Source organism: Tachypleus tridentatus, chromosome 12 (assembly GCF_004210375.1).
Source record: "Tachypleus tridentatus isolate NWPU-2018 chromosome 12, ASM421037v1, whole genome shotgun sequence".
In the NCBI taxonomy this organism is placed as follows: Eukaryota; Metazoa; Arthropoda; class Merostomata; order Xiphosura; family Limulidae; genus Tachypleus; species Tachypleus tridentatus.
Genome location: NC_134836.1, coordinates 90,290,132 through 90,344,390, shown reverse-complemented (window position 1 = coordinate 90,344,390; position 54,259 = coordinate 90,290,132). Strand labels below are relative to the sequence as shown.

The 54,259-nt window shown below is 30.8% G+C and overlaps 2 protein-coding genes across 10 annotated transcripts; one reads left to right on the top strand and one right to left on the bottom strand.

Annotated features, from left to right (window-relative positions):
• The first annotated feature begins 572 nt into the window (after positions 1-572).
• LOC143233963 (uncharacterized) lies at positions 573-35,309 on the top strand. Of its 6 annotated transcripts, XR_013018450.1 has the most exons (7): positions 1,267-1,608; positions 19,913-19,968; positions 21,052-21,129; positions 25,805-25,968; positions 26,372-26,473; positions 28,786-28,884; positions 29,020-35,309. XR_013018450.1 is itself a non-coding variant. In XM_076470900.1 (5 exons), exons 2-5 carry the CDS (start codon positions 9,422-9,424, stop codon positions 25,529-25,531), a joined length of 312 nt encoding a protein of 103 aa, XP_076327015.1. In that variant the 5' UTR covers positions 1,267-1,608; positions 9,406-9,421; the 3' UTR covers positions 25,532-25,682. The 6 variants fall into 6 exon arrangements, 1 of the variants encoding a protein (XP_076327015.1); XR_013018446.1 differs by lacking the exon at positions 1,267-1,608 and adding an exon at positions 573-878 and having other exon boundaries at positions 28,786-35,309; XR_013018447.1 differs by lacking the exons at positions 1,267-1,608; positions 28,786-28,884; positions 29,020-35,309 and adding exons at positions 573-878; positions 27,188-27,510.
• A 1,742-nt stretch (positions 35,310-37,051) lies between these two features.
• LOC143233961 (ras-related protein Rab-18-like) lies at positions 37,052-52,228 on the bottom strand. Of its 4 annotated transcripts, none has more exons than XM_076470899.1 (7): positions 51,993-52,228; positions 48,507-48,562; positions 46,021-46,082; positions 42,756-42,828; positions 42,372-42,490; positions 40,867-40,992; positions 37,052-37,492 (listed from the first exon to the last, which is right to left on the bottom strand). In XM_076470899.1, exons 2-7 carry the CDS (start codon positions 48,556-48,558, stop codon positions 37,382-37,384), a joined length of 543 nt encoding a protein of 180 aa, XP_076327014.1. In that variant the 5' UTR covers positions 48,559-48,562; positions 51,993-52,228; the 3' UTR covers positions 37,052-37,381. The 4 variants fall into 4 exon arrangements, with proteins under 4 accessions (XP_076327014.1, XP_076327012.1, XP_076327011.1 ...); XM_076470897.1 differs by having other exon boundaries at positions 52,072-52,227; XM_076470896.1 differs by lacking the exon at positions 51,993-52,228 and adding an exon at positions 51,659-51,892.
• Positions 52,229-54,259: the final 2,031 nt, after the last annotated feature.

The following is a 54,259-nucleotide window of genomic DNA, read 5'->3' as shown; positions in this document are numbered from 1 at the left end:
AGAACAAAGCCACACAATGAGCTAACAGTATTCTGCCCAACGCAGGTATTGAAATCCGATTTTTGGCGTTATGTTGAATCACTGTGAGAAATTGTCCCCCGCTGGTACATCGGCAAGTTTACGGATTTACAACGCTAAAATCAGGGATTCTATTCCCTTCGGTGGACTCATCAGATAGCCCGGTGTGGCTTTGCTATGAGAAAACGCACACACATTGTGAGAAATTAAGTGAGAGAGAAAAACATTGTCTCATGCGCGCGAGGTCTGAAAAATAACATGAGAAGCCTATTGGATGAATATTATATACGTCATTTCTGCGCTTGCGCATTCTTACAAATTTGCGAAAATATTAAAAATAAACATATAAATATGTAATGCTGTGATGATAATAAAACTAACAAGTATTAAAACCAAAAGATGTCTTACTTGAAACAGGTATAGTTTAAGCGTTATGCTTTATTCATAGTTTTTTGTTGTTGTTTTCCATAAATTATAACTTATAAATGACTTATGATAAAGTTGTATCAATTGCGATATATTGCAATTTTGTTTTTATCGTTTCAGTTTGTTTTTTTTGCTACACTTTAGTAAATCTGACTGTTAAACTAAATTTTAGTAATGAAAGGCACTGACGTTCGTAAAGGATTTAAATTTGCCTGCGTTTTTGTGAACCCAAGACTGGATTGACTATGGAGAATTTGGAAAGTTCCCTACTGCATAAGGAATCAAGCACTTCACCTCGCATTGTTTTAACATCAGACCACCATGGCATATTGTTACGTTCCACAACCTATTGTCCAGCCCTTCAACCTATAGAAAATTTTAAGATGCCAATGCCAGATAGAAATGAATTGGAAAAGAGGTTTACAAAAGTTTTGGTAAGTGAATACAAACGTCCCGTAAAACTTTATAAATTAATGTTTTTTGTTAGTTAAGTGTATATATAAAGGTATATAATTGCAATTAAACCAGATCGTACAATGTCTTGAAAACTGTCTAAAGAAGGAATAGTTTGAAATTACTATTCATAGGTCGTGCTGTATCTGCCATACTGTTAATTTTAATAACTTTCACATACCTACAATTTGTGTTTGTGATATATACATGTCATATAAATTAAAACGTATTGTAAACTGAAGAATTATTAATAGGGTAAAAATCTTCGTTTAGTGACTCTGTTTTAACTAATTTTTTTTGGTATTATATTTCATTAAATTATTTTTCAGATCTTCTATTTTTAAACTCTAGAATTTTCGCACTACAAAAGTAAGGCTAACAATTAGCTAGCCTGTAACACCTAAATCAACTAGTATCACTTCTAGGCTTTAGGAATAAAAGTAATATTTGAAAATTTCCAATTCTCAGGCCCCTGCCTACTGTCTGTTTACCTACCACAAGTGAGAGAGAGAGGCAGATGTTTTTTTTTTATCTTTGACCTACTTTAAATTCCCGGGGAAAGCCGTATTTAGACCTAGTGCGTTATCTGTTTTTAATTTATCTGTCTATATATTTATCAAATTACCATGAAGTTTTTAATAACTGCGTGATTTAGGTCAATATTAATCTTCTGACTTGCTGGATAGGAAAACCTGGCATTTAGAGTAAAAGGTATAGAGTATAGACCTACTTTCTGACGTATCAAAACAATAAAAAAAAAAACAATGGAAGTATTGTTGTTTCAACTGCATGTGAAAAATTTTGTTTCAAAGATGCTATTTGTAAATCTTGTTTTTAATCTTATTACTGAGGATAATTTGTTTAAAAATGTGTAAATACATATTTCCATGTATTACTGTGGGTGCTTTTGAGTTTAGAGAAATTGTTTGAGTCAGTTTTCCTTGCATGAGTTTGTGTTCAACTGTTTACATTACTTAACATATGAAAAATTTTATCATATAAGATGCTGTTTGTAGACCATGCATGTTCTTGTTACATGGCTACTAGTAATCACGACATTACTTGCACACCTTTGGTGTTTTTTTAAACAGTTATGAAATTTAAGAACTATTTTATCACACATATTTTTAATTTTTCCAGCTTTTAGTCATATAAAGTTTCTAAGTTGAAACTAATCCTTCCATCTGTATATAATTGTGGGTTTTATAAGTCTTCATTTATAAGATAACATAGAGAAACTGTATGATGAGTTGTGAGAAACATTTGGTGACTAATCTAAATGGGAGAAAAGTCTTGATGAAGTGTTTTTGTTTGTTTTACTTCAGTTAAGCTCTGTGTAAATAAATGAAGTCATATGCAAATCGTGCATCCCGACCAGGTGCCTAATCCTAAATAGGAAAATAAGAAAATTAAAATAAAACTTATAATAACTTAAAATCTCTAGCTTACAATATTATGAAATTTGCTACATAGAGTAAAACATAAGATGTTCAAATAACAAAATGTAATAAAGTCAATATACCTGTTGTAAAGAATTATGAAATTATTGTAGCTTGAATGTCACATTTGAACTGAAGTTTTGTACATGTACAGTAATTATGGAGAAAAACAGAATAGCATACAATATGATATAATAAGACTTGAAAGTGAACCTTATCAAGTAGAAACGAAATACAATTGTTTAACTAACAACAGAATGCCTAAAATTTTCATTAATGAAATCAAATTTCTTAGCCATTCAGTTTTTGAATTAATTGGATAAAGAATTTCTAAGAAATTATATTTTTATTGAGGAAAAATAATTTTAAAAAAGCTTTAGAAGCATCTTAAAAATAATGTTTACAGCTCTGAAGTTTACAAATAAGTAATAGGTATTTTAATAATTATTTTCAAAAGAGTCTTGACACTGGGAAATACTGATCTTTGAAGGATGAGGTTTGATTTCTGTAAATGTTAGTAAGTTGTTGGAACTTACTTCCCAAAATTATACAGAAAACTAACTGGGAAGTTGGCATTAATAGTTCCTAATATGTTTTTTTTTCTTGTCATACCAAAGCTGTTTAATTTTCTAATAATACATGATTTTTGTAGAACAGTTACTCATTTGATGTTGTATATCTTGGCTTCTAGCAAACATTTGACTTATTAAAGGAACAACTTTTAAGTGGAATAGTTATGAATTTGAAAAATTTAAGAAATAGGAAGGATATTTGCTCACATTAAAAGGTAACAAGGAGAATGATTATGAAGTGGTGTCTGTCAACATTCTGCTATTTCTATGTAGTTCATTATTTGTGTCATTAATTTCAATAGTCTTGGACAGTGAAATTTCCAAATGCAATAGCTATAGAAAACTAAGTTTTGCAAGAAAAATGAAATGGTTGTGTAGTTGATTTGTTAATTCTTATGAGACAATCACTATGGGTACCAATTTACGACAGCTTTTCTGAGAACAAACTTCACAGTAGGAATATATACATAAACTGTATCAAATATCAAAAGGTTGTTGGAGTGGTCTATGCTACAGTAATCTGTGATTTAAAAACGTCTAAATTGCATGTGAAAATCAATTAATGTGCTCAGTGATTAACGAATTATCTAACTGCACTAATTACCTAGCTTTAGATTTAAGTATGATAATTAAGTAAACCCTGAAGCATCCAGCCAAGTTTTAATTGCTATCTTATGAGAATAACTGATTAGCTGAAAGTAATTGCATAATTATTCTAACAATTAATTAATTAACAAATTCCTCCAACACCCCAGCTCCACACAGAAGAGTTCAAAAGAATAATGTTACAGTGTACTGTTTTTGGAATTTGGTCTTTTGTCCTCATGACATACATATTTGCTTACATTGGTGATAATATGTTGTCACTGATGTTTTAAAGTACAGATATAAGGTCTTTGTTTGTACCTGAAAAAATAATTGGGGGCTTACTATGTTTTATATATATTTTAAAGTAGATTGTAATTTATGTGATGAGAGTTGTGATTTTTTTTGTATATGCCTTTACAGTATATACTTGTAATAAATTTGTTTTCCATGAGAAAAAATAACAGCTACATTGTATATTTAAACCAAACTTTTGTTTAACTTATTTCTAAATGAAGATTCCAAAAAACGAGTGCACATGTACAATATAATAGAAACATGTAAATGTATTCATTTAATAAAAAAAATAGAAGATAAACCTTTGTAAGTTGATTTTTATTCCATTTATATTAGTAAATTTGTGTAGTTATTAAAATGTACATGTTTCAAAATTATAAATTATTTACACCAAATTTCAAAATTATTAAAGTAATATTTATTTATTTCAGTTTGATTCACTTAAAATATGGTCACACATTATATTGTAAAAACTTATGAAATATATTTTCCACCATCTGTTACAAATAACTTTTATAGGAAAGGAAAAAGTGCTTAACTCCCATCAATTTATATAAGAATTTTTCTGTTCCAGTAGACATCGATGTATGTTTGATAGATGAAAACATATGGTGTAGCTATGGGCTCACCACTTGCTCCCACACTAGCTAATTTGTTTTTATCTCATCAAGCAATCAACTGGTTCCAGTTATGGGTCCATCCCATTTTAAACCTTTGCTTTATGAGAGATACCAATGACACTTTTATTGTCTTCAGACATTGAAACCATGTCAAAAGGTTTCAAGATTACATAAATTCAAAGCATGGGAATATTGAATTCATGGTTGAAGAGCAAAAAGCATCTAGGCTGATTTTTTTAGATCTTGAGATCATCAACCAGAACAACAGGCTTGAATTAAAGTACTACCACACTAACATTTTCTGACCTCTACTGTTATTTCAGCACACTCATACCTGACTGCAACAAAACTAATTTTAATAAGTATTTTAGTTCATGGAGCTTATAAACTTATCAGATCTTGTAGGTATTTTTATGATCAGCTTATCAATATTAAAAAAAATATTTGATTAAAAGTGTCCTCCCTCTAGCACTCATCAACAAAAGTATTTTTGAATATGTCAGTAAGGTTTGGAACACTCCATAATTCCTGACCTCAATATTCCTAAATGTCCTATCATCTTGGTGTTACCTCTCATTGGTTCTCATGGCATCAGACTAAAAATCAAAAGCATTTTGCAGTCATCCCCAAGTCAACCTAAGAGTAGTTTTCAAACCAAACAAACAGATACATAATGCTTTTTCCTGTTTAAAGACAAACTACTCCTTCAAACAAATTGCTGGTAGTATACAAATATTTGTGTTATTACTGCAAGCAAGTTTATACTGGGTCAACAACTGAACCTTAACTACCAGAACTAAGGAACATGTGCATAATATCCCTTTCAATAACTCTGGAATTACAACTACATAAGCAAAGACTGAAATGAAAAAAACAAATAGTAAACACTTCAGAACAATAAAATCAGCAAAAGAAGAATTGATGGTAAGAAAAAAGAACCTACAATCTAAGCTGAACTATCAACACTGCATATCAAACTATGACCAACTTGAGATGGGCGAAATGTGAAAACTTCATCCAACAAATAAATATCAATATCTCTTACACACACATGCACGGGTGCTCAATTAATAAATCCAGTTTGGTTGTTGTTTGTAAACAATTTAAATCCAAAGTTTAAGAACTGATAAAAATTTAACCATGTTTTTCTGTCACAAATAAATGCAAAAAAACGTATTTCTTCTGTCATTTAACAAAATTTTATATGGTAAGATAACTACCAAATAATAAGCAAAGAAATTTCAAACTAGCTCCAAAAAGAGAATAGTTAGTTTTTGTTGAATACTTTTGACTAATAGTTTCATAACTCCTTGTTCATGGAAAGCTGTGATAGGTTACATATTTGTAGATTTTGGGCTTATAATTTAAGTTTAATGTACATGTATGTGTGTGTGTAACTATATATTTATTTATTTATACATTTATGTATGCACAAAATATACCTCAGGTTGCTGTGCCTAAAAACAGACACAAACTGTTACCTCTTTTAAAGTTGTAAAAAAAATTTTATAGCTATAAAATTCAGTAAGTTTATTTAATCTTTTAAGTCTTGTAGCAAGTTGTTATATCACTAGCTGGGAAATCTGCTTATATGTTTTTCAGCTATAAATGAATCATTATTTTAAGTTTTTATATGAATTAGGAGAGTGTAACTTATTTTATTGACTTGTAACTTTTATCTTCATCTTGTAATATACAGGGTGTTTGGAAAGTCACTGTGCAGTTTTGTAATCATATTTTATTCAGTCTATTTCAAGCCAGCAACTGATAGCGGTGTTTAGAAACAAAATAAGAAGGATCCAGGCCTGTATTGATGCCAGTGGAGGCAACTTTCAACATTGTTTATAATTGTCATTCATATTTACCTCCTGTATTCTATATTGAAACATGTCTGTTTATAAATATATTAGTGCACAGTGACTTTCTGAACACCCTGTATTTTTTTAACTTTAGATTTCTTTCATGTTACTTTGCAGACCATAATAAGAACAGCTGATTTATCATAATTTAGTTTGGTTAAAGTGATGCACGAAATAGATCTTACACTATATTTATTTTCCTTTTACTGCAAGCATCCGTGGATCTACCACCTGACAAAGCTAAAGACTTGAAACAATATGATAATAATAAGAAATGGGTCATGATGTGTGACCAAGTGACTTTTAGTATTTTCTTGTATTATTTTTTACAAGTATTTTGTTGTTGTATTTTAAAAACAACATAATATTGTAACAATAATTTTTGCTCCTTAAGTATTTTTAGTTTTTATGGTTTATTTGCTACTTAATTTGGTAAAGTGCTTTTGTAAAGTTTATAATATTACATTTTTATGCATTCTTTCTTTCAGGGTAAACTTTGTAATGCTTTTAGATTTGTTTTAAAAAGCTTTTCAAAATGTTATTTATAAAAACACCTATATTAGGTAAGGTATGAAGAAGAAGGTTAATATGAATTATGTTTTAAGTGTTAAATATATCTCAAAATAGCTTTTTTTGTGTTATACATGCACATTTTGATACACAGCCTGAATAAACATTTTTGCAAGAAAAAGTTACCCCTAAAGAACCTCCAGCTTATTATCTACAAAAGTTGAAAACATATCTTGATCCTAAAGCATCAAAATGTTCATAAGTAAGATATAAGTGTACATATTGATGTATATTTATGGTAATGTTTTATCTCATAACCGATATTGCCCACTTGTGTATAGTCGGTGAAGTATGCAAAATATCATTATGTTGTATTAAAAGGCTATGTCATAAGGTTTGTGTCAAAAGCATGCTACTCTTCTCTGCGTCCAATCTATAACCCAGCTGGTATATGAGGATGATGGTTTCTCAGTTTGTTTTAACAGTTCGATTGCACAAACATCTGTGGGAGATGCATTTATAGACTTAACCAGTATATCCTTGTATATAATAGCATGAATACCCAATTTATTCTCTAGCTGCCATTTGAACAGATGTGTTGTATAAGTAGTTTGTATACATGTGATTTATGCTACTCTTCCAGATGGAGATATTTTTTATTATGTTCAACACTACTTGCACAATTCCAAGACAAAACTATGCACTTACCCCTTGCATAACTTAAAGTTGTATTTTTTGTATGTATAAAAATCATCCATTACTGTATGCTAATAAATGAATTAAACAATTTTTTTTAATTCTATTGGTCAGTATGAAATGAATTTCTTAAAGTATCCATATTCTAATATGTAAACAGTTCCTATAAATTTGTTAAAATATCCATATTCTAATACGTAAACAGTTCCTATAGATTTGTTAAAGTATCCATATCCTAATACGTAAACATTTTCTTTTAGTCCTGTACTTTCAGACAAACTGTTTCCTCCTAACCACCTCCTTAGTCAAGAAAAAGAAAGCATCTAGTATGTAATATACCATTTTGAAGGTATGTTAGCCATGTCACATCTCAAATGAAACTGTTCTGTGAAGAGTAGGTTGTATGAGAAGGCTGCAGATTTATATCAGAAAGAGACAGTTGAAGTTTTTCAAACACTTTGTCAGTAAAGCTGAAATTGAAAATCTGTTTTCAACTGGAAAGACTGAAGAAAGGTAAATGTATCTCAGAATGGTTGGTATGAGTATTAACACTTTTACTATCAAAGCAGAGAACAAAGTTTTGACCTTCAGAGTAAAGCTGACTTAGGAAGGTTGAAACATTGTTTGCTGCTATAATAGTAAAAGTGTTCATGCCAATACCAGCCATTCTGAGATACATTTTTATTTCAAGTGGGTTTCTAGTCACAAAGGAAGGAAAGACCAAAGAACACAGCAGTTGGCTTATGCCAAGAGTCCATCTAAATCGATGAATGTATCAACACCAGAAATTTGTGTCTCAAGAAGAAGAAATCTGTGGGAAGCCATGTTACCAGTATTTTGTTTGGATATGGTACAAAGAGAGAGATGTAATATGCATAAAGCATCCTACATATGTATCTTATTATAATGAAGTTTGAGATGTATACATCCAAAACTTGAATCTCAGAAACTAGCACATCAATCATTAGCAGTCATAACTGGATAATAATTATATAACTAAGCAGTAAGTTTTTAGCAAATTTCCACAAAAATGTTTCAGGTTTAACTAATAAAAGTTACAAAAAGTAACAAAATTTGAAATACAGAACAATTAAAAAACAAACTTAAAAAAAATTGTTTTTATTCAATGAAATTCTTGTGCATGTTGCAACAGAAAAGTAAGGTATCTTCATTGATAACTGTGTCTACAAAGGAATACTTCAATCAAATTTATTCTGTGATGTAGTGCTGTGACAATAGTTCATTTTTAAATTAAAATTTAAATAAAATCCTTTTTCTTGTGGATGGGAACTTTATTGAAAGTCAAATACGAGTAACTTGTTGGAGAACTTGGACAGTTTCAGAAATGGCTGCAAGAACTAGCAGCTACACCTGACCAGAAGGCAGATATTTCTGCTAGTTCAAGCAATAAAATATACAGGAGTTGTAGTTTCATATATGTGTATTGTCTTATATTTTAAGTAGCATTTGTATTCAAATATAAATACATTTCTTATATATACCACATACATGTTTACTCCTTTTGGGAAATAGAATGACAAATGTATTGGCTAAGATAAATACAAAACTTAATAAGTGAATTATTTTCATTGTTGGAAAATATTATTACACAAACTGGACTTTGGTTATCAGATATATTTTACATTAAATTACTTTTATAAATACTTTATCATTAATAATTCCTTTAGAATGACTTTATTACTTTCCTGTAAGTATATAATTCTAGTATTTACTTCTCATCCAAGAATCTCGATAATGTAGTATAAATATAAAAATAACTTACTGTATTTTAAAGATTCTTTTTTATATAACCTTTGAAATGTATCCTAAAACAATGATCTTCATTAATATTTAACTGTATCTCTTTGTTAAGTAAATATAAGTATAGAGTTTAGAATAATATTCAAACTAATAATTATTTTTACTACAGAGAAGATTTGTAGGAGATGCAAAATCAACTCAAAATCTCTGTGACTTGGAGATCTCTGTACGAACCAACAATACTGAGTAGGTGTATTTAAACCAACAACAATTTCCAAAATTTGCAGCGTATATGCTTGTTTTTTCTACTGCTTAAATAAAAAAAAACTATTGTGATCATAATATTTGTAAGTTACTCTGTATCCATATACAGTATCTCAGCTCTGTTTATGGTTGATATGATTTAGTTAAACCATTAGGGCTAATCATATGATATCTCATTTTTTTCATTTGTAACTTTTCTTTTTTTAACTACTGCCATAAACATCAACATTTTTGTAAAATGTATCAAAATTGCAAAAGTTGATTCATAAGACATTATTGCTGTAATTTCTAATGAAAGTTCTTTGAAAAGTATTTAGATAAAATATGTAATGATGATAATATTGATGTTATTGGATAAAAGAATATAATCATGTTTGACTAACCCTAATCAAGTAAATTTTAAGAAAGTAAACAGAGATGCACATGTAACCCTCTAAAGGGTTTTTTTTCACTTTAATAAGTGTATATGAGTATAAAAACACCTTGTTATAAGCATACATTTCATCTTCAGTCAACACCTTATCATTATTTATTTGCTAGCTGAAAATATTACTGAATTATATTATAAATAGTAATATTGTTTCTTATATATTATCAGAACTATTAGTTATATCAATTTATGTAATTAAAAGAGTTACATGCACATGGGGGAAGCTTTTTAAATTTCAGTAAGCTGTGCATAAACAAAATTAGGAATAGGAAAGTATAAATAATGTTACCATCTCTGTATGGAAAGCTTCTTTAAAATGTGCAAAAGTGAAATTATGAGTAGGAAGGTATGAATGATGTTATCATATATTTAAGAAAGAGTTGGTGCAGATGGTAGGGAAAGGTATTTGAGTGAAAGATCTGTCAGCACTCAGAGCTTCATGTAAGGAAGGAACATTTATTTGTTAAGGTTCTGTTTGCAAATTTCTTCATTTTTTTATATACATTTAGAGTACCAGTATTGTCACCCTGTTGATTGTTGGTACTTGCCCTCAATACCCAGGATACAAGCATCACTAGGTCAGGTTGACTCACCAGATAAGTCAATCAGTTTGTCATTTTTATCACATTGTTCATCTCAAAGTGTCTTTATGTACTAGAGGTGTTTGGTGAGCATCGTATGTTATGGAATAGGTTTAATCTCACTGAGATGTCCCACACAGCCAACAGATTCACTAAGAACTCTACATGAGTAGTGTAAGCAGGTCAGTTAATGGTTTTAATTACTTTAAATACACAGCACTTTATAAGTTTTGTGCATTCAAGTACAACATATCACAAACAAAATATGTTTTGTATATGAAATAGAAGTTTTCTCCCTAATTTATTATAATCAATAAGTTAATTATTATACTGTATAATTCTTTACACTTGAAGAGATGAAGCACTTCCATTTATCATTAGTTTTTGTGATATCACATCACAATAATGATTTTTTACTAATTCTGCCCTAATGGTGACCCCAGTAACACAGCAATAAGTCTGAGGACATCTAACACTGAAAACCATGTTTCATTACTTGTGGGTATAGTGGTAAGTCTACAGTTTACAACACTAAAATCAGGGGTTCGATTCCCCTCAGTGGATTCAACAGATTGTCCAATGTGGCTTTGTTATAAGAGAAACACACATACATTAACTGCAGCTAAACACTTTTCTAATTGTGTATTACTTCATTTGATAAATAACTAGCATATGGTAGATGTGTGGAGTATATTTTAAATTGCTGATATCAGAGTTAATTCACTGATTCTTTTAGGAAAACGTAAACAAGCAGTTGCATAAATAAAATACAAAGAAAAAGAAAGCACTTGCAATGCAGATAAGTTAATGGTGGCAGTTAAAAAAATACTTGTATTAAAATAACTTTGAAGTTTTTACAAATGGTTATCTAGTCCTGTTGCTCATTAACAGACTTTAACCCTGATAAAGTTTGTTTTATAGAAAGAAGAAAATTCTGTTATTTATATTCATCATAGAAGTTGCAAAAATGTATAAAAGTAAATATGCTTTTAGCTGAAATACTGTTTAGATATATTTGGTCTCATAATTAAAAATTGTGAAAATAATGAAAATTCTAATATTTCCACATGGTTTTGAGAGCTCATGTTTTTCTTTATACACACACACACACACTTTTATAGAAATATATAAAATATATATTGTAATATGCTGTAAGAATATCTGTATAAAAGCTAAAACAAAACTTAAGACTATCAAAGGGGGAAAATCAAAATTAGATTGTTTCACTGTTGATAAGAAAGAATATAACAGAAGATTTGTTTTACTCTTCAAATATACAGTGTCATAATGCAGTGATTTAATGACTTTATTGAGTTACTTAAACCTGACTAACTGAAAACTTTAGATTTGATAATGAAGTATTGTTTTAATGTGAATGTATGTTTATTTTTGTTTGTTGTAACAGTGGGTAATTTAGTAAATTTGATTGAAAGTTCAGTAATTGATTTTTGTTTTAGCTTTCAAGCCTTTGAGATCTCCATGTAGTTTAATATGCAACATCTGAAATTGTAATTGCATATATGCACAAGTGCAGTTGAGTGTTGTTTATCAAATTGTTAAAAAAATCTTTCATAGGAAGTATTGATGGGTTAACCTTATAGATCAGTTGATTAAGCAGTTGTCTGGCATTGGAGAGTTTTTGAGTTTAACTCTGGCCTGTTTTACTCCTTTTTCTGTTAACTTTATGATATACATAGTTTACACATAGCTATTATACAGTGAAAGATATTTTTTGCTTATTACAAATAATAAATGTAAATAAATGAAATGCCACTATAATATTCTTTTCCCTGTAAGGACCTGGTTTTGCAGTACAGTATCTCCCTCAACTCCCAAGATTAACCTTTTTTGTTTTGTGCTGCCCTCTATATGCAAACTTTTTATAAAGCATGCCACAAGCCTTCTGTAACCCCATATTGGAACCTTTGATTCCATTATGTTTCTTGTGCAAATTAATGTGCATCATCTTTCCACCATTTGGAGAGCACCACCATCATGTGATGCATGTTTCTCCCTCTATGCACTACAACTGAACCTACACTTCTCATTTCACAGTGCTAGACTTCAGATATCTTTCTTTTGTTCCAGTTCTACTAGAGAGTGGTTTACCTCACTTTAACTTTCATTAATTTCTAAGAAATTTTCACTTTCATTTTGAAAGCATTTATTTATTTGTGTTTTCTGTCAGATATTTTGTTTGTTTGTCTGGTGTCAAGCATGAATTCCAAAGTTAACATTACCACTTCAGGTCCATCTCATTCGTCTGATACTATACTTCAGGTCGCAGTTGTAGGCAACATGTTGGGGGATTTATCAGCATTTATTTACAGGGAGATTGAGCATTACGTGAGACAACTTTGTCTCCTTCCATTGCCCCTATTTGTCCTGAACCTTTAGGTTCTGACCACACTGGTGAGAATTTCGATCATTTGTCCTCGTCAACACCACACCTCCCTGAGGATTGTGTTTTGCTTTTATGGCCTTTTTAAGATTTTATTGCTTCAATATGTGATGTTTTGTCTCTTGCTTCTACTTTTTATGATCCAAGTTCTTCCCTTTTACATGATTTTGCATCCCAACCTCATTGAGTTTTTTTCCCCCTGTTCCATGATGTTTGGCTTCCCTCCCAATGGGATGATGGTATTAGTATGCCTCATCCCCATGGGCTTTAGATTAGTCACTCCCTTTTATCACAGGGCAGACTGTCCTTATCTGGACCAATAATTATTGGGTTCTGCCTGAATCTCCTGTTCATCTAATTGGTGCCTAGTATTCCCTTCTTTGTATTACCTTGTTGTGGTACCTTTCCTTGATCCTTCTCCTGTCTGAAGCTTTTTACAGGAACTCTGAGGGGTTTTCTGGGGATGCTCTTTCCGTCCTTACCTACCACATTGACTGGCCTGTTATCCTTGATCTGGCCCTGCAAGCATAGTTTCTTTGTTGTTGGGACCTTTTGGGTCTGATGCCATACTGTTATAAATCCATCTACAAGCTTATCTACAGAACCTTCAGGTGGCCCCATTTTTGAAATGTAACATGATTAACACAATTCTGGAGTCTTTGGAGTTGAGAGTTGCTTCAGTTCAACAAATCCAACTCACCCTTTCTCATCTGGTGGCCCAGAACTGAGCTTGGCACCAGTTCCTCTCTCGTGACCCTCTTTCCAGCCCTTGCCCACTCCTTTTTCCTGAAATGTCACTGTTCAGTATTTTTCCACGCTGATACACGGTATATGAACAATGGTCTATTTATCTGATTGGAATCACTTTCTTCACTTATCTTCTCTCCTTGAGATGTGCTTTTCCTTCATATTTTTTCATAAGTGCTCATGGTGAGAAAATATCTGGTTCAGAAGTGGTGTGGTAGTCCTTCTCAGATTATGTTATTTGTTTTTTTCATACACAGAGGTATTCTTTGAATGCTTTTGAGGACTTATCTCTGTTCTTCCCTCACACCAGTCAATGTGGGATTCTAGCTAATCTTCTGAGAGGAGGGAAGTACCATATCAAAAGTTATACTTTTTCTAAACTGAAAATATATTTCCGATAGGTACCTCCCTCTTTTCACACTTCCCACTCTCATCCTTGCAATCTTAATGATGGTTTGGTAATAGCACTTAGGAGCAGTCACATTTGTGATAGTAGTGCTCTCTTATTGGTAGAGAGATGACACATGTTGATTTGCATGAAAGACATGTTTGAATCTTTGATTCCAGTAGGAAGGTGCGTTATATAAAAAAGTTTGCATAAAGAGAGCAGCACAAAATGGTAAAAGTTAATCTTGTGAGGAGATAGAAGTACCTATTGGAAATACATTTTCAGTTAAAAAAATTATAACTTTTTTAAGGGGCCTAATCTGTTTCATTGCATATAATTAAATATACTGTAATTAATCTTACAGTTTCATTTCATTTAAATATTTTTATTACTCTCATTATTTGTATATATGCACATGAATACTGTATCTAGACATGAGCATTTAGTCCAAGAGTCATGTAGCCAAGAGAATGGATCTGTTTCAAATGGATACACTTCTTCCACCACACACCGTCCTGCACTACAGTTAGACACATAAAATAATGAGAAGAACATCCAAACATATTTCAAGGCTGAACATGGGGGAGGCCACAGATGACATCTATATTTGTGTGATGTGTCTGAGGGCTATCATGAATAATAAGGTTTGTTTACTGGTGTTATAGTGACTTTGTGTTTTTTAGTTATATCAAAATATTACACATTTGTCAAAACACATTATTCTGCTAAACTCATTTGTTGCTCATCCTTGTTACTGTAGTTTTGAAACAGTCCTTTCTCAGCATAATTATAATAATAAAAAATACCTAAAACCTATAAATATCTTTTTGCTCATTCATATACTACCTAAATCAGTTGTTAATAGTTTTCTGAAGAACTAAGATTTACATGTTACATGTTGTTATTTCTCAGGTAGCTTCTAAAATTTCATTGGAGATTGATTCATGGAAGTTTTTATGATTGAGATAAACCACACATTATGTAATAATCATATTATACATAGACAGTTTGTTCAAAGACAGAAGTATATTATAAACTGTTCTTGAGACTAGTTTTATGTAAATTCAGTAAGATGACCTTACATGCATTTGAATATCTTGGATAATCTTATATGAACACATCAGTAAGTAGGTAAACACACACAAGAAAACAAATCAATGGTTCTCTGACATCATATGCAAATAACTACAGGTATAGCTTGGTAAAAACCACAAAATACAAAATAGCCCAGAAATTAACTGTATTTGAACAAAGCTGCACAACTGAATGTTGAAAGGGCATTTGAATTCAGTACAAAATTGGCAAGCCACTTACATTACCATAATTTAGAGTGAATAGGTTAACAATACAGTTCCAGTCTCATCAGAAAACAATAGTTTCTGGATGGCTTGGGTACCAAAGCCAACAGAATGGGCTCTCTGTTGTGTGAGGATAAGTGAAAAGAATGACTCATCTCAAACAACTACCACTGATACACTACAGTTGCAGGTGTGCTCTAAATCTACCTGAAGTTATGTTCATTGGCTGGACTACAATGACAGCATAGTTGGATAGAAGCTACCCCCTCACTTCAGATAATATCACATGTTGACAGCAGTGGGCATCACAAATGACATCACTCCCTTCTGCATTTTGAAACACTAATTTTTTTCATTAAGTCCAAATCTGCATAGTTCTAAGGTACTAGATGCATTCGTGTTTGAAGACAATTTTCCCAAGACCTTTCATTAAATTGTCTGCAACTCTTTACAAAATATGATGATATTTCTGTTTCTCATTTTAGCAATTGATGATCAGAATGTAAAGGGACACTCACTGATTCTAATTACATCGTCAGTCTCAACCAAGTCTTTCTTCCTCTCTATACCATGAAATACTCATACCAGCTTTCCTGAGACACATTTTTACTTCAAGTGGGTTTCTTTTCATCATGAAGAGCAGTGTTTTTTGTATTAGATGAGCTTTGTATTGACTTGGATTAAATCAGAAAATGATGGCTTGAAGGTTAGGCCGTTACTACTTCCCAGTGGCCAGGGTAAATGCCAGATTTGAACCCTATCAAGCATATTTAGAATATTTTTAGCTTCATTGTTCTCTGTAAAAATCTCTTAAGTAACCAACTTTTTTAGCACATTCCCTTATAGGTTCTTCCCTGGGAGTGGGACAGAATCTCATAAGTCCAGATTTTAGATTTTCTGAGAGCGAGGTGTAACCATATTTCTGTCTTAAATATTAATGTAAGCAGATCCACTAAACATCAACAGCAATCTTGCGTTCTTGTTTCATGTTTGTTTATTTAATAAAGTAACATTCTTTTTCATATGAGCAGGTATTAATTTATTAAAAGGTGATGTACATCCTTACTTTGGTGTTTTAGAATCGAATTATATGATTTGGACTCATTATCTTTAAATGAACTTTAAGGAGTAAAATATCACAAAAGCAAATAATTGTTTTTTCGTTTGTAACCATAGTAATTTTATGTTGAAAAACAAAGAAAGATTATTTGTATATAATGGGTAAAATATTTGTAGTTATTATAGAAAAGATCTCAATTTGACACATTTATTTTCTAAGAGTAAGAAAGTTATTTGGTTTTCAATAAATTTGTAAGTTTTATGTGTACAATGAAATCTGTTCTGTTTTGTGTGATCTTGAAATTGTTTTCAAAATTTTATTTTGCAACTAACAAGTATTTTCAATAAAATAATAAATTGTTCTTTGCGGTTATAATTATTATAACACTGAAGAAATAATGCATCCAGAAAAAGCAGAGTAAAAAAAAACCAGTACTCTTATTTTTCAGAATGGGTTCAACATGATTTTTGAACACCCTGAAGCCATTAGTTGTATTACCTTAAGTCTCACACATAAAAACTAAGGTGAAATTCTTTCATTAACAAGTAAACTTGACCATTAATAAATTAATCATTAGTATGTGACTGTACAGTGATTAGTACAGTTAAACTTGTTAATATCAAAGTAAGTTAACTCTGTATACCAAAACTAAGTAATTATAATAAATTAATGAAGCAAAACCTATATAATAAACTGATTAGAAATGCATAGTGTCAAAAATTACTGTGCAAGAAAGGCTTTAACCCATAGTAATGGAAATTTGTTGATTCTTCAGTTGGACATCTTTACCATTCAATAATTATTTGATAAAAAATAAGTAAAAATAAGATATAAAATAATAGCTGATGTTGTTGTCAGGTTATTTCAATACCATCCTTTTCCAAGCAGTACTGATGAGCTGTGAATTTGGCAAAACTATACTTCAGTAGAGGGAATAGCAAACCAAATTACAGATTGAACCACTATATCATTTATGGATTATTTCTCCTACTTCAATGATGTAAAAGCTCTTGAGGAAGAAAAGAGAAACACTCATAAATTGCCAGCTAGTCTACTGAATAATAATGAATAATTAATTGTAAGGGTATAGTCTTATGTTATTGAAACACCTAAAACATTTTAGGATATAATTTGTGAGTAAAGGACTGTACATCAAAGCCCACCAAATGTTAAATATTATTTTCAGTTGTTTGAATTGAATTTTTTTAATGAAAGAAATGTATTGAATTTAAGAGATTCAGAAGTAGGTATTTTGTTAGAAACACTAAAGAAGATCATTGATAAAGTTTTGTTTAAGGTATTTCATCAGAAATTGATATAACAGCTCACAGAAGTTATTAGCATTAATTGAATTGAGTAGTGGTAGGTATTACAGTTTTGTCGATTTACTTTTATTATTCTACATTATAAGTATCATTTTCAATAAGTAGATTACAGTGTTTTCACTATGAACAAGGTACTTTCTTTTTATATATTTAAAGTATGAAACACAATTTTTCAGTTAGAATGTTACAATGTACAGCTAATAATAACTGGATGGTCATATTACTGCACAGAAACTGTTAAGTTATGATTTTGAATGAGATATCCGAATTACAAGTCATAACTTCAATTATTTTGTATGTCTATAATTTTTCACATTTGTGTCTATCTAAAAATAGCAGAAAACAAAACAAAAAACCAATTATTTAATCATTATTTTAGTATAAAATAATAAACACTTCCAATCAGAATAAGCTGTTTGCTTGGAGCAAAAATTAGCCTGGTCATCAGCATAGATAATTATATATACCTTTCTTGTGTTTCTGCTTAAATAGATCAGAATGCATAATTTTATCTGTTGGATGCTCTTACTGTAAAAGGTGTTTTCAGCTGTAATCCTGGTTTTTTGATCAGGTGGATACCCTAAATGTTAACAATATTTTTAGCCTATAATCTCAAATGATTGTACAAAATAAAAAATATATATACCATAACTAAAACCATCTGTACATGATATGTATAAGAGTAGATGTAACTACATTTACATTTTAAGGATAGCTCTGAAAACACATTCAACTTATAGTTATGTGTTCCTAAAGAACTCTGTTGAAAGGTATATTGCACACAAATATTTTCTTCAAACCTCAGATGTTTTTTTATTAGTGTCTTAAAAGAAAGACATGGGGTGATTCTTGATGACAAGAAACCCACTTGAAATAAAAATGCATCTCAGAACAGCTAGTATGGGTATTAACACTTTTGTTGATAAGGAGAGAACAACATTTTAATCTTCCTAGATCGAAACATTGTTTTCTCCTTATCAATAAGTGTTAATACTCATACCAGCCTTTCTGAGATACAGACATGGGGTGAATGTTATATTGTTTCCAAATACTAGTAATAATCTAATAATTTAAAAACAAAAGTAATTTTAGTTTCTGTAATATATGTTAAAAGACAATTTTTTTGTATGTTCTCAATATATCTTTTTTAGAGAAGAAAAGGTTTCCTTTATGGAAATGCAAAACACCTTATTTTTTAGCCAGTGTTATATTGTAATGTTAGATGTATCAGAATATTTATATATATGGTTATATTCCTTTTACTTTAATTTTTCTGTTGGAGGAAAAAATTGTGCTTTGCATACAAAACATTTTTTGTTTTAGCCACAGTATTTTGTTTTTGAATGTACAAGGTGTATAAAATGTAAAGGCAATGCCATGTATTTAAACTAATTAAAACTGTTTAGTAGTCTGCCTAGACTACTTATATATAAGGTTAGGTACGTAGATTTCTGAACAAAGCTTATGGCTTTTACGGCATCTCAATGACTGCAAGATTACACCTATATGGTTAAACTTATTCCACAATACTTCTGGTGCAAAGACACTTTGAGCTTAATTATCTGATCAAAAATGATAAACTGATTGACTTAACTACCAAGACATGCCAGACATAGCAATACTTTTAAAACCTGAGTATTGAGAGTAAGTATTAAAATTCATCAGGGTGATGGTACTGGTACTCCGAGTATCTACTAAGAAATGAATAAATTTATGCACAAAACCTCGACACATAAGCACTGCACTTTGAGAGGGCCTCTGAGGAATGAAAGATGACGTATTCCCCTAACATAGTTTGTAAAATATTTAAACAGCTACTGAAATTATTTAGTAATTTTGATTTTTTCTTTCACGTGTAAACAAATAAAAATTATTTTCTTTTTAATTTCCATTTTCCAAATTGTAATTGTAATATTCAATGTTTAATACACCTTACTGTATCATGTTTTTAGGATTAAATGTATCATTGGTAAGGGTTTTAAAATATTTAAGGTTTATAGAGTCTTGCATTAAGAATGTCTTCATAATGAGTCCTAACATATGGACTTATTATCACTGTATTTAACACTAGTATTTGATATTTTTAATACACAGCTGTATTTAGGTCTTACTTGTTATAAAACAAGACAAATAAATATGAAGTGTGAAAAAATTACTTTCTATCTTTTTATTTTTCTTTCAGTTGAGCAAGAAACATTATTTGAAGAAGTCATCAAAGAAAAGACTGAGTTTCAGGCAGTAATGGTATTTTTAATTTCTGCAGAAGATTTTAAAATTATAAGTATTGTATGTATGAAATAGTATAAGATGCACTGACTGGTGTAAGACTCGTCACATAAGCATTTGTAGGAAAACTTGTTGTACTTAAAAAAAAAATTAATTATGCAATATGTCAAAGGTGAGATATAAATATGAAAAAAAAGCCATATTGTGATTAGCCTGGAATAAAATTGATAAGAACACAGATGTTTTTGGCCTTCCAAAATCCTTGAGGGTGGGAAACCATTAAGTAGGAGTTCCTAATTCAAAGGTAATTTCTTTAACTTTTCAACAAAGTGTATTGACAACGACAGTTTTTACGAAAAATAATTTTATTCCCCAACTACTTGTGATCACTCATGGGAAAAAACAACTTTAAAGACTTATGAAATACAACAAACATCAGATCATATCCAGAAACTTGAGTGTGAGACAAACATAATACTAAACTAATGAAGTATAGAACAATGTTTCAACCTTCTTAGATCATCTTCATGTTAATAAATACAGTTTTAAACTCTCTTTATTAATCTGAATATGACCTAAGAGGCTGAAACATTGTTCTATAATTTATTTTAATTAAATTTTTAATACCCATACCAGCCATCTTTAGAATATATTTTCACTTCAAGTAGGTTTTTCATCATCATGAAAATTATGGTTTATCTCATCTATAGGTCCCTGAAATAGTTACCTTACTTGAACATAATCGACTTCAAAATATTGCTATTTTCAGTTGAAAAATTGAACGAACTAGCGATGTGGTAGTGTGTGCCAACAACAGTTTTGATCTTAACGTACCCTCATATGAAAGTATTGAAATTCTACTGCAAATGTAATCAAATAAAAAAAGAGGTTTGTAGAAACATAGATATGTTTGTTATAAAACACATTTGTGTGATATTATATTAAATTTATTTTCTTTCAGGTACATGAATTTGTTTTAGAATTATGTGATATATTTCAGTGTGCTAACCAAAAAAAAAATGTTTCTTCATGTTAGAATTATAGCTGATAATCTTTTGTTTATGTCATAACTTCACAATAATACTAACCATTCAGGTAAAAACATATCGGGAATATGAAAAAGAGAAAAAGCTAGTCACTGTTCTCACAGATGAAGATAAGTTCCTGTTACAGGTAACCTCTTTTCTTTTTTTTTATTATTATGCTCATGTAATTGATTATTCATATCTATCCAAAACTTTTAATGAATAAAAAGACATCTAATTTTATTAAAATTTTAAAATAACCATGTCATTACTATTTCAGAGTATAACTAATTATTTTCTAGTTCTTGTCTTGCCTTGAAGCACATTGGCTAATACGTGTTTTATAAAAATAATTATTATTTTTTTAAGGATTATTGTTTTTTGTGGTTTTTACTTTAGAGTAACAAACGAAACTTTTTAAAGGAACTTGCATTTTCAAAGTAATTAGTGGAAGAAGTTATGTCTATGTGTTACTTTTAAAGTACTACTATTGTGTTGGATTTTATACTTGTGTACGATATTTGCAAAAAAAGGTAAATATTGACTATTTTGATGGAAGGAAACGTTTGACGTTTGCTATGTTTCGTATGTCATAACTGACTTTTATATTGCCTTAATATTACTGAAGTTTTAAAAATTAAAAACTACTTCATAAGAAAAATAAAAAAATTAACATTAGCTTTAACCTTGATTTTATATATGCTATAGGTCTGTGTATGTCTTTACAGACCCTTTTTCTCTACAAGTTCCATTGTTCTCAAGTATATTTGACTACAAAACTAAGTTTCTTTTCTAAACTAATTTTGGCTTTTCAAAGAAAATGTAATAAATTAGTCACAGTAGATATAAATGTAACTATTTCACTATAACAAAATTGAACACTGAAATGCCAACCATTACGATTTGAGCGTACTCATTATGATTTTGTTGTATACATTATGACTATACGCTCATACAGACAAATATTACGACTTGTTGCAACTCCCAAATTACTATATATTATTATATAGGCCTATATAATAAAGTGATAAATTGTTCCCCCAGGGCTTGAAATGGGTGAAAAGAAAATTTCTAGTGAGATACAAATAAATTTTGATAATAAATAAAAGACATAGACAAAATGGCTACTTGCGATAATCACGTTTGTGCATGAAATAATAAAAAAATATTTGTATCTCCGACGTCTACCAATAATTTGAGTGCAGTGCTTCTCCATACTGGGTACATGGGGGAATCCATAGTTACGTCATCAGTGCTTGTCAGCCAATCAGCGCTCGCGTAGATGGGTATTTCTTGTTTTCTAAGCGGCATAGAAACACAAATGCGATCGTTCACAAGAAGGAAAAAAGAGGCCTCATTCACCAGATTGCCTTGTCCTTTTAGATTTGCCAGAAACTAAAACTGTGAATCACAAATTCAGGGAAAAGTATAGTGCAAAATATCTGGTCATTGCTTCAAAAGTCAGTGACAGTCATGCATGTTGTACAGTTTGTCATATCGATTTTTCTGTGGCACATGGCGGGATAAACGATTGTTTCAGGCATACAAAATCTGCATCTCATCAATAAAAGGTTGAGGCAAAGACAAAAACGATGCAGATAACGACATTTATGAATAGGAATTCAGAATATGAAACCATAAATGCAGAAGTGATGTTCACACAATTCGTCATTGCTCATAATTTACCCTAGCTGTAGCCGATCATGCAGGACATCTATTCAGAAAAATGTTCCCAGACTCTGATATAGCAAAAAAATATGGCTGTGCTAGAACCAAAACTACAGCCATTGTACAAATGTTGGGTTGTGAAGATGACAAAATGATTTCAAGCATACTTATTAACAGTGTTTACAGTTTAGCCACAGATGGATCCACAGACATGGATGACTCAAAACTGTATCCATAGTTGTACGATATCTTGACCCTTTGCTTGGAAAAATTGTTTGTTCTCTTTTGACAGTGGTGGAATGGAAAGAAGCTTCAACGGGAGAGAATATTTTCAAGCTTTTGGACCACAAACTGACAAAGAGGAAACTTCCATGGGAAAACTGTCTTAGTTTTTCTTCAGACAATGCCTCAGTTATGTCTGGTATAGGTAAAGGTGTGATGGGACACATCTCAAGACGACAGCCTAGCATTTACTTCATGGGCTATGTCTGTCACTTCATGAATATTGCTGCCCAGAAAGCTTCCAGAGAACTGCCCTGCCCAGTTTCTGATATATTGATAGATATCTATTTTCTGGACAAAAGTGCTAGCAGAAAACATTTCAAAGAGTTTCAAGGATTGTATGACAAAGAAACAAGAAAAATTCTACAACTTGTTCACACTAAATGACTATCACTTGGGGTGTGCCTCAACAGAATATTGGACATGTGGAAGTCATTGAAGGAGTATTTTCACTGTGAAAAGGAAAAACTAGATTCAAGAAGATCTAAACGTGGAGCTCAGTCAGGCAGCAAGACTTTAACAGTCAGGATATCCTCTTAGCCACACATGGACACAGTCAAGACACCTTCCCAGCCACACAGGGACACAAGACAACAGTCTCCAAAAGCAGACAAAGAAATATTTGATATAACTCAATATATGTTTAGTCAGCCTGACCTTGAACTAAAGAAGAGACAATCAATGAAAAAAAAGAAAACAAAAGCTAGCAAGGAAGTAACCAAGAAAAGTTGCACAGAGCAAGTTAGATAAGTTAACAGTTTTCTTGGACAACAAAATGAACTTGTTATTTTGTCTTTTTCTTCAGTCTGCATAGAACTCTGATTACACAAGTTAAAAATATACTTGTCAGATACATCAAGCCAGAATATCTTGAAGGCAACATCACTGAACTTGACTACAACAATGAATCCTTACACAAATGTGATCAGGCAGTTTCTATTGGAAATGCTGCCAAGGTATACATTGTTAAATATGAAAAGGATCTGGACCTGATCACTTCTACACCAGTGTCAAGAAATACTGTATTGCAGCTACAAATTACATGATGAAACATTTCCCTCTAAATGATGAACTTCTGAATCACGCAGAGGTTGCTGATCCAAAACTGAAAGTCAGCAAAGATTTCTCTTCTCTACGCATCTTCACAGACAGGTATCCTGTCCTTGTCAATACACATGAGCATGATGCTATTGACAAGTTGGAAGAGAAATATTTGAACTATCAAATTGATACTTTCTCAGAAACTGTCCTTCAGTTGAATGTTGGCAAGTTTTGGGTGCAGCTGTCTACAGTTAAGGATGGAAATGGCAACCAGAAGTATGACATTCTGTGTAGGGTTATGCTTGGAATTCTTACAATCTTCCATTCTAATGCTGACAGTGAAAGGATATTTAGTTTAGTGACTATAAACAAAAACAAGTTCAGACCAAACTTGAACACCTCAGTTTTCAGCAGTATTATAACACACAAGATGTGTATGCAGTCAAATGGACAATGTTGTTAAAACTCCCAACCTTCCAGAGACATTCTCATGAAAGCAAAGGCTGCAAAACTATTACAATAAGTGTCATAAACATGATATAAACTAGTCCTTATACAAAGGCCTTTTCTGCTTACTGTTTGTACATGTTCAATGTTGTTTTACCAGTATGTTTGTTACTCTGAACTAAATAAAAGACATAAATAATTTCAAAAGAATTTTTAAAAATTTATTTATTAAATACACAAAACACAGTCATAAATGAGCAATCTATAGCAGTAGTAAATAATAATGATATAATAAACAACTAAGAGACATTGGTCAGATCTAGTAGCCACAAATGATAAAGGGCTCTTTCTACAATCATTAAGCTCAGTCATTTGAAATAGTTGGCATCTCTGGATTAAGAACAGAAAGCAGTGCTGCAGAGTGACTAAAAATAAACTGAATCAATTTAGATGTCTATCTTTAAATAAAAAATTTCAATAACTGACAGAACTGCATTGTACTGCTCCATTATTAGCTGTATCACAGGTCTTTAACACTAGAAACAGGTAAATCACTTATAAAAAATATATCATAGATAATCAGTGGCAGTGCCAAGGGGAGGCTTGAGCTCCCCCAAATGAGCCAAGCCCCCTCAATATTGTTATCTACATATATTCATAAAATATGGAAAACACATTCATCATTGTTGCTTAACAATTAACATCAAAGAGACATAGATCTGTAGAACTTAACATCTTCATTAAGGTGGAAGTATGTGTCATGCATCCCATAGCAACGTACTGAATGCACTGAAACTCGTGCTATATTGTCATCCCTGTGTAATGCCATTCTATCTTGAGCTTTGACAAAGATTAGACAACCACCTTGATTTCAAGTTACAACAAATCATTAGGGATTTTACTTGATAAACCAAAGGTTTGACAGGTATTTACCCATTATTTCATATATCTTTTATTAAAAAGTAAATCATAGCATGCATATATAAATGTATTGTGTACAGGTCAAAACTATGAAGCATTTAGCTGGTGTTGTGTCCTCTGTGAGATCATTGTGCATCAGCCATCCAAAATTTGCTGCCAATCACCAGAACAGGTGCATTGTTTTGAAGTAATATTGACTATAAACACAACATGATGAAAGATAGTTAGCCTGAGAGTGACCTTACTTTTCCTCAGAGTGTATTAACTTCACATGGGACAATTCGTTTCTGCTATATAAACTATGTCTTTATGTTATATTTCTTTTGATTTGTAGCTTTATTCTTAATGGTTTATTAGATGTTCAATCTAATATAATATTATATTCATATAATATTAATATATGGTTACGTTAGCATTGTAAATAATGTATAACTTTTGTCTTAAATTCTTTTCACTTTCATCAGAAAACATTGTAACAGATTTACAAGATCTTTAGAAAGGATTAGATATCTGTAAAAAAGAGCTTGTCTTATGAGGAGTCTCCAGGGATGTTCCAATTCTCAAAGAGTTTATAACAAATAACAAAGATAAACTGAAGAAGCTTCACACAGACACTAAGACAGCACAAGTAAGTACAAAGTTCTGTGTAACAATAAAAGCAACTTGATGGTCACAAAAAATAATTACGTGTTTTGTTTTGTTTTCATCTTTTCATTGGTAATGGGATATTTTTATAAAATTCAATTTAGAGAAGTTAAAGTCAAACTCTCTCATACTGTGGTAGCCAAAGTAACAGAATCCACAATTACTGAATTCATATCAACCTACAAAAACTTCCTAGTTAACCTTACAGGATATTTAATAAGATTCCTCTTTTTTTTTTTTTTTCATAATTGTTTCATTTTGTTTTTTTTACTGAAAAATTCTTATAAGAATATCAGAATGATTTAAAAAATACTTGAAGTTAAAGTTTTCTTTGTTCCATCCTTTTCATTAAGAAAATAATCTGCCATTCTCATCTTTCTGTACAGGAAGCTTACTCAGACTGTGGACAGTTTTCTTGAGAAAGTGTTCATACTGTAGCAACAAACACATTTTTCTCGATATTTATTCGCTTTATTAAAGCATTTGAAGTAAGTGTTATTGTTATTAAGTCTCTTCATTTCAGTCTTAGTTTATACTCTATTATATTTGTTTCAGTCATTGAACACATTTCTCAGATTAATATTTACATTCACATTTTTGGTTAATATCCAATCATGTTGTTTCAGTCAAATGAACTGTAAACAACTTTCAATAAATGAAACAACTAGAAACTTTTATGTACTGACTTCTATAAAATTATTTGCTTAATTTGATCTTGAACAAGATATTAATCCAACCTTATATTTTACTAGGTACTGCTGTAAGAAAATAAAATGCATTATTTAATGTTATTCAACTGCCATGGCATGCTAGTTAACAGGCACTGTGCTACTCTACTAAGCAAAGGTTTATGGCATAGTGTAATAACTGCATTCTTTCTTATTGTTATTTGTGATCTTAAATCTCTGAAACAAAATAGCATCATCACTGAGTAGTAACTTTATACAGTATATTAACATGTTTATGTACTAATATTGAGAAAATGCATAAAATTCTATTTCTTACTTTACTTAAAATTTAAAGAGACAAATTTGTGTAATGCACTTTGATATCCATTGTATCTGTGATGTTATTTATGTCTTAGAATACGGTGTAGTTACTCAAGCTATTATTTATTACTGATAGAATGCACTTAAATTGATAAACTAATAAATAATTAAATAAATATTTTCTGTATGTCTTATACGATGTTTCCTTTATAGCAAGCAGAGCAAGAAAATGAAAACAGATTTACAAAAATGTTGATGCCAGCATGCTTTTTTTACAGAATATGTTTTTCTACAAAATATTTAAACCCTTTTTTTACAATGCATAGTGATAACTTTTTTTTTTCGTATTATTATTACTATTATTACTAAAAACTTTTTTCTTCAGGTTTTTTAACTTCTTTGAATAAAGCAAACTGATTGGATTTTTGTGGTCAATTTTCACTTACAATTACATGTAGTCTAAAATCAACAATATACAATAAACTACTTGATAATGAATCATAGGATTAAGTACAGAACTTGCTAATTTGAGTCTATTTTCTAACTACAAACTATTGGTAATTTGTTTATGTTCTTTTCATATTTTTATATAAGCATTCATAATCGTAGAAAAAATGTGAAATCCATTTTTTTTTACCCAAAAAGTAACTTTAATATTTGATGCATGTCATCACGATCAAAAGTATATAATAGGACTTGAATATTAAAGACACCCTTTTGACTGCATTTAAATGCCCTCTGTAGCAAGTTGCCTTTAATATCAAAAATGAGCCACACGCAGCTGGATTTCACATTGACTGTTCATGAGTTACACACTGCTATGACATGGAACATTATCAACAGGAGATCTCAGAAGGTGGATTAGCTGTTTTCTTCATTATTGGTCGCAAATTTTCAAAGTAACTCTCTTCAGAGTTTGATCTGTTATTCATTTCACATTTGTTTTCTGTGTTTATTATACTGTCAACAACTAAATTAGAAATCCACTGAAAATAAAGCTTCATACCTCCACTTGTGTCATTAAACTGTATACAGAACATAGTAATAAAATAATCTCATGATCAACAAAGCATGTACTCAGAAATAAAATGGCTTCACCCCTGCTCCAAGAACACTACATGGAATTTATCAGCTTATGTGCCCTACAATGTCTCCTGCAAGAATTTCTCACCAAATTAATAATATTGTACTTTGAATCTGTGAAAACACTTATTTCAGTATATGGTTAGTAGCTGATTCAATGAACATTGCAAGTGTTCAAAAGTAGTCATCCTTCTGTGAAGTTTAGAATTTAGCAGAATAACATATAGGCAAACAAAGATGACTGCCCACTTTATCATGTGCCCACATAATAAACGAGATGAAAGACACTGCCCTTAATCTGGAATCTTGAGGTATATTTTATTGCAAGACTTATTTTGGTTACAAATAACAGAAAAAAGAAAGAGACTGAAAAGGCCTGCCCTTAATGGTGAGGTTGCCCATTAATCAAGACTCCATTGTACCCAAATAATGTTTAATTAGAACCTTGTTCTTGAAATATTGCAAAGAAATTATGAAATCTAGTTTTGTTTAACTTTCTAATTCTAAACTGTAAGCAAAGTGACATTTTCTCAATGCATGATAATTAGTTATAAATTAAGAAAATAACTTATACTGAAAATATTTAAATGGCAGAATTTACATTTTAAGAGGTTCTGAATTTTGACTGTCTCCTCTAGGCAGATATTGTTCCTTCTCATTATCTCCTGGCATTTATAATTTGTCAACATGCTGTAATTGACAGAATTAAAATACCTTTTTGTAAACAGGAGGTATAACCAATGAATTGAAAACAAGACACATGAAGGAACAAAGGTAAATGAAACAAAATGAAGCTGATTATGGTGCATGAGAGGACATTATTTAAGGTGAGCATGCATCTAAAAGGCCAAGTGAATTATATCATTGGAAAGTAGTATTTATTATCTTTCTTTTATACCATTATCTAAATGAAAGAATGCAGTACATAATGTTATAATTGTAGTTATTATGTTGGTTTCCAGGTATCATACCACCACCCTACCTAATTATCTATGGTGTACAGGTATGTGTCTAAAAGAAATATCAAACTTATGGATGATTTATATAGACTTGTTGGATTTTAAAATATGGAAAGAAATATGCTTTGTTCTTTTAGGATAAAATTGTTTGATATTGTTTCATACATTAATCTTTTTAGAATATAAGTGTGAATGTTATTTAAACAAAGACATCAAGTATAATTTTGTTGATCGTTTCACATTCTAAACAAAGTTAAGAGGTGATAGTTAAGTTGGGGTTTGTTAACAAAACATAAATGTGTTTTAGCTAAGAATTCCCAGTCATTTTTTTTCAGACCTGAAGAATAAACCATACAAAAGAGCTGCAAAAACTGTCAGCTTTAATTAAATTCATTTTAACTTGGTTGTTCAATAATATAGTTAACAACAGGTAATATTAATTATATGTTGTAATATATTTGCTCATACATATGCAAAATTGTGCAAATAATATGTTTATCCAAAGCAAGCAAGGCATGTAATTATTATTTTGGGTGTGCTCAATACAATTTTAGCACCTGATTCCAATGTCTAGAACCAGTTAATCTTACCTTGTTTAGTTTCTGCCATATTTAGTATTTTCTCTTGAACTTTTATTCTTTACAAATGTTTTTTTTCATTTTGTAAACCATTTATTGTGTAACAGAAAGTGAGATTTTGATGTTGCCTAACAAACACTAGACAAATCAATCCACTTTCTACTAGTATTTTATAGATAAAACTATGGAACACAAATTTTGTTCCTGGATAGTATGTGTTATTTCTTAATTGCTTGTGTTGTAAAAGTACAGTAAATGGCCATCATTTCCTTCAAACTTTTCTTTTGTGACCTGGATAATGAAATTTAGAAATTAACCTATTTTAAGTGAAAACGAGAAAATTTGCACATTTTCATTTACATAAGCTCTGAACAAAACAACATATGAATCAAGATTTACATGTATTTATACAAAAATGTTTAGAAGTGAGTAGTTTTTCGAGATTTGAGACTGTAATGTAAATCACTTTCACATTTATCCATTAATGTGTTATTTTTTATTAAGTGATTGTGATAAATAATGATAGTGTGTTAAGTATTTCATCTTAACAGTTCTCAGGGGTGTGTGAATTGTTGTACATATTCTTGGTTATATGTTGTTTTATCGTACTCATTTCTAACAGTAATTTGAATATTTGTCCTTTTCCATTGTTATGGATAAATGGAGTGCTTTATCTGATCTTTACTGAAGCTAGGACTAATTACTGTTTAGTTGTTACCCTATTCTCCACTGGTTATTATAATCACTACTCAGTTAAAATATTAAGTATTTTCAAGTTTTAATGTGGTACTACAGTAAATAAATAACTAGAAAGGATATATTTTGCATAAATATTTCTTTGTAATAAGCTGTTTACACATATTGAACCAACTTCCATATTAATCAGAATCATTTATATTCTTAACACATAGGGTTTTATAAAGTTAGCAAATTAGTAGGTAACTGATTTTCATAAAACATTACTGAGAATGAGAAATTAAGAAATGTTTGTTGTTGTTTTGTGTTTTTTTGTAAATCTTAAATGTTAATTCAAACATTCAGTGCAAGGAAAACTGAAGTCACAGTTAAAAAAGGTTGTTAAAGCATTCACATTCTAGATTCTAGTGCTATTTATTTAAATATCATTAACAGAAGCATTAATCTGAGCATTTACCATTTTTTATGCAAAGTATAAGAGCTATGCAGAACAAATGATTTGTAAAAATGATTAAAATGTACCTTATGTTTTATTAGTGCCAAGTGCAACAGATACACTGTGCACAATAGATAGAATGTATTTATGCATGTTTAACATAGAAACAAACAGTATACAATGATCTGATGGCAGATGCTGGAAGATACAAACAATGCAAGAGCCAGTGAATTTTATGAATAACTTACAGAGAAAACAGTAGTAGTGTGTGTAATATAATTTAAATTATAGTATTGTAAATGTACTGATATATATATATATATCGTTTTATTAGAAAATGTGCTTTTAAAGTAAAAGCCCAGTTATGCATGTTGAAATGTTCTCATGTGAAAGCTTTATCAAAAAATAAGCTTTCACAGGTAGTGTGGATATGTGTTGAAACACCTTTAAAGTTTTATGTAGCATCTTAATGGAAGGATATGCAGATAGAAAAGAGAATTCGGCATTTCAGCTTTTCAAGACCCATACATTTTGTATACATATTGAGTTAAAAGGTCAACATTCAAAGTTGGAAGAAATATAGTCTATGGAAAGCAACATAAATGTTTAATAGAAATACAAGTGCAAGATCTGAATATGTATATTCCAGAACAGAATAAGGTTGTGTTTATAACTCCATAGTTAATAAACTAATGAATGATTTATTTAGAATAAAACCAATGTTTTTGAGATCTATGTTAAAATTTGATGTAAAATACTAAATACAATGGCCCTTTCTTTCTATAATATTACATAGTGTAGTAGAAATATTATTTGTAAATTTATTCGATTATAATGATAACCAATAGATCAGTCCTTCTATTTTGTGCTTAAAATAAATGGTGTTTATTAAATATTGGCGAATGTGTTAAAATTTACAAGTTAGATTGTGTGCTACTCCAATAATATAAATGAATACATCATTATCACATTAATTACTTGTTACTCCCAACCACTACTATAATTGTACTTGTGCTTAACATTACTTATTCAAGGTCAATATTTAAATTTATAATAATTATTAATACACTTTTTATATTTATGGTAAAGCATAAAAAATTTTTAAAATCAGTTTTCTACTGTGTTTGAATGATATGCCAAATACAGTTGTAGAAATCCTGATTACACCCAAGATCTGCAAGTCACGTTTTATTATTAAGAACTTTACAATGAAAGAAAAATAAGAGAAAAATAAGGCTAAAATTTATCACTAATAATTGCAAGAGGACTAACAACTTTGTTACCATGAAGTTAACTGGTGGCAAGTAAGATAGGCATATAGAAGTGTTTAGTACCTCTTAATTTTGATGTTATGCATTATATAAAAAGTTTTATTGCATCTATGCACCAGAAGACCACATCAGTTCATGTTCTCCCTCATAACCACACACCTTTACAATAGCTCTGCAATGCAGTTTCCATTGCAAAACACTCCATCATAAGGTTTATAAGTACAAAGCAAACTATTCTTCCCTGATGGTTTCCAACATTACTGGTAAGATAAGGATATCCCTCCAGAGACATTTTCTACACAACACAGTGGAGGAGGTTCCATCATGATTTGGGGTGTTTTATCCTTCCATGGAACAATGAAGTTTCAGGTTATACAGGGGCATCAAACAGCAGCTTGCTACACTGGCATGTTGGAGAGAGCATCCTTACTGACTGAAGGCCCTCGCTTGTGTGGAAATGACTGGATCTTTCAGCAGAACAACGCTGCAAGCTACAATGCCTGCAGGACAAAGGACTTTTCATGGCGAATAACGTGATTCTTTTGGACTGTCCAGCATGTTCACCCAAACTGAACCCCATTGAAAATGTTCAGGGGTAGATGATAAGGAAAGTCTATAGAAATGGACATCAATTCCAAACAGTGCACAATCTTCGTGAACCCATCTTCACCACTTGGAATAACATTCCAGCCAGTCTTCTACAAACACTTATATCTACCATGCCAAAGCGAATGTTTGCACTGATGGCCATGCAACTCACTACTGAGACCTCTTGTTGGGCATTTCCTACCCTGCATAGCACTTCTTTTTGGTATTGTCTTAAACCTTTGACCAGCTGGTACTTAGACTAATTTCATAGTGTTCACATTTTCCCTATTAAATGTTAAAAAAGTTTTTTTTTTTTATTTTACCTTTTTTTATTTTAATCTTTCAAAGCTCTACTCAAATAAGTGGTTGAGTCTAACAATGCAAAATGCATATTTTTTCTTTATGTTCATTACCCTTAAGATTTTGGCCAGCAGTGTGTGTGTATATATTAAGCACTCTCCACAGTATTTTTAGCTAAAGCTACATTTACTAACCTTTCAGCTGTGCAAAGTGCTCAATCACTGTGTCTGCTTCTTACTGTGTGTAGCTCCAGAGCACAGCAACCCAACCACGTCCAATCAGTTTTTTCTTGACTCATTTACTTTGTGTAATTCTCAATCATTTTCCATGAGGACAAGTATAACTACATGCAAGTGTTATTGGTAGCATTAGAGTACATACATCAGCCTGATTCTAAGGTATGACATAATTCTAGACTGTTTTCAGTTGTTTTATTTTCAAGGTTTTAAAATTGTTTAATGTATAATTTACACAGTGTGGCATTTCTATAATAAAACATGAAACTCTTTTTCCATGTATGAAAGAAAATTGTAATGTGCAATAAACGTTATATAAACAATACAGTTTTGTAGCTCACAGTATGAACTATTAATTAATTATACATTTTGATCTTTTGTAACTACGTTATTCTTATCCAAAATATTTACACCTTTTTATTATTTCATGCTCTTATTTAATGTAATACTAAACTCTGACTGCATGAAATTGAAACTTGCAATAATTATGAAAATCTCTTGTTAATATTTCAAGTAATTTTGGTTGTTGAAACTTACCAAATAACTTTATAATATCACTATTACTTGAATGTCCCACTCACAACACCTTCCATGTATAAACAGCCCATATATCATTTACTACCATATTTGAAACAAAGTTTATACAGCCAAGCTGTCTAAGGTTTTGATTCACCATTAAGGTTACTTGTCACGTTTTGTGAACTGCTAAATTATAAGGAAGTGTTTGTTGGAACTGAACTTAATATGTATTAATATATCTGTTGCATCGATTTAACTTAAATAAATATCATGTTGATCTAATGCTTACAAATTTCTGTTCTCTTAATATTGACAAGCCCAACATGGCCAGGTGGTTAAGGCACTCAACTCATAATCTGAGGGTCTTGGGTTCAAATCTCCATCACACTAAACATGCTTGCCCTTTCAGCCATGGGGGCATTATACTGTGGCAGTCAATCTCACTATTTCTTGAAAATAAGTAGTCCAAGAGTTGACAGTGGATGGTGATGACAAGCTGCCTTCCCTGCTAAATTAGGGACAGTTAGTGCAGATAGCCCTTGAGTAGCTTTGCACAAAGTTGTAAAGAAACCTAACTTAATACTGACCACGACTTTCATGACTATACAGACAAACCAAACTAACCGATATTTTTAAAATTTCATCTTGGTTTTATATGCATAAGTAAATATATCATAAAGGTTTGGCAATGTTTGTTAATTTTTAACTCAGTTTAATTTAATATTGATGCATTTAAAACTTTCCTTTATAATTTAAGGAGGAGATTGTATACGAACAATACTTAGAAACTATTAAGTTAATTTGCCCATTCTCAGGTACTGTAAGGTGTCCGGGTTTGCACATCTCAAGAATAAACCATCAATACTGTTTTTAACAATTTCATTCTTTCTTCACAGTAATTACTGTAATCAGGAAGTACTAACTGGAGAATTAGGAAGTTCTAGATACACTATCATTAAAAACAAATGGATTTCAGTCACGAATAAAAGAAAATGTAATGTCAACTTTACTGAAGGTTGTAATTTAGGGATTCAATGTCTGCAAGTGAAGTTCCACACTTCTTTTTTCCATAAATATTTGTAGCAATTTTACTTCTGAAATAAAATTTGTGTATGCTAAGTACCAGTAACTTACTAACTATAAAATTCATTTCAGGAATACCCAAGTGGAAACACTCAAGTTAAACGTTTTAATACTAGTTGGGAAAAAAAATTATAGTTCCCATTTGACAGTATTAACCATAAATATTACAAGTACAGATGAAAAAATCTCCAATATGTTTCCTGTTAAGTAACTTTTTGTGTACGTCACCATATTACCAGTATTTTAAATTATCAAGATATTTTGGTTTGGTTTGAATTTCTTGCAAAGCTACTTTAGGGCTATCTGTGCTAGCTGTCCCTAATTTGGCAGTGTTAAGACCAGAGGGAAGGCAGCTAGTCATCACCACTCACCAACAACTCTTGGACTATTTTACCAACAAATAGTGAGACTGACCATCACATTATAATGCCCCCATGGCTGAAAGGATGAGCACGTTTGGTGTGACGAGAATTCAAACCCATAACCCTCAGATTACAAGTCGAGTGCCTTGACCACCTGGCCATGCTGGGCCCAGTTATCAGACATCTGTGAATTAGTATTGATAACTGTAAATACACTTACTTACACTGGGTAAAATAAAAATGTGTAACAACACCTTTTTGCAGTTGTCATTATTCTATATGCCATTTTCTGTGTACACACTCTTAGAGCTCTAACTTAAGACTATTAAAACAAATTTTAATTGACTTAGTTTCAATTTTAGTAATACCAAAAACATTTAGAAATAAATATATGAAAAACTTCCACTGGTAACTGATACTGTGTAAGATTCAAAATAAAGTAGAATAAAACTGGTATAAAAAGATAATATATATATATATATATATAAAACTTAAGTAATCTCTGACTATTTAAAATTATTAAACTCAAAGCAAGAATACTGAATACGTTAAAAATAAAGCATGATGTACAATACCTAATACGTATTGGTAAAATATATAAACCAAAGAAAAAATTATATGACAGAATTGAGTGTTTTTCAATACCTCAAAACATCAGAATCTTAATTCCTGGTGAACCAGATGTACAAGTATTCATTCAAGTCTACTTGATGTGTAGATAAATATTCTTATACAAACCTACTAATGATTATCAAGTATACATTCTCATAAATATGAAAATAGTTACAGCTTTATAAGAAGGCTTGAAATGTTTTGTCTTGTAACGTAATTTTCTATGAAGAAATTTTTGTTTCACAGCTGAAAATATAAATTATATAGGTGAAAAATGTTCCATCCCAGTACTCTAACAGTGACATAGAAGTTCATATAAATTAGTTAAGTGATGCTAAAATATTCAGATACTAATTTGGAATGGAATCTTGAAAGCAAAAACCATTTCTTACTGAGCAACAAATTGCATAAATCTCATCCTTTGATTAAATTATCAAGATATTTTGACAATTAATTAATAACAAACTAAATAAGAAATAAGTGTAAATCACATGAATTCATATAAATATTTTCGAAACTGTAAAAAAATGTTCGCTAATACACAAAACAACTTCTTTGTATTCACTCATGAATTCTTTTAACTTTACACGTCATAAAAATATGCAACAAACTCACCTTGGATTAATGCACAGACATCACCTACAACATCCAAAGCATATACATTGTTGTAAGTGAGGCCAAATTCTTGTTTAATTTAAAATAGCTATACAAAAATAACACAACTTACACATTTAATGACTACACAACCTAAATTTATATTACTTTTGGTTCAACTCTTAGAAATTTTGTTTCTCTTAGTACATTATTTTACAGTTTCAGTACAGTAAACAATTTTGTAAAAATACACTGTTTCTTGTGTGTATACCATAAAACTGTTGTTGTATGACAGTAAACCATCCACTCTGAAACCACCAACTTATTTTGATGCTCTTCAATACTGTCTTTGCCAAAATTTCTGAACAGATTTAAGTTAGCCTGAGAAAAGGAATCTATCTAAAACATTGTGGAGCTCATTGAAATAATTTTGTGGTTGCCTGTCTCTGATCAATATTATTTAATCTTCAATTTCTTATTTTGATTCATTGATATGCAGTTTAGTTTGTACTTTTAAAATAAATTGCAGGATAAAAATAAACAATATTGTACAAAGACCATGGCTTTCTTTGTCCCAAAGCAATATATAATAATATTATTGTATGGTTTACCATCAAATTTATGTGGTGGGGTTCTACAGGGAAATGACAATTAAAAATTGTTTATACTTAATTAGCAAAACAAGTTTGATATGACTAGAGACTTAATGTATTTAGACACTTTAATTAAGTTATACGGCAATTGATTGAATGACATTGAATAAGGATCAGCAAACTTGTTTATTTGAAAATCACCAATTAATTATTTTTTTGTTATCTAATATTAACTGAAAAAAAATTACTATAGATGTGTTTGAGACTTTTAGCTTATAGAAACAGTTTATCTTCAGAAATAATGTAACCTGGTTGACAGCAATAATAGGTAAGACTTATCTTAAAATTTAAAAAAAATTCACATTTTAATTTCCTGAAAAATCAGCATCATCACAAGGTTAGTCTTCCATGTCATTCATCTGTTGACAGTAACAGATACTGGTAGATCTTGGACTAGTCCACTGGAGTTATGATACATTTATATCTAACTGTAGCAATTATATAATACAGTAATCTCCACATTGACCAGAGTGTTGGGGCAATGTGTTATCACTTAGCCTTAAGTTTATGAGTTTGTCAGTGTCCCACAGTCCTGGTGTTTGAATAATCTATAAAAACCACAAACAAACAAAAATACATTTAAGATATTTAACTATGTAATCTGCCTACACTAAAAAAGTGAAGTGTTTTAGGTTGGTAAATCATCTAAACTGATGAAACAATGATGTTTTTAGATAATTATTAGAATGAAAAGAAAATACACCAGCAGTTAAATAAAATTTAAAACACTTGTTGGGCCTAAGAAATATTTAATTAATTTTCCTTTAGAAATCATAATATCCAGTACATAAGTCATGTTCAAAATATTTTCATGTGCACTAACCTTATATCTAACATAAGCTTGCTGCACTACTTCCTTTAAAGAGAATATTTCTTATGGCAGTCTTATGTAATCTTTGCAAGAAGAAGGTTTAAATGATGCAAAGAATTATATATAGCAGTACATACTTTTTGTAAATGAAATTCTACATAATTTTTATGTAAAACTACAGAACAAGAATACAATGAACATTAATAGATTATTAAGGAGAATTAAGTTCAATCTCATTTACTGTGAAATTCACAGTACTCTATATTCACGGAGAGACAGAAATTAACATTTTAAGTATGTTTATAGTATTATACATTACAACCAATTACATATATTTTCAGTTGCCTTCCTCTCTATCTCTCTCTCTCTTATTCATAGACAGAACCTTAAAAATGTAGTAATAATAAAGTGTCTGTGTGTTTTCTGTTTTTCTTAATGCACATGGATCAAGTTATAGGCCAAACTGATTTTTAATTTACTACTTTTATTTTGTTACCTTACTTCAATTCTGAACATATTTATTACACATCCTACCTCTGTATTAACACAACTTTCTATGTCTTTTAAACATTTTTAAAATTGTCAGTTAAAAATGCATATGAAGAATAATTTTTTTTTGTTCAGATTCAGCATACATTTGGTGTATATGAAAGTTTTCCAATTATGATAATTTATTCATGTGACATATTTTAATAGATTAACATATTTTGGCACCCCAACCCACAACTAATGCCTAAGTACAATGGTGCAAATTTCTTGTTACCAAGTTCTCCATAAAAGAGACAATTGAAGTGATTGCTTGTTTATGACAGTAATTTTTTCATTATTTAGTAGTTAACCCTTTTAAAAAATTAGCAGTATAAAGGATTTTAAAGAAACATGTATGTGAAATCCTATATATGAAGAAAAAATTAAGTTTTTCCTTTACTACCATTGTAAAAGCTTTTCAGAGTTGATTTTTTTTTAATTTGAAAATTTGTTAAAGACCTTGGCAGAATAATAAATATTACCTTCTGCCTCCTACAAAACATATGCTATGCACACTTGTAAGCCTTCAAATTTCAAAAATGTTATATAAAACTACTCAATACTTGTTTGCCTTACAATTTTGCTTAACTTCAAAATATGGTTACCTCAGTCTAAATTTAAGTTTTATCCACTGATGGATAGCCTTGAGAAATAGCTCTCTACGCTGTTACTAAGCAACACTTTTATAAGTGGATGATCTCCTGTATTATATGTCTTTAAATACAAAAAATTCAACATAAAGAATTCCCCTGGATGTATGTTCTATAATCTCATATGACAGTTTCCACTTTAAAAACACTTTTATAAGTGGATGATCCCTGTATTATATGTCTTCTATAATCTCATATGACCGTTTCCACTTTAAAAAAATGGCCCTATTTCATATCCCTTAAAAAATTCAAATTCTTTCAAATCTTTGTGATTCACTTGTAATGATCACAAAAGTAAATAGCAACCTTTGCCAGTCAATCTCTATTACTGACATTGCAAGACATATGTTTGTTCGCCTATTGTCATTACATCATTTATGGGAAAAGCCATTTAATAAAGTTAAGAATTTTGTCAGACAGTCAACAAGGTTTCACTGAGAGAAAATCTTCCTTTACAAATCTTTTGACATCCTTTGAAATGTTACTACATATGTAGATGAAGGTAAAGGTGTAGATTTAGTGTTTTTCTGGGTTTTCAGAAAGCATCTGACAAGATGGCACATAAAAGGCTTGTAAAAAATGTCTCTAAAGGTGTGGAAGATAACTTAGTAAATTCAGTATGGCTGGATGGAAAAAAGCAGAGGATTGTTACAAATGGAGATCAGTGAAACTGGATTAATGTCACAAATGGGGTACCTCAGAGCTGTCTTAGGACATTTGCTCTTTTTGATTTACAACAATCACACAGATGAAGGAATAATCAATAAATTACTAAAATTTGCTGATGATATTAAGGTCTTGTGTGTTACTAACTGTCAAAAGGATAATGATGCTTTACAAAAGGATTTAGATCATTTAGTGAGTTGGGCAAATGAAAGGCAGATGGGTTTTAATTATGATAAATGCAATATACTGAATACAGGTTATCATAATTTGAATCATAAGCATAAATTGAAAGGGAATAACCTTAAGAGTGTTATGAAAGAAAATGATCTTGGTGTAATGGTTGATCAGTCTCTTAAGCCTTCTAAGCAAGTAAGATTGTAGGTCATGTCTACATAAATATTGAACACATAAAAGAGGTTATAATTTCATTTAATAGGTCACTGGTTAGGCTGCATTTTGAATACTGTGTTCAGTCTTGGGTTCCTTACCTTAGGAATGGCACTGAATTGTTGGAAAGGGTTCAGAGGAGGGTTACAAAATGGTACCTGGAATGGAAGGATTGTCATATGAAGAGATATTAAAATCCTCAAAATTGTTTCCTCTTGGAAAAAAGAAGAGTTAGAGGGGATCTGACTGAGGTGTTTAAAATTGTAAAAGGAATCTATAATGTTGATACACCCACAGTTTTCATACTTGAGAGTGAAAATTGTAGAACTAGGGGACACAAATATAGAAGTAGGCATGGTAGAAGCCATCTTCACCAAACACAAGTTTATTTTTCAAATAAGGTGATTAACCTGTGGAAATGGTTGCCTTTGGATGTTGTTAAGGCAGTAAATCTGAGTAAATGTAAAACAAAACTTAGTAGATATATGAATGATAAGGGCTGGTTTTGAAAATTTTTTTTATATATTTTGGCTTAGAGGATGGGACAGCAGAAATAAACCAACAGGTCCCTTGTTATGCCTAAACATTATGTAATGTTAATATATATATATATATATATATATATAATCAAATGTTTTTTCCCTAGTTGTTTAATATATTATTTCTTTTCTTTTACTCAACTCAAGTTAATACATGCAATGACTATTACACATTACTATTACAGTGACAAAGAAAAAATGCCCAAGAAGCACTTAATTCTTTACATAAAATGTTTCATTATGTTACTTTAATTGCCTTCATTCATACAAGAAAGTGTGAAATATTAAACTAATTCAACAACATATACAGATAATATTCAATAAAACACTGTACAACTAACCTTTTCTACTAGTTCCTCAAAAGCACATTGTACTCCTTCACATTTTTTAGCGCTAGCCTCAATAAATAACATGGAATGTTTACGTGCATATTTTATTCCTTCTTCTCGAGTAACTTCTCTATTTTCCTAGATGTATTTATAAACACTATATAGAAACATTTATATGACAGGAAAAAAAATTCACATTTCCTTAAACCTCTTGAAAACAATAATTTATGTAAACAAACCTTCTCCTGAACTGGGGCATGTTAGAATGTTTCTCATACACAGTTTAAAAATTACAGGAAACTTTTTTTCACAGACTTTATTGAGTAAGTTATACAAATGTACTCACACTTTAGATATGATGTACGAAGAAATATAAACAAGTCAGAGGATTCTACTTTAAGTATAGTCTTTAAAAATTAATAAAATCAGTTACTTTTAGTTCCACCAACTTAAAATAGGTGTTCTAATGAAGCTGTGGTTGAAAACTGTTGAAAGTGTTGTTTCTGTTGGAAAAAAGTTTCATTATCCAAAGATCTAAAAATATTTTAACAAAACTTAAAATATTACCTTATTAGAAATTAATTTTAAAGATTTGTAACCTTTTGATTACCAACATGAGTAACTTTAAATCTCCATATTCTTAATTTTTCTATAAAATTTGTAATCCTTTCTTAAAGCCACAATCTTCTCAAAATGTTGAAAGACAGAACTTAAGTCTCTGTAATAGTTATTACAATAAATGACTTAGAAAGTGATCAACAAGCCACATATAACATAAAAAAATTTCCAAACCTTGACTTTCAGAAATGTTGTTCCTACATTTCAAGCTCACAAGTTTCCATTTGTTTCTATCAATTACATTTAGTGACAATATCTTTGTTAACTTTCATAAATTAAGTATGATTGGGCAATGAATAAATTGCCTATTAATTACCAACTGTGACAGAATTATAGAATATATTCTATACCAGCCATATGCAGAATAGATTTCCATTCTCCTTCTTGACTGGTCCATTAGTAATACTAATAAGTTTCTACTCATAAATTTATTATACATTTTTAAACTTTTAGGCAGAAAGATATGTAAATATTTTATGCTTAGACTAATACCTTACTACAGGGTGCTAGGTTATTCTGATTTTTAAACTACAAAATATAAATATGTGTATATATATATATAGACACACGCATGTCCCATTTTTATAACATTAATTTGTTAGTAATACAGTGCTCATTAAAATTTTAAAAACTATTGGATAACTTATGAAAAAGTATCCCCTTTCAAGTGATTCCATATCATAAACACAAATCAATATAGTTTTTTGTACAATAATTGTTATTCTTGCATGTTAACAAAATACAGTTTTGTTAAGTTACAGTACATTCTTATTTAAATCCTTAAAACAAAACCAATTTTCAGCCTGTGTTGAAAGTTACTAAACTTCTTCTCCCTCTTAAAAAATAAAAAAATTTAACTTTATTTACTAAACACAGAAATGAATTACACAGCAACTTACCTTATCAATTTTATTACCTACTAACATTTTCACAACATTAGTCCTTGTAGAGTAGGTCTCAAGTTCGTTTAGCCAAACATCAAGCTTTTGAAAACTCGTCTGGTTAGTTACATCATAAACTATTGTAAGTAAAATAAAATTAATTAACCAATAGAAGCAGACATGGAATACTTTATGAGAAATAAGGTATGTGAATAATCAACAAACAAGATATAAAATATGAACAGCACAAATGCCCAACATTTCAAACATACAAAATAAATGTTTATGTTCAACAAGTTAAATTGTATCTTTAAAACAAAGAATTAAACTGCACTTAGTTCTGGTCTTTAGCAAAATGTTCTACATGACAATTCAAGGTGACTTTGTTATTATAAAACTCACCCAGTATTGCACCCTGTGCTCCCCTGTAATAGCTAGGTGTCAAGGTTCTAAATCTTTCTGAACCAGCAGTGTCCTAGTTTTGTACAGAAAAATAATACTTCTGAAGTAATGAGGTCCTGAAATATACATAAATGTATCTAAGGCAGTAGTGTCATGGAAGGAAATAAGCTAGCCTAAATAATAAGATGATTGACATTCATCACTGAACAAGTATTTAAAATTATTTTTTTTAAAAGTATTCACTATATTACTTAGCACTGACAGAATTACAAAAAGTGTTAATTTTTATAGCTATAACCAACTCTATTATATCTCAGATTCTTACATATCAATCACTAAGCTTTTCTTCAGTGTTTATATATCAGCATGGGTGACCACGACCACAGACTAAAAGAGCGTGTGTTAAGTGTGCTTAAATGCAAACATAAATTTACAGTCTTAATAAAAAAAAATTACCAAAAAATATATAACCATGAGGTTAAGTTTACATCCTAATACAAGCAATTTTTTGTGAAATGTAAGTGCACCATCTTGTCCCTTCCAGTGGGCAACCATGCATATTTATTTTGAACACACTTATGCTACAACAGTCAGATGTTATGGTATATCCATTTGGAGGATAATCATAATCACATGGAGATTCACACTTAATATGACCCTTGTCCCAGGAATCAAACCTCTCTCCTCTTGATTACCAATTACTTATGTAATCAGCAATTTCAAAATTCAATATTCATAATTTTTTTTTATATAAAGAAACCTTTACTCTATTAATTAATTCTATTAATACTCTTAGAAAGTAATAACATTATAGTAATATGTAATTTTAAAATCATAATATTTGCTTATCATAGTAATTACAGTAAAAAAAGAAAGTTCTTATAACCAGAAATTTCAACATCTCCAAATATGGGTAGCATTTCTATGAAGGATGTAGTTAGCAGCTCACTACTGCCTTCTAAGTTTCTTTCTAGCAGTTAGAGGAATGTGCAGTCTTTTAGTGTTCAAGTAACTACATTAATATTTTAGCCACTATTTCATTTAGTGCTAAAGCAACTTTTTTGTGAACTGCAAAACCTGACCTTAAACTGGAAAACTTTCATCAAGACATTTAATTTTTGATACATTGCAATATATTGTATTACTTTATTTAAGTTACTTCATTACAAATGTTTTTATACAGGTTACAGTTTCTTTATGACACCTATTATTATTTAAGACTTACTGTTATAGATGGTAAAGAAATACTGTACCATAGAACATTAACAAAGTTTCAAATTTTTCCTGTAAAACCTCCCAAAAGAAACTCTCATAACTGGAATTTTTAATTATCAGCACTGCTCAGATTCAGCAGATATCAGCTAGTATGGCTATGTGAATGAAACAAAACAACTGTTCTAGCATCTGATTTTGAACTTACAAAATATGTTCTGCATAATTTTTGTACCTAGAGCTGTAAACTAGTAAACTGGTTGCTAGACATAACATATATTGTACAGTATAGATTCTAAAAGTTTGTTCTGACTATACCTTAACTTGAAAGTAATACAAGTGGGTACACAAAATCTTATTCATTCATTTATTGCCTTCACTAGACCAGTTTAAATTTCTCTTAAGTTCTGCTAAGAAGTCAGAACAGGATTGCCCACAAAAGTTGCAGTGGTTTTCATTAAGCATACTTTAATTTCATTCATCATATAAGTAATAAAGGTTGGTACATACCTACCAAGAAAAATATGTAAGAGCAAAGTGGAGTTTTTCTGTATATTCAAATTACATGTAATTTGTTTTCCCACTAACTGAATAACAAAAAAGGTTATCAAATTTCTCCTAACACATTCACACAAAAAAGTAAAAAAATTCTTAAAATGTAAACATTATTTATGTTTTTTTTATTTCTAATTTCTAAATCAAAATCTACAAAGCCTTAGATATCTGTGTAATAGTTTAAAAAGAATAAATTACGTATAACTGGATAGCAGTGTATAAATAAATAAAAACAACTGTGCATATGATATAACAGTTTGGGAAACTTTATCCTTCAAAACAAAGGATATAAAAGATTTATTATATGTACTTAAACACAGTATCATGTGAATGTACATCACCTTTACTATGTAACTTAAAATGTCTTGTTGACAAAGAAAATACTGAAACACTGAACAAAATGTTGTAACTTGGTAGTGAGCTGCATAAATAAACAAAACTGTTCTATAATCTTGTTTTCAGTTTGCCAAAGATGTTCTTTTTTTTATTTTTGTTCCTCAATTCAAACTTAAACAATATGTCAGCATTTTCACCACATTAAAAAAAAAAGTATGGAAATGTTGGCTGTGGGTCCTACACAAGTTACTTAACAGATTAACAGTAAGAAAGTTAGCATTTTATCCTGGATGGATCCTAGTCCAAAATTATCAAATTCCAAAACACACACACACACACAAAGTTTTAGAAGGTTGATATCCAGTGTGTATTCATTCTATCTGTATTAGTTTAAAATAATAACAATTTTATCATGCAAGGATTACAAGTTCTGAATTTTGTTCATTCACAGATGAGCTTAAGCACATGTTATGAGTGCAAAAACCAAAGGGTTTTGGAAAACTGAAGATACCTCAAAAGTAAACTACAAAACTCTCAAAATTAAACAAGTGATTTCAACCTATTTCAAACGTTATCATCAATCAAAAAAATATTGATAAAAAGTAATGGAACTGTTAGTACAATTGTACATGTATCAGTAGAATGAATGAAATTGACTTCCAATTGCTATTCCCACTTTGAAAATGTTTTTCTTGTAAGAAAAAAGTTACCTAATAAAAAATAATATATATAGTGAAAACAAAGTAGTCTGGGAGAGCAGTTACCTTCTATTTCTATATCTATAGCTACTCTACTTCTTATGTGAGCCTGCAAATGGTGGTTAAAATTGGTAGATGGTGTATCCCCACTGCAATGTGGGTACTATTTCAGAAGTCACCTCCAAAACCCAGGGTACATTTTATAATCTCACATTGTAGCTTGTACCCTTGGATCTTTTCAGTTGATGCAGTGTTTTTTACTTAATTTGTTTTTGTTTCAGCTTGTTTTGAGTTATAAGAAACTAATAAATATATATACAAACATAGTTTCAATGGAATATTTATGAAGAGTTGAATCAAAACATACATTTCAAAATATTCTCTTTTAAATTTCATATTTTGTAAATAACAAGAAACAAAGTAAACAGCATGTTGATAAAATGATCAATAAAAGCATGGCTTACCCATATGGCTAACTTGATTTTTTTTCCATCAACTGCCAGAACTTTCACCTTGAAATCTACTCCTGCAGTAAAAAACTTTTGTACAGTCTTGAAGATACTACATCTAAATCAATATCAGTAACAGATCAAATATAAAACTGTATAAATTACTATCACCTAATAATATGAACAATAATTGTATAAGTTTTGAAAATGCAAACAAAACCAAGATCATCCAAATGGAATGAATGCTTGTAAATAAGATTAAAATGACATTTGCACTTATTGAAGTATGAAAAATATTAAAAATTATAGTAGTAAATAAAATATTATTGTTTATGATATTTTGAGGACACTTCACAAAGGTGAAGAATTGTTGGACTTGGTATTTCTGGTCTACCGAGATCTAACACAAGCATCCTCTACTGTGTTATTTCACAAAGATTATACTTACTCAAATTATGCTAGAACATTTATAAGGAGAAATAACTTTAAAACCTGACCAACATTATGTTCCCTTTACAGCAAAAGTTAACAAAAATTACATTTACACACATATGCAAGTTGCCACAACACATTTACAAAAACCAATCCCATATAATAGATGGAAAAGTTACATCTATACATATCTTCAAACCATCATTTGGACATACTTGTTATAGCTTAGCTATGAATAAATTTCCTTGAATTTGTCACCAATAGTAGAAATTTTAAAAATATTATACAATGTTGACCTAGCTGTCCAAGAGGTGGATACAATGTTCTAGTTTAGCAAATTGTTTGTAAAAGACCTAACTTTTTATCGTATTCACGCCTGTGTTTCTTTCAAATGAAATATTAGTGCAAAACTCCTACAAATCCTGAGGTGATGAGAGATTGGAAAAAATTATCAAAATGACACAACAGTCATCATCAAAACTAGGAACTTACAAGACTATAAGCAACATCAGAATGACAATACAAGCTGAAATATTGTAACATAATAATGAATAAGGCAAATGATTAGCTTAAAACATTGTGCCTGTTAGAGTGCACAGATCATCAAGGCAAAACTGATACAAAATAAGGAGACACAGCTGGGCTAAACATACTACTACCATCAGCAAAATCCAATGCCTCAATTTCCTGGTCTTGAAAAGGGCTAGTCTGAGAGTATTCAAAATAGAAAATTCATACCTTTATAAATGTAGTCAGCCCTCCTAGAATACATCAAGAACTGTGAATTAAAAAATAAGAGTTTAATGTTCAGAGACCAAATCCTTCTGAAAATGTCTAATGTACACTTTATGCCTGTATATAAGCCCACCTGAGCAATGACAAAGTACTCAAAGTACAAAGCTAGATGTACATCTGCAGGATTTCTGAAAGTGTTCTATTTCATGAGTGAATAAAACCAAAACTAAGAGTAACAAATATTTTTACTTCTTGTTTTTGAAGTTCACATGTGATGCTGTGTTGTAGCCTATTGAGTGTATAATTCTTCTTGTGATTCATGGCATATGCACATTTTAAGGATGTGACAATAATACAACATCTAATGTTGTGCATCCATTATACAGGTAAACATCGATATAAAACGCATCGATAAATCGCGATAATCAGTTGGTCGCGATGGGGTCTTAGGCCCCAAATTTTTTGGGGTTTCTACAGAGGCCGCCGCTCTGTAGAATAAATTATCAAAATTAATTACTATATCTTTTTAAAATTGAACTAATTTTAATCAGCGTCTAATCGTTAAAACGATCACATGATTGCTCTGACGGAACTACTTTTAGAATATCAGCCCCCATCAAAGTAATGAATTCGATAAATTTCTTTAGAATTCTGCTTTTTACATTTAATTTCAGTCTTAAAATTGAGTTTAATAAATAAAAATAAATAAAAAAAATGCTATATCATTGGTGTAAGTAGTTTTGTTTGTTTTTCGTTATTTCACTACTAAACGCGTAAATTTTGCATTGTCGCTCACCCCGAGTGTCAAAAAAAAATATAATCAAATCGGTATAAGGCGCAATTAGATACAACGCGGTCGAATTTTTTGGACCCCAACTAGCGCCTTATATCGATGTTTGACTGTATAAGCTCATTTTGGTGCCTACTGACCAACTGACAGACAACACACCACTACAGAGTTATCTCCCTAGATGGTCTTCAGCTACCTTTTGGGGAAATAAGCATTAACAATAAGATTCCAACCTACAGTTTCAATCAAGAGAACAAATTAACCAACATTACTGAAATTTAGCCAATCTACAACCAGGTGAAGCAGAAATGAGATTAGTGTCAAACTTGAAACTATTTTCATAATGCACTATGCCAGAAGCATAATGCAGTCAAGTTACACCTCCTGTAACCTCAAGCCTAATTCCAAACATAAATGATTTTTTAACTGGTATGTTCATTAATATAAATTAGTTATAAGACATACAGATAAGAAAAATTACCTTACAAAGAAGGTATTACATAAAAAAATTATAAGAATCCACTTTACATATCAAAGGTCATACCTATTGTTGCAGAAAGTCCTGGATCAAATATGTCATCAGTAAATCTAAGCATCAAGCTGAAAGAAATCAGATATTCATTATAAACCATGAGTAAATTCTAAACTATAATTTATGCAGCTTCATCTGTAAATGAAAAATCATACAAACTTAAAAAAATGTATCAGCATATAAAAAAATGTACTTATTAAGGATGTACTGTATCCTTAATAATGTACTTTTTCTTCAAAAATGAACTTGAACTAAAGAAGTTGGTTACATAGTGTTTAAAAATGTTGCAGACTTGCAGAGAGATTTAGATCATTTGATGCACTAAGCCAATATGTAAGGTGATCCATGTGTATTTTCCCAATTCAAATTACTGTTACAATTTAAATGGAAATACATTAAATAATGTGGTTGAAGAAAAATATTTTTGTCTTGTGATCGAAAAATCACCTGAATCATCTAAACAGTGCATTGTAGCTGGCAATAGGGCTAATAAAATTTTAGATAGCATTTACAGAGATACTGAATATAAGACAAGGGAATTTTTGTTTCACTGATGCTACCACTTCAGTGATAGTAAGGCCTCATTCATAATACTGTGTACAGATTAGGGTTCCTTTCCTCAAAAAAGGACATCGAATTATTGGAGAAGGTTAAGAGAAGAGCCACTCTGATGATACATAAGATTGTGTGATTATTCTATGAGGAGAGGAATTTTTAAACTTGTTTTCTCTGGAAAGGAGAAGAGTCAGACAGGATTTAATTGAGATGTTTAAGATTATTAATGGCATCAACAATAGGGATCCATTAAACTTTTTTGTGTTTAGCAGTGAAAACAACAGAACAAGGGGTCATAAGTTCAAATTTTGGCAGCATAAGCTGCAGTTTAGACAGTATTACTTTTCAAACAGGATGGATAGCTTTTGAAATGAATTGTCTTCAAAGGTGGTGGAGGCAGAAACTTTAACCACACATTGCTACTCATGTTTTCATCCAATCTTTTCTTAAACTAATAAGCTCCTTTTCATCCCTTTAAAATTTAATGGATTATAAATCAAGAATGTATACATTCATCTCAATAAATAGATATAAACTTTATTGTAATATTACACAGCACTTGCAAGACAGTTAAACATTTCATTTTCTGTACAAAAGTTAAGTTTGACTACAGACATCAAAATATTCAAATAGAAAAAATAGTACATTTTATTTTTTAAAATTTGCAGTTCATCTGAAGTTTCTGAATCATGTTATTTTTGTAAACCTAACCATAAGCAGAAGCATTCTGTGAAAAAAATTACAGTTGGTCTTTATTACACATATTTTAATCTGTTGCTAGTAAATAAGAAGATTAAGAGACTAAAAAGAGATAAAACACGAGGGATGGAGCAGTGGTTTGTTGCTAACAGTAGAGGTAACAGTAGAATTTTTGGGTATTTTGCAGACATATTTACAAATCAAAACAGGTAATTATCCATCTATACAATCACCAGTTCATTTTCAATTGGAATACTATTTATAGTTTTGATTTCCTTATCTAAGAAGGAATATTGATTTGTTGCAAATTATTCAAAGAAGGACTAACAAAATAATTCGTGGGATAGGAAGGTTATCTTATAGCTGTGATATCTGAGCATACCATGCATGTTTATGTTCTAACACCATTTCAATTAGAATGCTATTTAGAGTTGGGATTTCCTTATCTAAGAAGGGATATTGATTTGTTGCAAATTATTCAAAGGACTAACAGAATGATTCTTGGGAAAAGAAGGTTATTTTATAGCTTATAGTACTTATTCTGAATTCATTTTTTTTCTGTACATATACAGGTTTAACATAGCACATGGTCATTAAATTGATTTTATTCTAAAGCTACCTTCAGTGTTCTTCAAAATGGATAGTATCTGTTACCATATGGATAAAGTATTGCTCAATATGACAACTGCATAAGTATATGGACAGCAATATCCTTTAACAGTATTTCAAGTAATGTTTAAAGATTAAATCTCCACCTGTATTGTAGTGAGAATCAGCACACACATGGTTAGTGCAAGTAATCCTGGGTAAGTACAAAGTTTCTTTCAATTTAAAAACATTGTATTTAGTCAATCTGGTCTGAAATATCATTTACTCAGTATAATCTGTAACTTTGTCTTCAGTATTCAAGTCCTGTGATTGAGTAAAGGTACCCATAAGTGAATTAAAAGCAAGTACAAACACAAGCTGTGTTTATAATTATCACTATTATAAAGTGATTAAACTGGAATTTTCACAGATGGTTGAATTTTATTTCATCCACTTTTTGGTAGTAATGTGGTTCAGAATGTGGTCCAATCAGAAGACCAGAAAACCTAATGTATTGAATATTTAAATGGTGGAATACCATTCTGGACTGTTCTGCCCCAATTCAATCCTTGCTAATACAGATTCTTCACTTTTATTACACTTTATGTACAATTTCATTACTTCATTTTGCATTGATGCACCAAATAAGTGATTTAGTATTATTCCATAATTGGTATCTTAAAATAATTCCTTATTATCCAAAGACCCATCCAATATAACTCTAATGTTACTTCAGTTTCACCTACATGCAGCAAACAGTTGTTGTTTTAGATCACTTTAACTTGTTTTTATTGTGAAGAAAAGGGTAAGAAGTGACCCAAGTGAAGATTGCAACATTATACAGAGAACAATAAAAGAATAAGAAAACGCTAGCTTAAAATTTGGAAAGACAGTATAGGCTCTAGATCAAACAATATATTTTTCTAATAACGTAATTTATTTACACAATTAGTTACCACCAGCAGTAATGGCAACTAGGAATTTAAAAACTGATACCTTCCATAAAAAAAAAAAAAAAATGCCTTAATTTTCTTCCAGGTCGGAAACAAATATAAAATACGCTTTTGCAATATGAACGTTTTCATCAATCGTTCTTATTGCCCACGATCCAACGTAAGCAATTATAGCAAGGTATTAGGTACAACTATTCCACAATGATTCAGGGTATTATTAAAATTTTACGTACCTCTAAATGAATCATATGTCATGATATCCATATCCCCACCCTGCCTCTTCTTAAATTAGAGGGAGTGTAACTGCAGTGCTCGTGCTACAGTGAAACTATGGCATTAATCTTTCTTTCAAATTTGTACCTAACTTACCTTGATTTTCCAACACCACTTTCTCCAATTATAAGAATTTTCAGTGTCATTAAAACATCCACTTCCATTCTTATACTTAAAAAATAATGAGATAATGTGATAAGTTTGCGTCAAATTGTGAACGTATTTATACCAAATTAACCTTAGAAGTCAACATAAATTCCCAACGTAGCTAACAACCCACAGAACATACTGACAAACGTCGGAAGTCCAGCTCGCAGAAGCGCAGTATAACATAACAAGTAATATATATACGTTACGTCAAATCCATGCCTGGATGTAGCGCTTATTTTTGTATAAAAATGATAATAAATAACACAAAACAAAGGTTTACATTTAAGACTTTTGCAATATGAAAGTAGGGGGAAAACAACAAATGTGATACTTAGTTCTGAAGGGATATGAGTATTTACGTTTAAAGCAAAGCAACAAAAGCAATCTGCCGGGTCCTTAAGTTTCAACTAATGATCCAGGATGAAGCCCTAGCCAGTAGTACCCTGCTGTTCACCACCCACTTGAATGGATTGGCTATCATTCGTGAAAGACGCCTACAGCTCTGATATCCACAAGGCCAATCTGCACACAAACAAAAAGTGAAAGTAAGACGATTGAAATTAGCATTATGACTCTGTTAACAATAACATATTTTTTCTTCACAATATTTACACGAAGGAACTATAAATTGCACTGAGGATACAAAACTGGAACCAGAGCCAACCTCAATAAAATAAAGAGCTTCAACTTCAATCAGAAGCTGAGATATATTTATTTCTCCTTCATAGTCCACCTACGCTCGCCCGCCGCTAGTATAGCGGTAAGTTTACGGATTTACAACACTAAAATACTGGGTTCTATTCCTATCGGCGGGCTCAGCAGATAGCCCCATGTGGCTTTTCTAAAGAAAAACACACACACCACATACGCTATGGTTTGGTTTGAATTTCGCACAAAACTACTCGAGGGTTATCTGCTCTAGCCGTCCCTAATTTGACAGTGTAAAATTAGAGGGAAGGCAGCTAGTCATCACCACCCACCGTAAACTCTTGGACTACTCTTTTGCCAACGAATAGTGGGATTGGTTGTGCATTATAACGCCCCACGGCTGAAAGAGCGAGCATGTTTGGTGTGACGGAGATTCGAAGCCGCGACCCTCGGATTACGAGTCGAGCGCCTTAACTACCTGGCCATGCCGGGCCCATACGCTATGTGGAGCACTCCTGCCAAAAATCAAAATAGTGTAGATTATGTAAGTTTTTGACACACAAGTTATTTGCTGTTAATTAATTATCTTGTAATTTCCTATAAATCTAGATATCTCACAGTTAACCTTAGAAAAAATTAGCTACTTATTTCAGGAGATTTATCTCAGTAAGGTTAGAACAACTGACATTAGTTAAATGAAAGTGAATTGGGTTACTGCTTAAGTTTAACTTATGCAAAAGAAAATGGTAGACTTTTGGGTATAAGAAATGAAATTACCTACTATCTCTAACAAAATTCAAATATCGAACTCTGGTCGTTATATTGATATGGTTCGGTGATACAGAATAACACAATACTCGATAAGTTCATGATTACAAGCAGGCCTGGCATGGCCAAGCGCGTAAGGCGTGCGACTCGTAATCCGAGGGTCGCGGTTTCGCGCACGCGTCGCGCTAAACATGCTCGCCCTCCCAGCCGTGGGGGCGTATAATGTGACTGTTAATCCCACTATTCGTTGGTAAAAGAGTAGCCCAAGAGTTGGCGGTGGGTGGTGATGACTAACTGCTTTCCCTCTAGTCTTACACTGCTAAATTAGGGACGGCTAGCACAGATAGCCCTAGAGCAGCTTTGTGCGAAATTCCAAAACAAACAAACAAAGACTACAAGCAACTCAATCATGTTCAATAAATTAATTCACATCTTTGTGTAATTAACTTTAGTTAATGTTCTGTCTTTTATAAAGGTAGTACTGATTATGCGAGCCCACACAAATAAAATGTGGAACCTGAATACTCTGATTACGTAGCATCAAAGCGTATCATTATTCTAATTGCATAATGCTTTTACGCAGAATCGGGCGTATTTATTATTTCTTTGAGAATCACAAACAACTAAACACAATATTTATTTTATTTTTAAGTGGACCGTTTCTATATAGCAGTTTTTCGCTAATTTCTATCAATTACAATCTCTAAAACATTTTTCTTACCACGATTTAATTGAGTGCTGTTTTTTTTTTTTGTATTTTTGTAACTGTATTATCCGTGTAAAAAAAGAGGTTTGATTTAAGATGGCACTTGGTTCAGTATGATCGAGGTGGCAACTTTTATTATTGATATGTGATGTGCAGGCATACCGTATGCGTTCAGTTACACAGAAACATTTTGACTTTTTCGTTTATTTAGTTTATATGCAGTTTTAGCATAAGCATGTCTTTTAGTTGCTTTGTTTCTTTATTTTCTATAGTATATATTCTTCGTTCTGCCCGAGAGAATATTGTAGAAACGTATAGCATGTATTTTGAAAAGGTAAACTTCTGTAGTATCCTTTGCTGGCCTAATTGACAATATCTGTGTCTTACAACCGACAAATACTGTGAGAGAACAAGACACGAAGCTA

Coding starts and splice junctions, on each gene's coding strand:
- LOC143233963 (XM_076470900.1), top strand. CDS start 9,422: ATGCAAAATCAACTCAAAATCTCTGTGACTTGGAGATCTCTGTACGAA. Junction 9,483..19,912: donor GTACGAACCAACAATACTGA/GTAGGTGTATTT, acceptor TTTTTCTTTCAG/TTGAGCAAGAAACATTATTT. Junction 21,130..25,420: donor AAGATAAGTTCCTGTTACAG/GTAACCTCTTTT, acceptor TATTGTGTACAG/GTCAAAACTATGAAGCATTT.
- LOC143233961 (XM_076470896.1), bottom strand. CDS start 51,726: ATGGAAGTGGATGTTTTAATGACACTGAAAATTCTTATAATTGGAGAA. Junction 48,563..51,658: donor AGTGGTGTTGGAAAATCAAG/GTAAGTTAGGTA, acceptor GATTTCTTTCAG/CTTGATGCTTAGATTTACTG. Junction 46,083..48,506: donor AGGACTTTCTGCAACAATAG/GTATGACCTTTG, acceptor TTTTTACTGCAG/GAGTAGATTTCAAGGTGAAA.